The following is a 60,948-nucleotide window of genomic DNA, read 5'->3' on the forward strand; positions in this document are numbered from 1 at the left end:
TGAAAACAACCTCGCTGAAACCCTTAACTATCGAGCCCTATGCGAAGCTAGGCCGATAGAAAACTGTCCCATCCCTTCTCTGTATGAAATCCTGGATTCGCGCCTGGTTGGAACTAAAAGTAAAAATGTACAACTGTCTATCAAATTGCGTTTTTTATATCGAAAAATTTTCGCGCTCGCTTCGCTCGCGTTTATAATAACATTATGAGATATGATAAAGGTGACATTCGGGTGGCGACTGCAGTAGCATTACTCTGTTGTAAGGTTACTGCTGCAGCACTGTAAATTTTCGTGATAAAATGATGTGACTGATTTCCATACTAAAAGTAAAAATGTACAACTGTCTATCAAATTGCGTTTTTTATATCGAAAAATTTTCGCACTCGCTTCGCTCGCGTTTACAATAACATTATGAGATATGATAAAGGTGACATTCGGATGGCGACTGCAGTAGCATTACTCTGTTGTAAGGTTACTGCTGCAGCACTGTAAATTTTCGTGATAAAATGATGTGACTGATTTCCATACTAAAAGTAAAAATGTTCAACTGTCTATCAAATTGCGTTTTTATATCGAAAAATTTTCGCGCTCGCTTCTCTCGCGTTTTCAATAACTTTCTAAGATATGATAAAGATGACATTCGGGTGACGACTGTAGCAGCATTATTCTGTTGCAACGTTACTGCTGCATCACTATCAATTTTCGTAATAAAATGATGTGACTGATTTCCACACTAAAAGTAAAAATGTACAACTGTCTATCAAATTGCGTTTTTATATCGAAAAATTTTCGCGTTCACTTCGCTCGCGTTTTCAATAACATTCTAAGCTATGATAAAGGTGACATTCGGGTGGCGACTGCAGCAACATTACTCTGTTGCAACGTTACTGCTGCAGCACTGTCAATTTTCGTGATAAAATGATGTGACTGATTTCCATTCACAGCTGTAATGCGGCAATGAACGTCACTCAACTTACCAAAAAATTCAATGTAATCTCGATGACCCTACGGAGAGGGGGCACCATGGTCTAGAAATGCTAAGGGCATCAAAATATCTTAATCCGGCACTGGGGAGAGGCAACACGTCGAACGTGGTTCGCGGTAGGCCCTCGGGTGGCCAAGATAACAATCTACAAACAAAAAAAATGTATCGGAATGACAGATGCTACGACAGAAGTCAGAGAGACTATCAGGGACCGTGCGCGTTGGAGGGTCTGCCATCTTGTGGTCTGAATCCGAAACATATGTGCACATGTAGGTACATTGCCAAAGCAAGTGCTACCATCTACCGTTCTCGTCGGTACGTTCGTTACACAAGTGCATGGTAGGTTCTGCCATCTTGTGGGCTACATAGGAAGCATAGACACATTTATAGCTCCTATGCTGCCCCCTATAGTTCATACACGAGGCCTGGTAAATCTGTCAGATTATGCGATTTTGGTATTAAGAAAAGGTAATAGGGTAGATATTTGCTGAGAGGGTCGAATGGATTTACCCGAGTTTGAAGTTAAGCGACACACGATATCGGTTTGCACGAAATGGTCTATCTCCCGTTTCTATGAATGGCAGAGATGGAGATAAACAAAATATCGATATTCACGGCCCACTGCTCTCACGCACTCCGATGGCGCCACATGCACAGCTGACGTGGCCCGTAATTAGATTATTCTACTCGCTGTCGGCAGATTTGCACCTTATCGAATACAAAATAGGGTTTATATTATTCTGTACGTATTCTTAGTCTATTCGGTGCCGATGCCTGTAAATATGGACCTTATGTACAATCGTATAAGGCTTAAAATATTCTGTAGGTACTAAAAAATGCAACCAAACTTAACTAGACAGGCTGATGACGTCGGCTATCAACAGTTGCTTAATTAATCTTACCTCGATGCGTGATGTTAACAAGCCCATATAAATAATTATAGTACTTAATAGGTAAGGGTGGTGAAATGAGATTATAATCGTCGGCAGTAAATTAAATTGGTATAATACCTTTAATGAAAAAACAATTATTAACTAATTTACGTACATATAGATTAGGTAATTATAAATACAGCCATTTTACATACAATGTTTTTTGGGTGAAAACTTCTTTAGCGGCGCTGTGCACTTTTTGTGATGGGGAAAAAAATTTAAACTCGCGACAGCGTAAGACGTCAGACGGACACGCGACCTGTGGCCTATTTTATAAAGCTACAAGTTACAATTTACAAGGGATCATCCATTAATTACGTCACACGAATTTCTAGGTTTTTTGACCCCTCCCCCCCTCCTTGTCACACTTGGTCACATTTTGCAAATCCCTCCCCACCTGGTGTGACGTCACATTTTAGGCAATTTTGTTTTCAACGAAATCAGCAATACTAATAAAAAAAAATTTAATAAAAAAATATTTTTGGTAAAAGAAATATTAGTACTTAAGTAATTTTATAACACAAAACCAATTAGGAACGAGAATTACTTCTAAAAACACATTAAAAAATATAAATTAATTTTCGGTTACTGATGAAGTTAAAGTGACGTCACAATGTTAGTGACTCCCCCCTCCCCCATGTCACAACATGTCACATTTTCTTGACCCCTCCCTCCCCCTAAACGTGTGACGTAATTAATGGATGACCCCCAAGCGGAAGTCACGTTCTAACACATAGGGTTAGAAAGAGACTTCCGCTTGTAAATTGTAACTTGTAGCTTTATAAAATAGGTCACTGATCGAAAAACTGTTACAATATCATTGAGTTTTCACTTCTGCCAGCGCTCCCGGAGTGCAACCCGTTGTTTTTTTAGGGTTCCGTACCCAAAGGGTAAAAACGGGACCCTATTACTAAGACTCCGCTGTCCGTCCGTCCGCCCGTCTGTCTGTCACCAGGCTGTATCTCATGAACCGTGATAGCTAGGCAGTTGAAATTTTCACAGATGATGTATGTCTGTTGCCGCTATAACAACAAATACTAAAAACAGAATAAAATAAAGATTTAAGTGGGGCTCCCATACAACAAACGTGATTTTTGACCGAAGTTAAGCAACGTCGGGCGGGGTCAGTACTTGGATGGGTGACCGTTTTTTTTTGCCGTTTTTTGCATTATGGTACGGAACCCTTCGTGCGCGAGTCCGACTCGCACTTGCCCGGTTTTTTATGTTATACCTAAGTAGGTAACTATGTACAGTCAACTGTAAAAATATGGGTGCACAAATCATCTCAAAAATATATCCCATAGCTCTTATGTCAGCGAATTAAGAACTATGGGACATATTTTTGAATAAGTTGGCTACACCCATATTTTTACAGTTGACTGTACGAGCGCGACGTTCGACCCCCATGGCTCCGCCATTTAGAAAAATTTCCAAAAACTAAATCCACTAAAAAAATCTATATAATTATGGAACCGGCATATAAAACTTCACAAAAATCGCTTGAGAAATGCGACCGGTAGAGGCAAAAAACCGGATTTACGAAATAATTTTTACCCAATGGCAAACGGACACCTTAGCTTCGCTCGGTCAATTATTTACTCCAATTTTTATTCTTTAAAAATTAATCCTATAAGGGGCAGAGGGTAATTTATCGTATTAAATGTGCAAATACCAGTAATGGCGGGGCACGGGCAAGGGGTCTGGATCTGGATCCCATTGTGCAGATAATATCGAAGGGATTAATTTTATGGTTTAACAGTTTAAACAAACAACTTTTAATATTTAGGACTATCCAATTTTATGGGAGCGGCGTATGGTATAAGTAAATCGGATTAAAAAAATTAATCGCATTTCAGGGTTCCGTAGCAAACTAAATGTCCGTCTGTCTGTCCGCACGCAGCTTAGCTCATCGGTTAGTAAGTACTAGGAAGTTTTGAACCGTGGATGGGATGTTAAATCTTCATAAAGACATCTAACAAAAATATTGTAAACTTGTTCGGTTCAGTCGTTTTTGAGTTTTTGCAAAGACTTATCCTTCTCCGAGACCACGGGGACAACGCCATCCTCGAAACGTCGGATGTAAATTTTAAAACTTAAATAGGCGATTAAGTCCCGAGTGCAGTTTGATAAAACTTTTCCTTTTTCAAAAGTGCCGCCAAGCTCTTTTTGCATGTTTTCTATAGGTAGGGTGACTGCTATAGTTATTGGCCACTACATAGTAATTGGCAACTCCTAACAAATCAGAGAGAAACAAGCTAATCGGAGCTTTATTGTTAAGAGTGGCCAATTACTATGTAGTGGCCAATAAATATGTATAGCAGTCACCCTACAATAATCCGTGTTAAATCCGCCTCTTTGACGAACGTGCAACTACGGAACCTTACATTAAACAAGGCCCGTCATGCCCATGACCACTGAAAAAAAACCTTTTGACAGTTTCACATCTATTTTCAATAAAATAACAACGGGTGCCAGGAGTGCCGGCAGAAGTGAAAACTCAATGACATTGTAAAAGTTTCTCGATCGTCACGTGTCCGTCTTACGAATTTTCAATCTGTCGAATCTGTCGGTCACGTGACCTGTCGCGAGTTTAACATTTTTTCACCATTACAAAAAGTGCACAGCGCCGCTAAAGAAATTTTCACTTCAATTAATCTCATTTTCAAATCACTTGCAGCGCATCCCGCGCACATCGGCATCGATGCAATGCATCGAAATAATAGGCGGTTAATAGGCACGAGCGTGTTTCACTTGAATGCAGGCTGCAGGTAAATGCATATTTTAAAGTATTGAATAAGCCAGCTTCACAAATCACCAGCATTTTTCAGTCGTAGCTTCACAAATCATCGTAGACTCGTAGAATACAAACGTGGCGCTTGGTTCGTAGCCCGTAGCACGATCAAACTATTTACTGATTGGTTCAGTAGCGCGCGAGCACGCGATCTGACCGCTTGCGTATGTGCGTGCGCATGTTATGCGTGGCGGCTACGATACGTGCGTAAAAGTAACTTTTTAATAAACATTGTAGTGTTGTGAGAAAGTAGTGGTGGATACGGTGCTTTCAGGATTGCTCGCAGGTAGGTTTTGGTATTTATAAGGAGCTAAAATCTTCAAGAAATAATACACAAAAAAGCAATCAAAATCAGTCAATGTAAATTAGAACTAAACAACTAAAGTTACCCTCTTGTATCGCTCTTAAATGTAATTTAATAATGGTGACCGAAGAGCTGGCGGCTACCTCGCACAACGTATCAGCATTGCGATACAGCGAGGAAATGCCGCCAGCATCCTTGGTACAATGCCTCAAGGGCCTATTTTAGATTTAATCTAGTTATTAATTTCGTTTAGTAGTACCACTGTATATATATTTTATGTAAATAAATGATTTTTAATTGTCAGAAAAAAAAAATAATAATGCAAAATCGTAACTTACGATAACAACATTAAAATCGCTAAGCCTTTAGACATGTTAATTACTTGGTTGTGTTCATTAATTGGAACGAAATATTGAAATAGTCCATAGTTCACCCCAATCTAATATCTATCGAAAATATAAATCTGTTTTGTCAAAACTAAGGACTACCCTGAAATTACATTCATTTAAATAAAAAAAAAAACAGTTTAACTATCACGTACCTAAACCTAAACTAAATTGAGTACCAGTACCTCCTCCTTCAATTGCAGTCGGCACAGAATAAATAATAGTACTAGGTACAGAAGACTCACTCTCTAACAAAACGCGTCTGTTACGATCAGGCCCCGTAGACAACATGCCAATCGCTAACGCTCCGTAGCGAACGAAACACAACTGTCACGGTCACAATAATATAGAAGAGTGATAGAGAGACTCAGAACGATTCGATGGCGAAGCGCAAGCGATCGTCACCTTGGCTAGGCCGCCATGACAGATATGGCCGCTAGGTGGCGACAGCGCCACGCGCGGCTTATGGCTAGCCACCAAAATTGGTGTGGAACGGATGTACTTTTAGCTACCTGTAGCAAAGCGACGAAATCGCGGAGTGAGCCACGCCTGCAGTCGGTTAAAAATATTTGAATACACAGGCATTTTGGCATAAATAAGCTCTCATGTTCATTTCATTAGGTATTATTTATTTGAGTTTTATCATTTTCCCGGAAATGTTTTTTATAACATACGACGAATACATTTCACTAAGTACCTACTATAGATCTTCACTATTCGTGACCTATCGAAATCGTTTGAGTTAATTTCAGTTTCGATTTCTATTGGCTGTTTGGCACCGTCTCATATTGTTCAATAATAGCTTTCGTAAGCTTCGATTAATAATGGCATAGGTATCTAGGTAGGTACCTATAAATAAATAGGAAGCTAGAATGAAGCCATCGAGTAATGTGGCGTAAAATGGACTTACCCAAAATTGAGCCTTGAAGTTATCTTTCTCAGTCATAATCACATTCAGTCCATGAAGGACATTTAAAAGTAAAATAAAATTACAAGAGACCGGTTTCGAACTAAGGCGCTGGGGGCTTGGTCAGCAGGTTTTCTGTAGTACCTAACTACCTATATTACATCCAATTCAGTGAACTACATATATACAACGGGTCCAATAGAGCTAAGGTGCTTGCTATAGTTATTGGCCAATACATACTAATTGGCCACTAATAACAATAAGGATTCTATTGGCTTGTTTCTTTCTTATTTGTTTTAGCCAATTAGTATTTATGTTACTATATGTAGTGGCCAATAACTATAACAGTCACCCTATCGATTGGACACATGTGTGTTCAGCGAAAACACGGGAAAAATCACAAAAAATGATTGATATGTATGTCGTTTTCTAGGTTTTCGGATACGCTTTACAATGTAAGGAGCAGAGGGGCTACCGCGAAAACCGAAATTCGCAAATTGCGGGGATCTTTCTCTGTCACTCTAATTACGCCTTCATTGGAGTAAAAGAGAAAGATCCCCGCAATTTGCGAATTTCGGTTTTCGCGGTAGCCCCTCTGAATTTCGTTAGTTTGTCCGTAACTCTGTTTCTCGGTAAACGTAAAAGAGGAATTCGTTCGTTTCGTCGGCACTTTATTATGGACCTACTCGTACCTATTGTTTGACTTGTAGTGACCCAACTAGCAAAATCACGCTAACAACAGTCTCTAGACTACAATTTTGTCGCTCTTATATTGATTTTATATCATCGTATAAGCCCGGGTTTGGGCACAAAGCATAAGCGTATTTATTTTAATATCGTTCTAATATCAGTCTAATTGAATGTTGTTTGCATTCACAGTAATCTTTTTCAAAACTATATTAAGCTGCTTTAGGCTAATATCGCTTTTACGTAAGTATCTTGTAAGCCTACATAGGCTTATATTGGTCGAACGTAAGTATCTTGTAAGCCTACATAGGCTTATATTGGTCGAACGTTAGAATATTGTAAGCCTAAATAAGCTTATTTTGGTTTGAAACATTCTATTTGTGAAGTATAAATATACGGGTGAAATTAACTGCAACGTGACAAAAACATATTAGTGTAAGTGTTTATCAAACTTTTTATGAATTATGTTTAAATATAATAACGTGCTGTTTATCATCGTCTGTTTATGTTTCAGGGTACGTATTCACATGGGAAAATATTATTTATTGTAAAGTAGACCCTGTTTTACACTTCAAACTTCATGCGCCTACTCAAATATGGTATTTAAATATTTTATAATTATTTTATTTCTTTATTTTGTATTGATAGTCAGCCATTGATGTAGGTGTATTTTTCAAGCGCACTATTAGAGTATTTTAAGCATTCTGAATACAAATGATGTGGCCATGTTGAATAAATTACGGTTCCTTGCTTTACTTATACTAACAATAGTGTTCCCAAAAACGATTTAAGATCAAACCATCTTATATTGATCTTCTCTTTTGTGATATAAGTGTCTTAATCTTATATCACTCTAATATCTTACTAAAGTGCTGCTGTTGATCTTATTATAGCTTTAGTAAGATCAGAAAAGTACGTACTTACAGTGTTCTTATGCTATGTTGATATTAGTCTTACGTTCTTACAATAGCAGTTAGAAATCTAATATAAAATCAAATGAACTAAGAGAATGAGGATATAAGACCAGGTACTCTTAAGTTCAATGAGACTTCGTAAATGTTGTTGTAAGAGCAAGAGGCTTATAATAGTATTATGATATGTTGATATTAGTCTTACATTCTTATAATAGCATTTAGAAAGTCTAATATAAGATCAAATGAACTAAGAGAATGTGGATATAAGACCAGGTACTCTCAAGTTCAATGAGACTTCGTAAATGTTGTTGCAAGAGCAAGAGGCTTATAATAGTATTATGCTATGTTGATATTAGTCTTACATTCTTATAATAGCATTTATAAAGTCTAATATAAGATCAAATGAACTTAGAGAATGTGGATATAAGACCACGTACTCTCAAGTTCAATGAGACTTCGTAAATGTTGTTGTAAGAGCAAGAGGCTTATAATAGTATTATGCTATGTCGATATTAGCCTTACATTCTTATAATAGCATTTAGAAAGTCTAATATAAGATCAAATGAACTTAGAGAATGTGGATATAAGACCAAGTACTCTCAAGTTCAATGAGACTTAGTAAATGTTATTGTAAGAGCGAGAGGCTCATAATAGTATTATGCCATGTTGATATTAGTCTTACATTCTTATAATAGCATTTAGAAAGTCTATTATAAGATCAAATGAACTTAGAGAATGTGGATATAAGACCAGGTACTCTCAAGTTCAATGAGACTTAGTAAATGTTATTGTTAGAGCGAGAGGCTTATAATGGTATTATAAAATGCTCTTATATACATATATAAGACTAGGTAATAAGACTAAACTTACTAAAGTGCGTATTAGCTTGTCTAAGACTAATATAAGAGCGATGATAAGTTCAAAACAAAAATAAGAGCGCTATAAGCTCACTACTCTTATAAAGTGCGCAATCTGAGACTTTTTTGCTAGTTGGGGAGACTATCATATCGTAGTACAGATGTACTTAGTGCATTAATTAATTTCCATTGTATTCACGGAAATGTACGAACGTGTCTTGCTATTTCAGTCAGTCTCGGTACAAAAAGTACTGAGGTCCACTGAAGTAGCATGACAAATACGAACATTTCAGAGAAAATACGATGGAAAACAATTATGCAGTACATCTGTAGGTATATACTTAATACAGCTCATATCAAGAATGTTTAATAAAACTTTTTGGTAGGTATGTTCCCCATGTGTAATGTTACCAAAGCCCAAATTGATTTATCGCCCACTTCGATGCACATGCACCCATTGACCTCTCATAATTATAGTATTGATAAGTTATCTTCATATAATAAATCAACTCTAAAGTCGTTCGTTCATGAAAAATAATTATATGTATGATTAGGAATTGCAATTACGTGGATAAAATGAATTGACGAATATTATTGCCTTTATAGTCATTTACCTATTTATTTACCTAAGTATGCTTATACCTACCTGTTAAATACTCGTAGGTAGTGCCGTCAAGACTCACGGCGCGATTCGGGAAATGAAATAGAGATTCACTAGATATGAAATAGTAAAGATAGGTGACGTTTCACGGCAAAAGGTACCTTATGGAGGTTGGCGCTTACGCTATTATTAACGCCACTCCAATATTTTTGCGGCCGCCATAAGGTACCTTTTGCCGTGGAACGTCACATATCTTGACTATTTCATATGTAGTGAATCTCTAATTCATTTCCCGAATCGCGCCGTCAGAAGCTTAGATTAAACCATACATAGGTAAAAGCACGTATATTTCAGTTTCAATCTGCTAAGAATGTTGTCTTTGACACAACAATAGAACTTACCTACGGCATACCAGCATGCATTCTGCGTCTAAACTTGGGCATATACAGAGCCACAGAGCTTCCACCTAGGCGAATGACTTTTTACCTTTATTGGATTCCAATCGATAAAAGCGTCGATTTATTTCTATCAAAGTTGGAATTCCTGCGCCCTACGCCAGATGTTGAAGACTGAAAACGAAAGACTAAACGAGCTATAGCGAATTGATTGTCTTTACATATATACTTGTATGTTATTGAGAGATCGATCAATTAATCGATCGGTGGTAATATTTTTTGTCCGAGTGCCTTCATGTCTTCACTAACTTGACATTGGTCACCTGACAATTTCTTATACATTTGGGATGTAAAATGAATGGGGTTGGCCGGTCGAAGTATTTACCATATGGGTCAATCCCTTAGAATTGAGTCAATTTTTTGACCTGTAATGCCCTGGATGCCAGCCCTTTAAGTCAAATCTCATAGAAAAAGGGGCAAGCTATGATGGCGCCATCTATGCAAACCTTTGACAGTTGCCGATCCCATTGTCAGTTTTAGCGTGGTAAACGTGAAACGTAGATAGCGTTAGCGATCCTCTATACTGGACTTTACTCTCATTACGCGGTGGGAACACAACGCGGATCGTGCCTAAGTAATGCCAAGAATGCTGGCTTTCTTGGCTTGTTTTCTAGCTATTAACGTTGTTCTATTCCCGGCGCTCTAGCTGGTTTATTTGGACACCGATAGTATTGGCCACGTGCCTGTGGATTCCCCATCCACGCGCTCCGGATATAGCGCTGTGACGTCGCACTACTTCGGCAACTTCCGCGGTCGTGATCGAAACGGGGCAATTATCTGGGGCCGTTGGTTGGCTCACGCGTGACATGTGAAGAGACATCTAGCTTGAGCAACTTCTTGCGTCATGTGGAGAGACAGCCATTTCAAACGTTTTTAATAAGTTCTGAAAAGCTTTTTGTATAAAATCAGTGGAAATCGGTCAGGAACCTACCTTGTATTAAGAACTAGTTGGCTGAATGAGAATAAAATCATGAGCTAAGCTGCACCGTTTCTGCATGGGCAAAAATATGTACATACATGCTTTCAAAGAACCGGTCTTTCCGATGCTTCCTAATTTACAGCTCAAGCGATTCTCGTGAAATTCTGTTCACGTTTACCGATAGTTTAGTAGGTACGAGTACCTATAAGGATTACATTTATTCAGTTCTAGTCTACGCATAAACCGACTCCGAGGGTTACAGCTCACAGAAATCTGAACAGTCCAAACGCCGGCGACTACCCAAAAGCTTTTTTAGTACATTTTTAAATGAAGCTCATAAATTTAAGTGTCAATCTGCAGCCAGAGTGACAGATCATGAGTACAGGGCGGTATTTAAAGTGACACTTAAATTTAATCGCACCCAAGACACTTGCCACGGCCATGTGTCCCCTGTTCCCACACGACTGTACTACTAATTTGATGTTAGCAGAGGCTAATTATAAATCTGCTCTACGAAACTCTATGTGGTAAGTGTCTTTTATGTGCCTGAACTTCAGGTACAGAAAAGACACTTGAAGTTTATATTTATTTTAATGCATCTTGCTCGCACTTATATAAATATTATACATATATGACATTCTTAGACAGTTTGACCAAGTCCCACAGTAAGCTCAAGATGGCTTGTGTTGTGGGTAGTGGGTACTCAGACAACGATATATATAATATATAAATACTTAAATACATAGAAAACAACCATGACTCAGGAACAAATATCTGTGTCATCATACAAATAAATGCCCTTACTGGGATTCGAACCCAGGACCATCGGCTTCACAGGCAGGGTCACTACCCACTAGGCCAGATCGGTCGTCAACTTATATATATTAAAACTAGCTGTGCCCGCGGCTCCGCCCGCGTGGATTTCGGTCTGTGTCAGTAAGCGGCTAATTTCTAATCCTAATTTCTCTCCCTCTCCCCTGGAGGCGGAACTTGAAGTAAAGTTGACAGATGGATATGCTAGAGGACTGTAGTCCAGATAAAATATTTTACAATTAGGTACCACTAAATAAAACTACACTCCAAGTCACCCTTATTCAAATTTTACACGTGACTTAAACGACAGAGTAGTAGGTGTATATCGGACGATACAGTACCTAAGCCGTAAAGGGGCCCACTGATTAACAGTCAGCCGGGCGGTATCGGCCTGTCAGTTGTTCGGAACTGCCAAAATTTTGTTCTAACTGACAGGCCGATACCGTCCGGCGGACTGTTAATCAGTGGGCCCCTTAAGGTATACGCGCGCGAGCGAAAGCGAAGCGGCCTGCCTGGCTAGACCGCCACTTACCGTGGTCTTCTTCAGACTCCTGAGGAAGACCACGTGCCCCTTGTAACCTCAATGCGTTGCGAGACTTTCGGGAATGATTCGATTTTTTTCGGGAATGCATGGTAATGCGTATAAAATGCGAGTCCCAAATCGTTTGACTCCGCAAACGACCAGTGCCGGATTAAGATATTTTGATGCCCTAAGCATTTCTAGACCATGGTGCCCCCTCTCCCTAGGGTCATCAAGATTACATTGATTTTTTTTGGTTAATTGAGTGACGTTCATTGCCGCATTACAGCTGAGAATGGAAATTAATCACATAATTTTATCACGACAATTGACAGTGCCGCAGCAGTAACGTTACAACGGAGTACCTAATGCTGCTGCAGTTGCCACCCGAATGTCACCTAAACATATTGAAAACGCGAGCGAAGCGAGCGCGGAAATTTTTCGATATAAAAACGCAATTTGATAGACAGTTGTACATTTTTACTTTTAATATGGAAATCAGTCACATCATTTTATCACGAAAATTGACAGTGCTGCAGCAGTAACGTTGCAATAGAGTAATGCTGCTGCAGTCGCCATATCTTAGAAAGTTATTGAAAACGCGGGCGAAGCGAGCGCGAAATTTTTTCGATATAAAAACGCAATTTGATAGACAGTTGTACATTTTTACTTTTAATATGGAAATCAGTCACATCATTTTATCACGAAAATTAACAGTGCTGCAGCAGTAACGTTGCAACAGAGTAATGCTGCTGCAGTCGCATACCTTAGAAATGTATTGAAAACGCGAGCGAAGCGAGCGCGAAATTTTTTCGATATAAATAGGCAATTTGATAGACAGTTTTACATTTTTACTTTTAGTATGTAAATTAGTTACATCATTTTATCACGAAAAATGACAGTGCTGCAGCAGCAACGTTGCAACAGAGTAATGCTGCTGCAGTCGCCATATATTAGAAAGTTATTGAAAACGCCAGCGAAGCGAGCGCGAAAATTTTTCGATATAAAAACGCAATTTGATAGACAGTTGTTCATTTGTACTTTTAATATGGAAATCAATCACATCAATTTATCACGAAAATTGACAGTGCTGCAGCAGTAACGTTGCAACAGAGTAATGCTGCTGCAGTCGCCATATATTAGAAAGTGATTAAAAACGCGAGCGAAGCGAGCGCGAAAATTTTTCGATATAAAAACGCAATTTGATAGATAGTTGTACATTTTTACTTTTAGTATGGAAATCAGTCATATCATTTTATCACGAAAATTGACAGTGCTACAGCAGTAACGTTGCAACAGAGTAATGCTGCTTCAATCGCCATATCTTAAAAATTGATAGAAAACGCGAGCGAAGCGAGCGCGAAAATTTTTCGATATGAAAACGCAATTTGATAGACAGTTGTACATTTTTACTTTTAGTATGGAAGTCAGTCACATCATTTTATCACGAAAATTGACAGTGCTGTAGCAGCAACGTTACAACAGAGTAATGCTGCTGCAGTCGCCATATCTTAGAAAGTTATTGAAAACGCGAGCGAAGCGAGCGCGAACATTTTTCGATATATTATTAATTTATTAAATCAACATAATTATTCAATTATTTTTGTTGATATCCGTGCCTTCTAAACTTAGAGTTAATTTGGCAAAATCTTTCCTCGGTGGCTTATTCATGTCACAACGTATTAAATTCAGCGCCATCTGTTAGTTTACCAGGGTACTCAATAGTGGTAGCACATATTTGAAAAAAGTTTGCCCCTCCTTCCTAAGTAGCGCTATAAGATTCAGGGGCAAACTTAAGTCAATCGAGTGTTGTGGCTACCCCCCCTTTTAGGGGTCGAATTTTTATAGCCTATAACCTGGCCGGGGATTTTCTCGACAGATTAGTAAAGTTTTCATCAAAATCCGTTCAGCCGTTTTCACGTGATGCGCGTTCAAATAAACAGACAAACAGATAAACAGATAAACAGACAAACAGACAAAAATTCTAAAAACTTTTGGAACGTGTTCTGTTATCGATTCTAAGTATCCCCAGCCAACTTTTTTTCAAATATCTTCCATGTACAGACTTTCGACCGTCTTCAGCTTTATTATATGTATAGATTAGGTCCCACTAAATAAAACTAAACTCCAAAATCAACATTTTTTTCGCCCTTATTCAAATTTTATACGTGATATAAACGACAGAGTAGTAGATGTATATCGGACAAAACAGTAAGGTATACGCGCGCGAGCGAAAGCGAAGCGGCCTGCCTGGCTAGGGCGCCACTCACCGTGGTCTTCTTCAGACTCCTGAGGAAGACCACGTGCCCCTTGTAACCTCAATGCGTTGCGAGACTTTCGCGAATGATTGGATTTTTTTCTGGAAGGCATGGTAATGCGTATTAAACGCGAGTCCCAAATCGTTTGACTCCGCAAACGACCAGTGCCGTTTTGATGCCCTAAGCGTTTCTAGACCATGGTGCCCCCTCTCCCTAGGGTCATCGAGAATTCGAGATTACATTGAATTTTTTTGGTCAGTTGAGTGACGTTCATTGCCGCATTACAGCTGAGAATGGAAATTAGTCACAACATTTTATCAGGAAATTTGACAGTGCTACAGCTAGCAGTAACGTTGCAACAGAGTAATGCTGCTGCAGTCGCCATACCTTAGAAAGTGATTGAAAACGCGAGCGAAGCGAGCGCGAAATTTTTTCGATATAAAAACGCATTTTGATAGACAGTTGTACATTTTTACTTTTAGTATGGAAATCAGTCACATCATTTTATCACGAAAATTGACAGTGCTGCAGCAGTAACGTTGCAACAGAGTAGTGCTGCTGCAGTCGCCATATCTTAGAAAGTTATTGAAAACGCGAGCGAAGCGAGCGCAAAATTTTTTCGATATAAAACGCAATTTGATAGATAGTTGTACATTTCTACTTTTAGTATGGAAATCAGTCACATCATTTTATCACGAAAATTGACAGTACTGCAGCAGTAACGTTGCAACAGAGTAATGCTACTGCAGTCGCCACCCGAATGTCACCTTTATCATATCTTAGAATGTTACTGAAAACGCGAGCGAAGCGAGCGCGAACATTTTTGATATAAAAAACGCAGTTTGATAGACAGTTGTACATTTTTAGGGTTCCGTACCCAAAGGGTAAAACGGGACCCTATTACTAAGACTCCGCTGTCCGTCCGTCCGTCTGTCACCAGGCTGTATCTCACGAACCGTGATAGCTAGACAGTTGAAATTTTCACAGATGATGTATTTCTGTTGCCGCTATAACAACAAATACTAAAAACAGAATAAAATAAAGATTTAAGTGGGGCTCCCATACAACAAACGTGACTTTTGACCGAAGTTAAGCAACGTCGGGCGAGGTCAGTACTGTGATGGGTGACCGTTTTTTTTTGCCGTTTTTGCATTATGGTACGGAACCCTTCATGCGCGAGTCTGACTCGCACTTGCCCGGTTTTTTACTTTTAGTCCCAACCAGGCGCGAATCCAGGGTTTCATACAGAGAAGGGATGGGACGTTATTAGATGGGTACTTGTACACGTATAAAAGTTTCATGTAGGTACCTACTCCACGACGACGACTGCAATGCTGATGCAGCCTGCGCTTTTTTTTGCCTACGGTTTTGGTGCCCCCTAGACGTGGTGCCCTAAGCAAGTGCTTATTTTGCCTAAAAGGGTTAATCCGGCACTGCAAATGACAGAGGTCAATGTTTTTTTTGTCAAAGTACCCACTTTGTATGAATATGGATTTGATATGGGTGCGATATAATTACGATTAGGTATAATTCATGATGGAGAAAATTAATAATTTTAAATAATTATGCAATTATACGCGTGTTTGATAATTATGTGTGTTTATTTTACCACTATGTAACTATGTAAACTCATTTTTAGTTTTCTTTATTAATTAATGTTTACTCAGTTCCCCAAAAGACTGCGCAATGAAGGGCAATTAATTTACTGTCGTTTAATTTTGTTATATTATTAATTTATTAAATCAACATAATTATTCAATTATTTTTGTTGATATCCGTACCCCCTGCTCTAAACTTAGAGTTAATTTGGCAAAATCTTTCCTCGGTGGCTTATTCATGTCACAACGTATTAAATTCAGCACCATCTGTTAGTTTACCAGGGTACTCAATAGTGGTAGCACATATTTGAAAAAAGTTTGCCCCTCCTTCCTAAGTAGGGCCATAAGATTCAGGGGCAAACTTAAGTCAATCGAGTGTTGTGGCTACCCCCCCTTTTAGGGGTTGAATTTTTATAGCCTATAACCTGGCCGGGGATTTTCTCGACAGATTAGTAAAGTTTTCATCAAAATCCGTTCAGCCGTTTTCACGTGATGCGCGTTCAAATAAACAGACAAACAGATAAACAGATAAACAGACAAACAGACAAAAATTCTAAAAACTTTTGGAACGTGTTCTGTTATCGATTCTAAGTATCCCCAGCCAACTTTTTTTCAAATATCTTCCATGTACAGACTTTCGACAGTCTTCAGCTTTATTATATGTATAGATATTCAAATATTTTAATATCTAAATGCGCTCCTAGCTGCATATGCACCGCAGGGCGCTAATTAAACATTAAACTCGGCCCGCGCCCACGCCTGTCATCCACCCCGTATTTATTGTTTCTTGACCACCATCCTGTTTAACTTTTAAATTAATTTATAGAAATGAGAATTGGTCGAATTGCGTGATTTACGATGGTCGGTCACAACCTATTATAATGTTAATTTTTCGACGGGGTGCTGATAAATCATAGATTACTATCGTTTATTTTTCGTTATGTTATTGTAAATATTGTAATTATTGTTCCATTGTCAGCAGTCGATATTTTTAAAATAAAACCTTAGTTAGAATAGCCTCACTTCTAGAATAATTATTCTGTTTTTTATTCCGCATTTAAAATAAAAGTCACATGATTTATTCACCTTAATTTTATTCTAAAATAACTAGTGCAAGAATTATTCTAATTCAAATTGATTTGAATAAGAATAAAATTTCTGTTTTTATTCTTATTCTTATTCAAGTTAACTTTTGCCCAACTCTGATATTTTATCGGGATGTTCGTCATAATATTTTATTGTTCTTCTTCATTTACGTTTAAATCTTACGTCTGAGGGTCGTGACCACAATAGGTCACCCTAAATGTATTTATTGTAGGTTTGTAATATAAACTAGTAGTTCGCCCCGAACTGTGAACTCGCGGTTCGCCAAAAAGACCAATTGAATGCAGTGCTACTTAGTCCGAGATGGGCATTTCGTAATTGATCCCTGATTCCACTATTACTTGAAATTACTTTGTAATCTGATTACCGATTCCCTGATTACTTTGTAATCTAACAATACCGTATTACTAAGTACAATTCCATTTGAGGAATCAGGAATAAATTTTTCGAATATTACAATTACTAGTAATTGGAATCAATATCGATTCCTCATTACAGTAATATATTAGGTACTTGATTCCTTTCAGATTACATTTCGTACTACTACTATCAAAAGTACATTTCGATAGTAGATATAGATGTTGTTGACTTATTACTGGGATGCATCTACCTATAACTTATTTGAAACAGGTGTGCAGATTTCGAAAATGATGACCATTACCAATAAAAGCACATCCATGACGACTTTATGACATACTGCATGGCCGCCATTTTGGATTCCAAAATGGTCATCATTTTCGAAATCGGGGCCCCCTAAAACCTACAAAACGACATCCATGACGACTTTTATGACATAGTGCATGGCCGCCATCTTGGATTCCAAAATAGTCATAATTTTCGAAATCTGCACCCCCTAAAACCTATAAAACGACATCCATGACGACTTTTATGACATAGTGCATGGCCGCTATTTTGGAATACAAATTGGTCATCATTTTCGAAAACTGCGCCCCCTAAAACCTATAAAACGACATCCATGACGACTTTTATGACATAGTGCATGGCCGCCATTTTGGAATCCAAAATGGTCATCATTTTCGAAATCTGCGCCCCCCAAAACCTATAAAACGACATCCATGACGACTTTTATTACATAGTGCATGGCCGCCATTTTGGAATCCAAAATGGTCATCATTTTCGAAATTTACGCCCCCAAAACCTATAAAACGACATCCATGACGACTTTTATGACATACTGCATGGCCGCCATTTTGGATTACAAAATGGTCATCATTTTCGAAATCGGGGCCCCCTAAAACCTTATAAAACGACATCCATGACGACTTTTATGACATAGTGCATGGCCGCCACCTTGGATTCCAAAATTGTCATCATTTTCGAAATCTGCACTCCCTAAAACCTATAAAACGACATCCATGACGACTTTTATGACATAGTGCATGGCCGCCATTTTGGAATCCAAAATGGTCATCATTTTCGAAATCTGCACTCCCTAAAGCCTATAAAATGACATCCATGACGACTTTTATGACATAGTGCATGGCCGCCATCTTGGATTCCAAAATTGTCATCATTTTTGAAAAAAATCTTAAATTAAAAAACAATATTATAAAACCGAGCACTTTCATTTGATACCAAACTCGACCATACTGTATTGCAATTAAAATGACCAGAATAGCAAGACCCCTCACAAATGGCTTTTTAGCATTTTAAGCTCTTCTAGCTCAATAACCTCTTGTTCGAGCCTGCTCAAAATTTAATGACTAAAATATAATGCCCTCTTAACTATACGTTCACCCAATTTGATTTAAATTAGGACAAATTTACTTAAGTTATTGAGTATCAAACTATCCTCTGATAGTTCAGCTTAAAAACATCGAAATGCCGGGACGTGCTCTTAGCCAGCCGTGTGTTCAAAGTCGAATGTAAGAACACTTCGCTTCGCTCGCTCGTTCGATTAATATTAAATGCCTTTCCAGCTCTCCACTGGTAGAGCTTAATATCCAACTGCAAATACAAGTAGGTATGTACCTCGGATATTTTTTTAGCATAAGGGTAAAAAATAACACTTAAAAATTGTGAGTTGTGAGGTCTCGTCTTGTGTACACACAGTACCTAATGGAATGTTAAAGAAACAAAACCGCTCATACAATACAATACCATTTGTTTCTCACATATAAGCTTACAGTAGTTTACCAATTCGCTTACACGGTAAAATGTGTCTTGGACAGGACATGAAAGAGCACAAAATCTCGAAAGTTCTACCTATAATCAATCCTATAATTAACTGGTGACCGAAGAGCTGGCGAGTATTGCGATACAGCGAGGAAATGCCGCCAGCATCCTTGGTACAATGCCTCAAGGGCCTGCTATTATTAATTTAGTAGTCCCTACCACTGTATATATCTTTTATGTAAATAAAATACATTTTTAATTACGTTATTTGTTTCAGATAGCCAAATACTGCGGTAATGGCACACCGGTCGCCTGGCTGTAAACCGTGCCTGGTTACCGTGTGAGGTGCGCTCGGTGTGTACCGTGCGCGGCGTGCGTACCGTGCGTGGTGTGTGTACCGTGCGCGGCTGTACTGTGCGTGGTGTGTGTACCGTCCGCGATGTGCGCGTGGAGGCTGCTGCTGCTGGCTGCGTTGCCGGCGCTCGTCGGTAAGTGCCTCGAACTAAAAATACCATAAAAGTTACCAACCTTTTGTAGATTTTTTATTTCTACTCAAAATCATAAGCTATTTCGATCCTAATAGGAGAAAAAGTGTCCCAAATTTTCCTTTAATGGAAGTTTAGTATGTACCTAAATACATATGTAATTAATAATTATGTACTGTAATATGTATGTAATTCTGGACCCCATTCCTAATTTATATAGCAAATAACAATTCTACATTTTGATAACATAATGAATGCTCGATCAATGTTGAACCTTTTGACCGGTACTTCAAGTTTACACCCGTAATAAAATAGTAATTTGTACGTTTTTGATTTTTTTTTTAACCTGTCTGCTAATTTGACAAATAAGTTTAAGTGTTAGTGGTGGTTTTTATGTAAGATGGTTGTATTGGTTGTCCATTAAGGATGACTCACGCTAGACCGGGCCGGAGCTTACGGCGCTTCGTTTTCTATGGAAAGCACCACGTGATCACCGATCAGCCGTCATCGTCATATAACATGTCGGACGCCTCGGCCGAGGCATGGCCCGGTCTAGCGTGAGTCATCCTTAAAAAAGAGAGTCAAACAATGCAACCCTGTTGGCAGGTTACAAGCTTTTTATAAAACTCAACCTTGTCGGTATGTGTGTATGTAGGTACTTTTTTGATATTTTTTGTTCGGCTGTCGAAAAGACAAAGGGGAAGTGCCGCGGCCGCAAGCCGGAGCGAACAGATGCGCATTCCGCGGTCCGCGCATATGCGTCCGCGCAACGCAAATCACTACAGTTATAGGGTTGACATAGCTATAGGGTTGGCGACTTAGAATGATGCGGTATTTGTTACTACTAGAGTCTGTGCGGAAAGAGAAGAGTCGTAGAATGTATTGGATCCCATACATTTCACGACTCTTCTATTTCCGCACAGACTCCAGTAGAGTGGGATTAACCAATAAGCAAATGGTTAGGGCACCAATATCTCAGGAATCAATCATCGTATAGGAAATATTACGCGAAACTCTGCGTAGGGGGCGCCACTACCACTTTCCTTCACAATCTTGAGGATCTACCGCGAAACAAGAAAATCGAATTTTCGTTATCTAACCTCTCTAACTCTCTATAACTCTTGCATATTCGAGCGATAAAGAGGCAGATAACTAAATTTCGATTTTCGTGTTACCCGGCAGGCCCTTGTTAACAAACCGCCTTGATGCATCAATGTTATACCTATTTTATTGTCTGTGTGTGCTTGGCAGAAACCTAGGAACAGGGAAGTCTATGACTATGAGCGCTTACACAGTATATGTACTATGTACTTTGTTAAATCGTCACTATTTGATAGTAACGTATACAAATATGTAGGTATATATAACTCGTTCATTTATAAATAATCAAATTTGAAAGCTTAAATAGATTAGGTAGTGAAGGGATTTTCAATAAAAACTTATCCGCATGGGGTCTTCCGAATTTTGAATATCAAATTACTAAACATTAAAGTAATTGTAAGGGTTTGCAAGTGGGCAAGCCCGCATGCTCGGCGCATATTACCATAATGGGAAAGCTGTATTCGTGCTTGACGCATATGCAGCGCATGTGCGTATGTGCGCATGTGCGCTCTACGCAATAAGTGATGTCATGCGATTCATGAAATCACTTCAAGCGATAGGGTTGTTTCCTATAGCTAAATTAAATTGTTTCTTAGCGATCATGATTTAATATTTACAGAAATATACTAAAAAGAGCTGAAACATATTTTCGGGCTTCCAAATTTTAAAAACAACAAAACTCATTGAAAGTTGTATTCATTGTAACGTCACAGAATGCATTCTCAATTTATTTATCGTAATGGAATTACAGTTACTTGATTTAAATTAAGTACATCCTTAAATATTATTCATTTTGAGGCTTGAAAAAGAGTAGGTAGTTGACTGTAAAGTGTCGTTCTAGGAAACTTGCTAACTATGTAAACAAACGGCCATATTAAAATTGTTTAAGAATGATGAATTTACTAGTGACTTTTGTTTACATAGTTAGCAAGTTCCATAGAATGACACTTTAGTAAGCACACTACTCAATTTTTTTTATCCAAAGAACCTATAAGTTAACCACTCAGACTTCGACTAAACTAAGTTAAGTTACTAATTACCTGAATTAAGATTTAAGAAATGCCAGTCTATTACCTACCTTACAATTCGCTGCCAAAAACTAAATAGGTTTAGAAATTGAGAAGTTGGCACTGAGAAAGTTAAACGACTCTACTTTTATTATATCGATCCGCCACATCCAAATGCTTCGCAAGAATTTCTATTTATCGTCATATTCATGTCATATTATTTACACCAATATTATTAAAAAAAAAACTAATTCGTGTCAGCAGCTAGTTTAACGTTTATGCCTTGATATTGTTCGCTCTCCGGCTTGGTTATAAACGACTTACGGATATGAGTCAGAGGACTTCCACTGGATATTACGAATCTGCACATGGTGGCCACACGGCCACCACCATCATAAGCTGGCTCGCGTTTAGCGACAATAGTCTAGATTCCTGCGTGAGTCAATGCACGTGCCCGGGGCACATACGGCGCCGGTTGGCCGTGTTCATAAAGTTTTAGCTCCGTTTTTACTACCAATGGACCGACATAATTTTGGTATAGGTACATTTACGTTGATTTACGTAAGGACAATGTGGCTAATTCCGTCATAGGGGCTATTCCGTCCACTAGCGTTTATCTCGAATAACGAACAAATTTGATAATTACATCGACAAAGCAGCGATTGCATTTTGTTTCAGCAATCAAAAGCAAATGGTGTTTTTTCCTACGATTGAAAATCACAGAAAAATACGCTCGTGGACGGAATAGGTATCACGGAATTAGCCACATTGACCTTACAATTGTGTTGGTATTATGATTATGTTGGTCTATTATGTACGTATAAGTCTTCATTTTCCTCTCTTCCCCTTTCCTCATAAGTTAGAATTATTAGAAAATGAACACCCATTCCCTATAGAAGCGGAAATTCAAAATACTCACAACGTATTGACCAGTATTAAAGCTACACACAAAGGTTAAGAAATAACAGGTCAAATTGAACATAGAAATAACACACAAACGAGCATAAAATGTTTATTTATCGATAGATAGGGCGACGACCTCGAGCCGATCGGCGACTAACGCGACCTGCTGCCAGATGCTCCCATTCGTAACGTAGTCGATGTGACATATAAGATGGTACCTAATTATACACATCTATTCGAAGCACACCTGAAAGTACGACGTAAATTTATGTACACGACTATACGTAGATTCAGTGACGTATCGTGAACCAATCTAGCCGTGAGGGCAAACACATCTGCGAGGCCCTTTTCAATGTGTTTTCCCAAGGTAATAAGAAGTTTGGCTTTGCGAGGCCCCGAAGCCCGAGGCCCCATTCGCCCACGCCTAGCTACGCCACTGCGTACATTGTCAATCTCCATACATGATTATAAAGCCAAGCCCGTGACTAATTAGCGTTGTACTTATGACAACTGTCATCTCAGTGCTATTTTTAAAACTTCAAAGCGTTAATTGGATTTTACTGATTTTAGGCATGGGTATAGTACAAATACAGCGATTTAAACTCTTTGCCCGGTACTGCTGATGCGACATATAAGTAGGCACCTAATTATACACACCTATTCGGAGCACACCTGAAAATAACTAGTTTAAAATAGTAAAAGAACCCGGGGCACCTGCCCGCCCATTTCTCGCCCAACAATCGTAAAATTAACATAAATTCGTTAGTTAATTCTATTGTTGTCGCAGCGGGCACGTGCAGCTAAACTCTAAAGCCAAAGGGAGCTTTTTTTGGCCCGTTGACAGCGATGGAGCTAGTTAATCTCTTGTCAACCGACACTAAAGATATTGAGTAAAAGTGATTTGTGACGGGGAAATTTCATCTCGCTCAAATTAGGAGCTGCTGACTAGGGGTGCTAGGTAGCAACATAAAAACCACAGCCAATTTTAGTATTACTGTACGGATATGATGGTCGTTCTTGTCTACATGACAGCGCTATAAAACGGTATCCGTCACTTTCTATCCCGCGGTGTTAAAAAGTGACAGTTATTTTATCACGTGGATAATATAACTATCCATAATACGCCTGCGAGCTCTGTATTTGTACCTATTTAGTAAAGTGACAGTTTAATTAGACCTATCTACTACACAATTTGTCATAGTTTGTACTAAAATTACAGTTTTATATTATGCAGGTTTGGTACACGTAGTAGGCTTGACAAAGAACACAAACTATCAAGGGTATACGTATAATCGTGATATAGTAAGGTCAGAGTTTATGAGTTCCTTAGAATGTGCTGCTGCTGTGTCAATGATGAGGGAATTATGCCCCTTAAGAAATCGTAGTTGACCCGTACTTTCGGCCCGATTCGAACTTTAAGATACGCCAATTAATAGATCTAGAAACGATATGGATTAGATATGTCAGTATCAAATGTAACGTATCTTCAAACAAAAACGTCACTTTTGACACTGACACATCTAATACATATCGTGTCTAGATCTATTAATTGGCGTATCTTAAAGTTCGAATCGGGCAGTTTGTCTAAACTTTAACACTGCAAGTACTGCAATATTGGTCAAAAGGCCTCCTCCCGCTGTCCCGCTATTAGACTCTGACCATGCTAACTTTGCACGAACTTGGCAGTAAGTACCTACCTACTTGGCATTCATGTTGCAAACTTTAAAAGTGGCAACTTTCAGCCTTATAGATCCTAAAATTGCAATAAAATTACAAGATTTTTGCTTAACCATCTTAGATCAAATTCAAATCACGTGACAGGTGGCGCTAGCCGAGCAACCGTCCATCGTCACAGTGCGTTAAATTAGTTTCTAATTCGGGAGCATACTTATAAACAGCTGTTGGGCTTTTAACATTCTACAAATGAATGCCGCCGGCGTCGCTTTGTTTGAGTTTGCGCGCTTTGATTTGTACCCACCGGCTGAAACGTTGCAGTACTTCATTATCCTGTCCGCGGGCCTGATCTAAATTGCTTTAAACGTTGCTCATTATCCTACTTGGTTGGTATTATGTACATTCATTGCGTAAGTGATGTGGTGTGTTGAGGAAGAGGTTTATTTCTGAAGGTAAAAAGATGCTTAAGATGAAAGGAACTAGTCTCAGTACATGACCATTTACCACGCGAGCGAGCATGCTTGTAGGTACGAGTGGTCCAAGATGACCTCTAATTTCGGCAACTGGTGAGAAATATACGACAAGCGACATCCGTCCCTGATTACCAACTAGTTGGCCACATCAGTCTGCAAAGAGTTCAGAAGAACACATTGCAGATAGCGATGAGACTCAGCCCACTCTGTACAAGGAGAAGCATGCATCACACATAATTATGATTTTGAAGTGACCAGGTCAGGAACCCCGTTCCAAAACTGGCACAAAACTAATTTCAAGATTATTAATGACCCAGGGAAATAGAAAAGCGAGAATGTGATTATTTTTACATTTAATGTGGGTCGCGCGTGGCGATAGAGCTGCCAAGTCCGCTGAATGAGTGTAACTTCGTATTATTAGCGCCGCACGCGCACGTGGTAAGATTTTGGTGTTTTGCGCGGAAACGGGCGCGGGCGGCCCGCATCCGGCCCGCAGCTGGGAGGACCACCGTAATGTTTACGCGCAACACTGTGTATATACAATGTGTATGAGGAATGCAGTAGCTAAGCGCCGGCACGAGATCTGTTCTAGGAACGCGCTATTTCGCTCTCGGGGATTACCTTATTTGCTTGTGTTCTTATTCCTTAATGTAGTAAATCAGCTCCAATCAGAAATTCTTTCTTTTTAAATTTAGGCATATTAATAATGCACTTTATGAATGCTAAAAATGACTACCGGTTCTAACCTAAATACGAACACTACTGCTCCGCAAAGATACCGGCGCCAGAAACTCGGCGGGACTAATATTTTCAACACATGCCAATTTAGTTGTAGTAGCCGTGGAAAACATATTCACCTGAGACACGAATCAACTTGAGAGCGAACAGTGGCCTATCCCACAAAACTTACAATTACAATTTTACAAGTGTCAAGTTACAAATTTGTAATAATACAAATGTGCGTACCACAAAATATACAAGTAACAAATTTGTAGTGGAAAATTCATACAAATATGTAAATTTATTGTATCACAAAACTTTACAAACACTACATAATATTTTTCCGGAAAATTTACAAATTTGTAGCTGACAATTGTTTTATGCTACATTAAATTGTAGTAATAATTATACATATATGTAGAATTGTACTTACAATTTAACAATTCTCTAAACGTGTGTCGCACCCTCTTGCTATAGTTGCTACTGTACGAATACTAGTAAATGCAGTATATTTTATCATATTAAGCGATTCCAACTCTTTGTACATATACAAACAAATACAACAAATACAAATAATTTATTTCAGAACAAAATTCCATATACATTCCATTAACAATAAAATTAAAATTAACTAAAACTATAATTAATTTAATATGTTAGTAACATTAGGTAATTCTTAAAAAATGTTAGCATATGTGTATGTATGTGTGTATGTTCATATACCTACCACGAAATATTTAGTTCAAGTAGCAGTGATAGTGATCCTAGGTGTCATGAATTTCATATACTTACATATACATATATAACCCCAATTTTACTTAGCCTTAATTTAATTTACGAAATACTAGGTACTGGATAAAAAAATGCATATAAATACTTAAATTGAGCTTACCATCGTACGCCTTTTCCAATTTTGCCACATAGTGTCCCTTAAGTATATCCAATCTTTCTCCATTATTTATTCCTAAATCATTTAATTTTTGCGTTATCTCCCTCCATTTGTTTATTTACACAGTGTGCGTCAATTTATCACTAAATTTACCAAAGTTTTTGTTTTCATTTATGAGGTTTATAAATGTTTATAATGTATAATATGTAAATGCTCGTAGATAGATCACTATATAAATAATAATTAAAATTGATGTAATTCTTGCGTATTGCGTATAAAGTGAAACTACCTTCAACATTAAAGAAGTAAAATAAATTGTTACTTATTTGTAGTTGTAACATTACAATTTCGCTTGTATATTTACAAATCAACAATTCTACAATTATGTAGCTGTCGTGAGTTCGTGACATACCTTTATTCTTTGTGATACGCTTTCGACTTGTAACGAATACATATTTGTAATTATTGTGGTACATTTTTTTGTTTACAATTTAACAACTTTGTTGAATTGTACACTTGTAAAGTTTTGTGGGATAGGGCACAGGTGTTTGGCGTGAGCTAGGGCACCATCAGTCAGGAACACAATTAAAGAAACATTTGTAAACTTTATTGCTACGAGATAAGGTCTACCGATGTTCAATCGTGTGTTGCGTTGTTAGTACGTACTACGAGAAATGTGGTTTAGCGCCGGCGCCACGAGAATTTCTTGGAACATGTTGAGCGCTATTCCTCTATATAAGCTTGTGGTCTCGGTCTTTAGGAAAACATCCTTTAATCTTCTTGTTAGACCGCAGCGATGAATGCAGGATTCTATCGAACACGAAATAAAGAGTGCATTAAACTTGTCCATCGACTGGTTACAAAAGTGCTAGCTGTTTGCTATGATGGCTGTCAATTACTGGTACACATTATGGCAGTAGGCGATGGGCCGTATCGGTGGGCGCCGCTCTGCCGGACTGATCCGTTGCCAAGTGTCAGTGTTGAAATAATTTGTGCCAACCAAGATAAGAGACCGCAGATATTGCAAAATGCTTGTTAGGAGGTGTCTAATGCCGACGTGTTCTCATTAAGACAGGTGCCCGACTGGTAGCAGTGGCGAACGGCAAATATTAATATAATATAAATAGGTGAAATATTGGTAGAGGGGGCGGAGTGCTTTCTCTTAGTTTTAAAAACTATATAAAATAGCTTACGTTATCTAACCAATTAATGCTAAATTAGATGACCTCGTTTACTTTGGGATTGGTTTAAATAATTGTTCAAAACAGCTGCCTGGACTAAATCACCGGGATCGGGAGTAACCCTAATGCTTATCGACCACTTCGTTTTTATCGTGCCTGAAGCGTATAAAGAAAAATATGCCCGCAATTTGCGAGGTTCGGTGTTCGCGGTACTCCCTCTATGGTATACATAGGTATTATTGTCATATCGTCCGTGAATTCGTGATAACTTCGACCATTTATGTTATACTATGAAGTATTTGAACAAATTAAATTATTTTTCAGAAAATATTTTAGGGGGCGCCACAAGCCTTAAGGAAGTGCATATACTTGGAAAAATTTGACTAATGTCGCTGTGGCCCGGTGGCCGAGTGGTTCAGGCACCTGCCGCGATAGCAGAGGACGCTGGTTCGATTCCAGCCTGGGGCACTGGAGGCCTTGGTCACTTTTTCTTAGTATATGACATTTATTTCAGTTTATCATTTATGTTATGCCTGCAGCCTGCAGGCGTGTGTTAAATTGGCTGTGGTTATCGATATGAAAAGGACATGATAAACAAACGTCACGTTCTGACACCGTTTGATAGACGGTCGCTTTATCCTATCATTATCGCGTCCAAACTTGACTAGAGTTAAACCAAGAAAAGTCTGCAGCGATTTTTATAACACACGCAGTGCAAGTGTTATTTAAAAGTCATAATTTCATAGAAGTTTGACGTTTAAAATAAGACTTACACTGCGTGGGCTATCAAAATCGCTGCAGACTTTTCTTGGTCTAACTCTATAATCCCAGTATTCATGAGTTTTATGACGGATTAGATCAAGGCCGAGTCATCCGTAAAATGCACGCGCTCTGTGGTTCAATGCCAAGCGTACTTACATAAACTATGTATTTAAAATGTCCAAGGTATTTTTGGCTCACTTGTAGCAACCGTTTTAGATCATTGTTCTTTCGCTGAGCTAGATTTTATTTATATATTTTGTATCCGGGTTATTCAGCGTGTAGTCATCGTAAGCACCTAGCTGAGGGTCATAGTCATAGTAGCTCTTTTCTTTATTATAAAAACATACATCAGCCATTACTCACTTGCGCAAATTTTAGAGTTTAGCTACCTTTAGTTTAGTTAGGTTATCCGATTTGACTATACCTTCTAAGTGCTATGGCAACCCTATGGGGCGAAGCTAAATATGCACCCACACTCGGCGCAAAAATGAACGAAACTGAATGAACGAAACAGTCGTATGTTTGCAGGTGTAGGTGCCGGCGAGGTGGTGGAAGCGGGACCCGCCTTCCTACCGACGAGAAGATCACTCAATGTGGCGCCTGGCGAAGAAGCGGTGCTGGCATGCCGCATCGCGCGCCTCGGAGACAAGGCGGTGAGTAGCTTCTGCAATTTATGGAATCTTGTTACCGCTGGCTATAGTAGGTACAGACTCTTTGTTGCTAACAATGGTGCAGTGCAGGTAGGGGAGGCGTACAGTAGCTATTCCTAGTTCCTACCGACGCGACGAGAAGATCACTCAGCAATGTGGCGGTAAGTAACAACTTCTGCAACCTATTACAACCTGGTGCTGATGATGCGTCTTATATCATGCTAAACAAACATGCCTCGTCTGAAGGTAGATGGACCACCCAACATAGAGAGGCGTTATTGCGATGCATATTGTTGGATGGTGTCGATGGTGACAATTTGTTGGATGATACCAAATATACTTACTACTCTTTGATAATAACGTAAAAGTCATCAACATAGTAGAACAGATAGGTACCTATCTTCTGTAAGGTTGAGATGTGTAAAGTTGACACTGAACGGTCCCGCTACTCCAGCTGAATCCTTCGACAGTAAACAAACATAGATTTAGATTCCCATGGCATTTGTGATCGTTAATAGCAGGCAAAGGCATTCCTACGGCCTTCATTCATTTATAAACCATTTTTCAGTTCCAACGCTTGCCAAACAACTTGTAAATAAACCGTCATGTCACGATCGTGGAATGTTTGTGTCATATATTCGGCAGTGCTATTAGTCACGATGGGCGTCGATCGAAGCCGGCGCCTGGAATCAAAATAACTTTTTAAAACATGTTGGTTGCATTCACAATTTGGTTTATGACTCGGAGTAATTAACAATGGAGCCGCCATTAACAGGCGTTCCCCTCTGTCGAAAATAGGCGACCAATGGTCAACCACATGTTAACCATATGTATGGACTGACGTTTATCTGACATGACGTACCTATACATTTGATGTGCCCCTCCCCCGCACAAAACGGCAGACTATTTTGTACCGAAAATTTTAGACATGGCGTCTCCGTTGGTTATATCCTCTAAGGTTTATGAAACGAGGTTTTATTGGCTATATACGAGGGAGATGTGACAAGCTGGGCTGGGAAAATGTGGACTTTCATGTGGACATCTCCATACCATTGGACAGTTTTCAACACTTTCAAGTCCTTCAACAGTCACGTATTAGGTAACATACCGGCTAGGGTGGTGCCTCAGTCAAGTACAGAGCGAATAAAGATCCCAGATATGGTGGTCTGCAAGTGCACATTGGATAACGCTGTTCCATCGCTATTTTATTTATACGTGTGCATCGCTGACTCGCTCATACAAAGTCAAAGTCAAAATATACTTTATTCATGTATAGCTCTAGGAACAAGCACTTAATACGGCGTCCGGATTCGGGTCAGTATAATAGCCGTGTAAGATTTTAAAAGACTAAGCAGGCAACATCGATGCCAATTTTCGCCTATTATAGTTACTCGGGGCGCAAAACAAGTGCCACACGCACCAAGTGATCTTTAAGGCGTATCCAGATTAGTCAATTTTTCGCCAATCTCATTAAATTGCCCGATCGAATCAGGAGGTGCAGACCAAGTGCGGCAAACGGCAATTTGGCTCGCTGATTCGATTGCCCGATCAAATCAGAGTGCGGACACAAAAATGCCAATTTTCGAAGCTAGTATCTATGGAATGCTAGGATCTGTACGTGCGTTTGTTTATGGTTCTAAAATTGGTGATTAAATTGTGTACGTGTGGACGCTAGATGAGATTGGCGCCAATTATTTTCCTGATCAAATCGACCGATTTGATCAGGCCCGTCTGGATACCACTTTAGGCTAAAAAGCTTGTGACCCCACCCCTACAAGGATAAAATAGGCGATACAGTAGAACATGCGCGGGCGCCGCGTGGGAACGGTAGCCGCTGTTATGATTTGTTTATTTATATCAGCGTACGTTACATTTATCATTATTTAAGTAGACGCATGATGCTTTTTGTAACATCTTGTTATTACTTGAAAAATAGCTTGGTCGGTAAACTGTCAAATTTTGAAAAACATCCCATACACATTTAGATGCTCCTCCTGGGCCCTGTGCTAGGTCTCCAATAAATAAATTGTACCTATTGTTGTATTTTGTTGTATTTGCGAAAAAAATAACTACATATAATTTGACCCTGTGACCCCCCTTATCTTAAAACAGGATTCGCCCTTGCGTCTAAAAAATAGTAAATAGGTATATTTTTTTTTTATTTATATTCGACAATTTTGAGCTAAGTATTGTCGTTTAAGAGAATTGTTAACGAGAGATGATCTTCAGAGTTAACTTATTACCTATACGGCTTAAAGTTAATGATAATATCGATACAGACTCAGTATTTGATCACATTTTTTACGAGTTTCCCTTCCGTTGCTGTATCCGAGAAACGACAATTACTTTATTTAAACGACAATTAATTACCAGCGATAAAAACGCCCGAACAGACACCCAACGCTCTGTGTTTAGATGAATCCTAAAATTTCAGCCTCACAACCCAAACCTAAAGGCCAACCGCCAATATAAAAAAAATGTTATCTGCCTCTATCCCTCTTGCATATTCGAGATTTTTCAATGTTATCGATAGCCTCGATAGGCCCTCAGCGCTTGTTAGAACGTGACAGGCATAGTGACAAGCGATAAAAATGCGCCCGTGCTACTGCCGCTGGACTACTTAGGGGCTGTCCATAAATTACGTCATCGATTTTTGACCGGACTTTGCCCCTCTCTCGGCCGAATACCGAATATTCGGCGACCGAATATTCGAATATTCGGCATGACATGCGAGCATTTTGAGTCACAATTATTATGAAAACTGTTCGCTAACAAAGCACAACGTTTGCTAAGATATATTTTTATATTGAACAGAATTAATGAATGTAGTTAGAGCCAATCAAATGAGACCCATGATAAAAATAAAATATTTTGTAATCAACAAATGCTCAAAAACGTGCCTTCGTATTTACCTACTTTCCGAGAATACATTTTAAATATTAAATATTACCTAGTAGGTTATTTTTTCGTGTAAGTTTTCTTTTTAGGGAGGTGCAACAGATATCCGGTATTCGGCTGAATAGTAGCAACATTCGGCCGAATAGGCCGAATACCGAATAGTTGCCGAATATTCGTGGCATCTCTAGCTATAACATTTATTGGTTAACCAACCAAAAACCTAAAGATACAGAGTATAGACGCCGACACTCAAAAGACGCTACTGTGGGGTGGACCTAGGGCTTGCATTCCGGTCTCGGAATCTCGGTCAAATTTTCCGATATTACAATTCCGGAATAGATACAACTGAATATCGAAAATTCCGGAATTGGATTTAAGTACTTTTTTTTAGGTTTTAATACGTTTATTATTGAACATTGTTAAGAAACTACACTATACTTGTGTTTTTTGTTGTTATTAAGTGCCTCTTAGTCATTTAGTGAACTACTAAAGCAGTGGGACAAAATGGGCTCATAAAAAAAGCAAAGCGATTTACTTGCTTAGAATAGTCAGAATAGTCTAAATCCTACATAAGCGAATTTTAAGAATTGAAATTGAATAATATTTGAATTCTTTATCTTCGATTCAGAGATAATACTAGGTTAGAAAAAGTAGGAAGCTATATTATTATATTTAACTATTTTATAAAATTATGCATCGAATGGTTTGCTAGCAACTATAGCTTCGCCAAATGCCGTATCATAGAAGTGAATAAAAGTAACCATTAAACAGCACCATTAAACATTAATTGTATATATGTAGTGGTAAAATAAGAGGTGAAAAAAAAACGTAGCTACCTACTACAAATTAAATTTCTCTGAAACAATACTAACTTTAATAAAGTATCAGAATTTCACATTTTTTGTTGTTTTTTTCTAAAAAATCGAATAACAATATGATAAACCCTAACTCTGGAACCAGTTCCGGAATTCCGGAATTGGAATCCACTATGGAAAATTAGTTCCGGAATTGGAAACCATCCGATATTGCAAGCCCTAGTGGACCATAGTGTTTCGTTTCTCTGCGAACGATTATCATCTTGCTAGACCCCCTGAGTTCCTATTGCTCGAATATGAAAGACCGATAGAGAGGCAGCCAACTAAATTCCGATTTCGAGGTTCACGTAAACCCTCTGATATATATGCATCATATTCTAGTGAATGAAGTGCAGTTTTACGCAAACTGTCAAGCGTGAAGAATCAGTGAACCCGTGGCCTTGCGTACGCGCCGGTTTTAGCCGCTTCCGGGAAACGGGGGCGTTCGCGCGCGCCTAGGACTTTGACAAATACTAATTGAACGGGGCGGCGCCAAGAGGCATAAGTTCAAAGAAATATGAAGTTTCTTCGATCGTTTAGGAGTTATTTATGCCATGTAGAGTTAGTTGAGTATATGCTCCAAAGAAAAATCGTGCCATGAAAATAGACTAAAACTGACACGACGGTCTAATTCCAATCCAATACAGCCTAATTTTCCCCCAAAGTTTCATATATTGGCATAGGTATAAATTTATCAATTTGACATGGTTCTATGGTCGCCCTACATATCCTAGTCCCATTTTGCTAACTATAGACAAAGTACAAAGTAGATGTCCGAGAGCTCGTCACTGTCGTTCATCAAGTTATCTTTGAAGTCAACATTGTCATTAGAGATGATAGCAGGGTGTCATCTATTGGAAATTTCCATGTCAAGCACTAGAACGTTTACCTGACTCTTATTTCAGCCTCTAGCCGCCCAGACATCAGAACTGGCCAAAACAATTGCAATTTTGATTTCTCTAAATAAATATTCAAATAAGAATGGAATGGCAGACCTTTTTATAGGTATAGGAGCTGAAATCCTAAAACAATTGAGTTCAATTTCTTTCTCTACTTATGCACTGGGAAATACCTCTACGTAGAGAGATACTCGCTGCGCGTCTGATTTACGCACGAAGCTCTGAACTTGCCATTTGCAAGCCATCAAAGCCATTTGATGTGACGTGCAACGCTCATTACGCGCTGTATCGTGCACGACACAATAAATCTGCGCTTTAGATTGCGGTGGAGTTCAGCCGTAAATATAAGCTGCGCATAGTTTCAGGAGAAATGTCAAAACAACACGCACTTCGAAAGGAATTTTCCAAGTATAATGTAACCTGTTTCGAAATCTTCGTCCCAATAAAGTGGCCTCAAAAGTGCCGTCCTTAAAAAGTGAAATCCCCAAAGAAAGTGATCATCTCGCTATAAGGAACAAGCCACGGTATTGCAGCACAGACGGTGCGAGGTTTTCTGGAGGGACTACAGAATGGGATTCTGCAAAAAAGAAGAAGAACGTAGGGAACTTATATTTCGTGAGGGAGCAATTGAGCATGGGCACAACAAGCGCCCAACCCGCGTTCCCGCGGAGTGCGCTTGTTTGCCACCGACTGGTGAAAAAAAAATGGTACTTGACTGCTTGCCGGGTTGGTCGACTATTGGGATATATTTCATATATTCGACAAGTCATAGGCCAGAATTCGCATCTTGCAAAATGTAAATCGAGCGTTAACACATAAACGTCACCACCTAAGCATGAACACGCCAACGATCTCAACAACCCGTGCGAATATGGTTCACGAACGTTTCTAATATCCAGAATCTATTCATAGTGCCGGAGTGCGCATCGGTGCAAGTTTACGGCGCGCAATAAAATGAAGTGAGCATGAAACTGGCGGAGTCAGTCGTAAAACTCGGAGGCGCTCGCCATCTGCTAAGCTCCGTCAACAATGCCGGAAGGCCACTGCAGTTTCTACAAGCAGCGACCTATTATAGGTACTGTCTAGATCCTGTTCGAAATCTGCGGGTACGTTGACTACTTACGTAACAGCTCACATGAAACTGGCGTCGGTCGTAAAACTCAGAGCTGCTCGCCATCTGCTGACTCAACTCTATCCTATCCGTCAACAATGTCTGAAGGCTATTAAACTTCTACTTCTTCTTTGTCAATCCCTCATTACTCAGGATAGTGACCACTTGGTTTTGCAGTTTCTGTGATTTGTCTCCCGTAGCCCTCACCGCTACATCTATTTCTAAGTCTGATAGGTTGGCCGTGAAATCGCCACTTATCACAAAAAGTAACCATATGCTAGTCTCTCACGTTCTTACTTTCTACGGCTTAAAGGGCCCCGTGTTAAGAGCTAGCGTGTGTGTGTACTTTATTATAATTGCTTGCAGAATTTTTTGATTCATATTTGTATATTGTGTCCTCAGGTCTCATGGGTGCGGGCAAGGGATCTCCAAATCCTTGCACACGACGGAGCTGTATTCTCAGCAGATCCACGGGTCGCGGTGGGCGTGCGGACGGAGCGCGGCGTCGTGACGCACACGCTGCGTCTTGCGCGCCTGAGAGAGTCCGACGCGGGCCGGTATGAGTGCCAGCTGAATACGGATCCTAAGCTCAGTCAGATTTATAATCTCACTGTCACAGGTTGGTTTGATTCTATTGTTTTACACATAAAAGTAATGAAATCTCTGACAAGTGTAGTTATTAGCACACTACTGGAGAATAGAGACCATCTTGGTCAGTTGTTTCCAAAAGAGATGAAGTAATATATTCGGGGCAGTACCCTTAGACACCGTAGGAATCGTAGGATGGCTAATTCATACGCTAACGCCATAATTTCTAGGCCACAGCAGCCCTCTCGATTTCCTGCAGATATTCCACATTGATGTGATAAGCTTTGCCATATTCTGAAGTGCATTCAATTGTGGTGTTCCTACATTTTTCAAATAGGTTGGTACTTAGATTGATTGTTCTATAGTAACCTTTGTAGTAAATAGGTACAGGGTGATGATTATAAAATTTATAAATTATGTATATTTGGTTGCAGACCGGGCATGGCGTGGCATCGAGGTAGAACCTCTAGGGGCAACTCGAGTCCTAGCGGCGACGGGAAGCACAGCCACTCTTGGCTGTTCAGCGCGTCTGCGACCAGCTGAGGCACCTGATCCGCCGGCATTGAGGGTTGTTTGGCACCAGGACGGACAACCGTTGCTACCTCAGGTAGGTTTATTTGTTTTACACAGACCACCAAGTATATAATAAAAGTAGAACCGCTTAAATTCACCAGCGTTGAGAGTCGTTTGGTAAAGTAGACGAAATATAAAGTGAGCCGATCTTGTTCAAACTTGTTCAAGAGATCGGCTCACTTTATATTTCATCAACCTTGCCAAGACAGCCTCCGTTACTACCTCAGATGTATCCGCTTTATACTACAAACCATACACAACATAAGTGTGAAGAAATGATTACTTTTAACCTCTTGTGCCGATAAGGATTGGCACTGCAAACAATTACATATTTACAACAAAGAAACTGTTGCCTTCAGTGAATATGTATTTTCACAGTTCCTATTATAAATGAACGAAAAAATTCTGGATCAGTTTACCTAATTCCAGATGTTACTTCAAAGTGTGGAGTTTACTACGTTTAGTTTAACATTGATTACCCAATACTGTTTAGCAGGGTGGAGTTTCGCTCGACACGGAGCGCGCGGCGGGCCTCGTGACGTCACGGCTCACGCTCGGCGCTCTCATGCCGACCCACAGCGGTCGGTACATGTGCCGTGTCACAGCGGACTTAGAAGATATAGACCCCTTCACAGAAGACACCTTGCAGGGAGAGATGCTGTTTACGCTCGTTGTCACAGACAGTAAGTGGATTAAGAGAATATTTACAACTTTAGAAGGTTTGTGACGTCACGGCTCACGCTCGGCGCTCTCATCCCACACCCACAAACACCCACACACCCACACCCACAGTGGTCAATACTTCTGACGTGTTACAGCGGACTTAAAAAAAGATACAGACCCCTTCACAGAAGACTCCTTGCAGCGAGAGATGGTGTTTACGCTCGTCATCACAGACAGTAAGTTGATTAAAGAGAATATTTGCAACTGGCTTATTGTAAGATAGTCCAGCGCTCCTTAGAAGGTTTGTGATGTCACGGGTGAAGCTCGGAGCTCTCATGCCGACTCACAGTGGTCCATACATCTGCCATACATCTGCCGTGTTACAGAGGACTCAGAAGACCCGTTCATAAAGCAGAACTCCTTGCAGGGAAAGATATTGCGATTTTTGTCACAGACAGTAAATTGATCAAAAAAACATTGCACGTTGTGTAAAAGGCGTATTGGAGGGGTGTTTACTGTAACTCTCTTCGAACCATCTATTATGAGAACCACAAAATCGCGGCATACACTAAGATCCCTTGAATGTGTATATCGCTTTTGACCGGGGGATCGAAACCATTATATTTAGACACCATTTGCCTGCAGTGTATTATTTATTAACCGTGATATTCTTCCACAGGTGTGGGTGAGATGGAAGCGATGCAACGCGACCAATCGCCAGCGCCGTCCGCTACTGGCATCCTTCGCTCTGTGCCAGCTGTTGCGGCTCTTGCGGTGTTGTTCGCACTGGCCATGCACTAACCTTCGCAGCAGCGACAACGATCGCTCTTGTCTAACTAGCCGTCAACTAGGCCCGGATTTGAGACCTAGAGCCCCTAGGCCCTTGGTATGCAACTTGAAATTTAGGAGGCCCCTCTTCTCCATCTCAAAACTATTGCTCGGTTGCCTGGGCCCCTAGGCCCTTGTGGGCCTAGGCGGAAATCCAGTCCTACTGTCAACTAGTTATCGTGCTCAGCTCCTATATCGGAGCGGATAACCGTCGATACTGGAAGAGCCATGAGTGGTGTTTTGCCTTAGCCTGTCGTAGCAAGATGTCAAGTGGAGCACAAAATATCTTACCGATAAAGAAGAGGAGGCATGCTTATACCTCGGTGGAAACCCAAATTGCGGGTCCTGAGTCTGGTGTCTTAGAAGTGCTCGTAACGTGTAAACTGCGGTACAAATGGCGGTTGATGTGATATTAAACGGACGACTGCCAGTGCACGAAACAAGACTACCAATTTGGTGCAGAGTTAATGAAACTTTAAGTTGATGAAAGACACAGACAAAGTGCAGTGAATTACTGAGTAGGTACGGATCTACGGACCCTAAAAAAAGGAATGTCTCGATACCTACTCAAAGAAATAATTTGACCCTTTAATTTAATGGAGGCTTCATTATCCTTTTCGATCTTACTTCATTTTACTAAAAGTACGTGTCCCCTATCCTTTCTACAAGTCCCTACCTAAAAACGAGTAAAATAAAATTGTGACTGGTATTTTGAACCCTTTAGCCTTTTAAAGCTGGTGGAATATTTCCACTGAACTGTCGTATTTTCTTATTAGACACGCGACCTCAGCTATTCTGTAACCTACATTTAAACTCATTAGCCAGAATATATTCCCGAGCTCATGACATGAGGCTCATCTTGTAAATATTGTAAATAGGCAAATAAATGAATAACTTCAAACCGCTGTTTCTATTCTTGTATTTATAGATTGGCACGCGCCGCTATATTTAAAGGAGATCGCTGTCCCTCTGCCGTACGGAAATATCACTATTAAGCAAGCTCCACATTAGCACAAATAAAAGGAAAACTTTTCTTTTAAAATTGTGAAGTTTTACTCTGAAGGGAAGGAGGTTCCCTCTAGAGCAAAACTTCACAATTTGATAAATAAACTGATATTATGAATATAAATCTGCTGCCTTTCAACGGTGGCGTTATCGTTGCCGATATGTTCTAATCCCATCAAAAACATTACATGTAAAAAGATGTAAAAAGTCTCGCAACTCAGTTCTTCTACTACATAAAAGTCTTTAGATGTAATGTTAAACCAAGTCTGCTATTTTAATCAGTACCTACCGGCGGGGGTGTCCACAGAACTCGATTTCCACTGACTTGCCTATTTCAAATCCGTATCAATATTACATGTATTTATTTTCTAATACATTTAATGACTTGGAGATGGCATGGTATATAAAGGCATAAGAATATTCAACATATTTGTCAACTTCCTATGAAAATATGACAATTGCATGCAGAGGTACTTCAGCACTTTGTCAAATCAAAGTCTACATTAATTTAGACAAATTTCACATCAGAACAGAATGTGGAGCCAGCTTTATAAAGCGGCTAATAGCGCGTGCCGCATAAACAACATATAATGTCTCTAGCTATAACTCTGACAATTAATTACGGAATTGAGAACTAATTCCAATTTTATTGCGGAAGATCTACGAATACGATACCGAAATAGATAATATACATGTTAAATGCCAACCACATGGAGAGCTTCGTATAGACACAGAATAAAGAATAGTACTACTGTACAGAAAGGAAACTTCCTACAAAACCGAAGTTTGACAGCGGTTCAGGGTCGAATCATGCTGTCCTATTCTAATATATGGCACTATCCCTTTCGGCTATTTGGGGTTGTCAAAAATCAAGTGATTATCTTATCTGTGGTCGTGCACGCAAAAGGAAGGCAAGTGGTGCCAACCCTAATAATTGCTCGGAGCAATGATGAGCCGAGCGGAGCCGAGTTTGACCGAAGTCAGAAGTTTCGCACCCCTGGTATAGAGCACAACATAAATAATTGTTATAATAGTACCGTAAAACGGGGTGAGTAGGTTTCGCGGGGAGAGGTGGGTTATGAATGGGGAGAGAAGGTTTGAGAGGGGGGTGTGGTGAGAGAGAATGGAGCTATAGTAACACGCATAATAAAAAACAATCGCTCCAACAATCTTCGAAAATCACCTTTGTGTGAAAACCCCTCTCACCCCAAATACGAGGCACTACGGGGTGAGGTGGGTTTTCCTCTTTATCGTCAAAGTTATGAAATGGAACTACCCAAAATAAAATAAAAACTAAAATACAAACGTCCGGAACACTTATTATATACACCATTCGGTTTACATATGTAAAAATAAAATGTTATCGAGGTTTGAATTTCAGTTTTGACCCTATTCACCCCATTTTAAGGTACTATTGAGAGCTTCGAATATAATAATGTAAAAAAATTCATAGGTTGTCATTTACTGAAAACACTTCCACACTTTTGTGTTATCAAACATGTTGCAGAGTTAGTTTAGACCGACTCTAGTAAGTTCTACTCTGAAGCCGGAATACGAGTGCTACAGATGGCATTTCAGAGATCTAAGATTAGTGCAATGGCATAGTAAGTATGCCACCATATAGTACCTAAGTACATATTTGGAAGAACAAGGTTAAACGGTAAATATATATGGCAATTGCCAAGTAACTGATGGGGCCATAGCCGCCATCCCTTTACAGTCGTGCACATAGCCAAAGTAGCCAAACGACTATAACGACAATAGTGCCTGCGGTAAAGGGGCCCACTGATTAACAGTCCGCCGGACGGTATCGGCCTGTCAGTTAGAACAAAATTTTGACAGTTCCGAGCAACTGACAGGCCGATACCGGCCGGCGGACTGTTAATCAGTGGGCCCCTTAAAATATTTCACGCGGTCAATCTGAAAGTGTTGCTATTAAAATAATTGTAGGCGCTAGAAAAAATGTAACAACAAAATCGCCTTCAAATAAAAATAGATGCAAAACACTTCAAAAACGTTTTAAATTTATAAAACAGAATGGGATAAAGGCTAGGTGGTTGATCATGATTATTAGTCGCTTGCTCTCGAGATTTCAAGTTATACCAAGTTCGTATCGTGTCAATAATCAATAACAAATCAAGGTGAGAAGTTAAAATTCTAATAGGCCCTCATATCAAGGATGACTCACGTTAGACCGGGCCGTATCCGGGCCGGAGCTTCCGGCGCTTACTTTTCTATGAAAAGACAGGCGATCACGAGATGCGTTCCATAGAAAATGATGCGCCGGAAGCTTCGGCCCCGTCTAGCGTGAGTCATCCTTAACCGGATTGGGTCAAAATCTCGTTGCCACGAGTTTTTGGCTATAAAAGCTCGTGGTCTTTCACCTGTGCCACTGACCGTCAAACCGGTTTGAAGACGTCTAAATTAATGAACATCGATGGCTGGTCGTCACAACAATAATAACTTTAATGTAAATGTTACTTTAAGTATCAAATGACAAACATCACATAAGTCCAAACCCACAAACTTTGTTCAATGTTCGATAGCGGGATCATTTTGAAAATTGCAAATATCTGGCGGAGGCACTTCATTCTTTAGCAAAACTTACGCTGCTGCTACTATGTACTAAGTTAACAGTCAGTAGAAACTTCTTCTAGTTTAGTGGATACTTATAATTGCTATTATCTATTCTACACTGTTGAACTTCTCAATAAATATAAAATTAAAATCAGAATCAGAATCAGAATCTACGCATTTATTACACAAGTACAGAACAATAAAGAAAGTTAAACATAAAATAAATAAATAGTTTACCACGAAATGGTCCCGCCCAGCGAAATGCTATAAATATGATCGCAGGTCCCGCCTCAACCCTGCCCTAGGCCTGCGCAAACCGGCGGAGCGCAGCGCAGCGCAGATCACTTTAAAATTATCAATGTATTTTCTTCCCTATTTCAATTACCTACCCTACAGGTATAAATTTAAATGCTTTGAGACCGATCTCGGAGCCTCACGGAGGATTGTTACTCCGCGGCATCGAGGAGCACGCTAGAGGATACCGCGGCGGTGGGCGCCGGCATGCCGCGGCATCCCCCGGCATGCGCCGAGGCCTCCCGAGTGCGCCGGAGTAGCGCCGGGACGACGGGGGAGAACTCGTGCACACTAGTCACTAATCCCTTGTGATCGAGTACACGCGGCGGCATGCCGCGGCATCCCCCGGCCTGCGCCGAAGTACTCCTTGGTGCGCCGGCCGCCAGCGCTCGGCCTGGCGGACGCTCGCGGTATCGCGGGGGATTTTACCTCGCCCGTGTGCGCTGCGCCGCGTAAATCCTCCTCGGTGATCTGCGCTGCGCTCCGCCGGTTTGCGCTAGCCTTAATATCTCGCTTTCGAAGTTAAATTACCTTACACTATTTTGTAAGTATATACAGTACCGTCTTTACCATAAGGGCACACGGGGCCCGTGCCCAGGGCCCCCATCCTCAGGGGGCCCCGAAGGACAGACAGTAACAGTATATATTTGATTACCCATAATAAATAGAAGATCATTAGTAGAAAAATGTTAGTTTAATTAGCTTTCTTTACTTTCCAAAAGGGCCCCAAACTCTTATATGTGCCCAGGGGCCCCAGCATAGTTTAAGACGGCCCTGAGACGGCTGAGTATATACAGAGTCTCATGAAGATAAGAAACTGATCATCAAACATGACCTCCGGACTCCGGATTGACAATTGCAGCCTCACCGTTTTGCTTCCGCGGCTATTTGCAATTTAGCATTTAGTTTTTTGTGCCGGTAAATTGGTCAATTGGGCAAATTCTGCGTCGAAATTTTGATTTCTACCAGATCACTTGTTTGGAGGTGGTCCAAGTCACAGAATTAAAGAATTATTTATTATCACACAAAAAATAAGGCACGGGTTACAAAATATATAAAAATAACATTAAACAATTAGCATGCGTGACAAAAGGTACGGGCTCAGCATAGGTAAGCGACGTCTGCACTACAATGCCTAAAATGCCTCCACTGATGAGCCACATTGATAAGTATGCGGGTTCACGAATAAATATTTTTTAAACAGCAATACTAATAACAGAATGCATGCAAGATTTCAGTATACAAGAAGAACACTAAAAATTAAAAATAATTATCTAGTTTTAAGTATTCAGTCGGACATAGGAACCATCCAACATAGGATTAGGACGACTACTTTTTTTTACTGTCCTCAAAGGCAGCTATCCTACCATACAAGTTTCATTATATTTTTCGATGAGGTTTTTATTGATCAATTTTTGTACCACTTTTTTGCCATTTGCAAAAAAATTGCCAAGTTAAGCCGCGGCCGACCAAGAGCAGTTGAACTTGAAGCTACTAAACGTCAGCTACCGCTACCGATTAGGTATTTTCTATATTTTTTTATAAGTAGGATTCATGCAGCCGGCCACCGGACTATTACTTATTTCTCTGTACAGGGTGATCAATCCAAATGGGTCAGTAGGGAGAAGTCAGAAACTATGAGAGATAGCGATATCTGTTGTTAGGAACCATGGCTTCGATTTTAGATTTAATAATAATGACATTCACACTTTTTTTTTACTCTCATACATAACCGGGAATCGAACCTGGTCAATATTCTTTATGTAATCGCGTGTAGTATTTGTTTGTATAATTGAATCTGAAAGTATAAGGACTAAATTTTGCTATGAAGTCTTGTATAAACATTAGACTGAAATGCCCACAATTGAAATAATTTGAAAAATGTTGTCATTAATATGCATCGGTCATCACTCATCATTATGAATCATTTATCTGAATAGACCACTTATGCATATCATCTGCATCGATGTTATGCATTACAAATTGCGTTTATTTAAAATTAGAACACATTCGATCGTTCAGCGGGCGTGACAATTTATTTAAAATTTGAAAATGGAACACTTATTAACTTTTACCCAAAATAATTAATCTTTGCATCCATTTTGAACATTTACAGAAAAAAATAATTATCTTATTGTTGGGATTTTCTTTCAATTACTTAAAAGTATTAAAAATGTGTTCCTTGTAACAACAACGAAAAAACTTGCAGTTTTTATACCTAACATTGTTTACCTGAGACATCGGCCAGGTTCGATTCCCGGTTATGTCTGAGAGTTAAAAAAAGTGTGAATGTAATTATTATTAAATCTAAAATCGAAGCCATGGTTCCTAAGAACAGATATCGTTATCTCTCATAGTTTCTGACTTCTCCCTACTGATCCATTTGGATTGATCACCCTGTATAGTCTACGGCCACAAGTCCCGCTACCGCCCATACCTTGCGCCTGTACAGTCACTAGGGAATGCAACCGAGTAACGAAAAAACCGAGTATCGAGTTTAACCGACGGTTTTCAACCGATGCAAAACCGGGGTCGAGTTCGGTTAAAAACCGCGGTTTCGAGTTTTATATTTTTAAAACATATTGTGTTTTCTTTTAATCTATGTACCAAATTAATAATTTAAGATCTTATTTAAGGTCCACGCGGTCATTTGAATTTAGAAAGAGACAACAATAGACAAAAAAGGGTGGTCCGATAACAGCGATAATTCTTATCTCTCTATGGCTCATCCCTTAATAATACCAGTTCGCAAAACAATAAAGGAGTTATGGGCATGGTGCTTTTTAAATTAGTTGGGATTTGAACTTCGGCTGATAAGTAGTACCTATTGTTCACGCGACGACGGTGGTGTAGTAGACAGTAGTAGTGTTCAAGTTTAGTGGATCAACCATAATTTAAATTATTGTAAAAACTACATGGTTTGGTGAAGTGAAGTATTTCGCAAATGGTGTTTATTGATAACGGTAAGCTTAAATTTTTTGTATTTATAATATGTATACTTCATGTAGTATACCTACTAAATATATTTTTGCGAAGTAGGTGTCAGTCTATTCTAACTTATTTATGTTACCATTTTTTGATGTTCATTTTATCTGTATTGACTGTATTATGACATCTTTCATTGCTGTTCTTATTTGATGGATTATATAGAGTTAGACCAAGCTATTTTGATAGCGGAGACGTAGAATGTGCAAGTGTTGTTTTAAACGTCAAAATTCCATGAAATTATGACGGTTAAAATAACACATTCACAGTCTGTGCTATCAAAATCGCTGCCAACTTAACTTGGTCTTACTCTAACATTAATTTATAATAAATTAATAGAAAACTAGATTCAAGATATAAATATATGTAATATGCTATGTATTTGAATTTTGACGACATTTACATGCAAATTTTGCATGTAGTCGGTATGTTTCCTACTACTTTATATTCTTAAAATATTTTCAATATGTATGTATACGTTTATTATATATTTTTTCTTATATTATTTATCATCATTTTCATAGGTTCAAAAAAATGGAGGAGTACATTGAGCATTCGGTTATGAAACCATCAACAAGTGACGTCTGGAATCATTTTCTCAAGTCTAAAAGCGGGACTTCAGCAAAATGCACATTGTGTTTCAAAATTCTAAATCTTCTGGAGGAAGTACATCAAGTCTTCGAAACCATTTGTCAGCGCTACATAGCATTAAATCAACCGGACAAGAAAAAAATGTAGCTAGTGCAGCTACGGCTTCTGCCACATCTGACACAGGGAACAAAGATAAACCTCCTGCAAAAAAAAGTAAAATCATGGTTTCATTGGAAATAAGAATTTCACGCATGGTGGCTGTGGACGGTATTCCATTTAGAACATTTACTACCTCACCTGACTTGAGAGAATTGTTTATTGAAAGTGGCCACCAGCTTCCAAAGTCGCCACATACTATAAAAAAGATTGTAATGAAAGAATATTTGGCAGTTACTCAAATTATAATCGACGAGTTGAAGACGTTAACTAAACAAGGCTACAAATTTTCGGTCACTGCAGATGAATGGACTTCGACAAGAAATCGACGTTACATGAATGTAAACATACATTCACCCTGTATTAAAAACTCTACCAAATTTTTAAATTTGGGTTTAATTCGCATTAATGGATCTGCAACTGCAACAAAACTGGCAACACACTTAAAGGATCGGCTGGAAATGTTTGGACTGTCGTTTCAGGATATAGTTGCTCTCACTACTGATGGAGCAAGCGTGATGATTAAGCTCGGAAAGTCTATACCAGCTTACCATCAGCTATGTTTTGCGCATGCAATTCAATTGGCCGTAATAGACGTGTTGTACAAAAAACAAGAAAAAACTGTTGTGGATGAAACTGAGCCGGAAAAAAATGAATCAGATAATGACAGCGACGATGAAGACGACGGCATGGAAATAGGTTTGTCAGAAATGGACATCAGACCCATTAATGAAAACTATATGCCCGTAATTGAAAAAATAAGAAAAGTGGTGAAAATATTTCGCAAATCACCTACAAAAAACGATGAAGTTCTACAGAAGCACGTGGTAGATACTTTTGGAAAAAACTTGTCTTTGGTTCTTGACTGTAAAACACGTTGGAGTTCGTTGTGCTTGATGATGGAGAGATTTATCATGCTGTACGAATGCATTCAGAAATCACTCATTGATGTCAAATCGAGTATACAATTCACAGACAGTGAAATAGAATTGATAAAACATGTTCATGGTGTGTTGGAGATACTCAAAAGCTCTGTCGAAGTTTTATGCCAACAAGATGCAACACTGTCAACAGCAGACACCGTTTTCAAGTACATGTTTAAAAAACTCCATGCAGTTAACGGAAATTTCGGTGGAAAAATGTACAACGCACTGCTGAAGAGAATATCTGAGCGATATCTTTTGATACAAGGAGTTCTAAAATATATAGAAAACCCAAACACGTTTTTCAACGACCTGCAGGAAGAGCATTCGCAGTACGAGTTACCTAGAGTGTCAACAGAAAATATAAAGTCTTTTATCGTTTCATTAGTTTCGAACGACGAACGAACTGAAGTGCCTAACAATAATAATGTGAATACATCGCCAAGCCCTTCATCGTCGCAAACGGAAACGCCCTCATTTAAAAACTTTAAAGAAGAACTAAAATACGCTTTAAAGTCGTCGATTCCTGCATCTGAACCATCTCAAGGCGATTCGTGCTTGCCAAATATTGTACATATTGAGATGGCATTACATGAAAATGGAGCTGGCCGCGGCAATCATTTGACAAAAACACGGGATCTACTGATGACAGTTAAACCTACAAGCGTGGAGTCGGAGCGAGCTTTTTCAACAGCTGGGTATTTTTGCAATAAGCTCAGATCAAGATTAAGCGATTCTACCTTAGACGCATTAATTCTATTAAAATATTATTATACTTCCATTAAAAGTAGCTCAAATTAACCCAGGTTAATGTATACAGGCAGCGTAGGCACAGGAGGCCAAAGGATAATACAAACTTAAACTTTGACATCAAAATTGGCCTTCAGGTACTAGTGCTACTATACCATCTTTAATTTATGTTGTTGATTTTGATTATTAATAGAGAAAGCGTTAGTTGTGTTTTTTTAAGTTTATATTGATGTTGATTGTAATTTAATCTCGATTATGTTTAATGATTATGATAAAAATTCTGTTTTAAATGTGTTACTGTTGATTCACAATTTTCACAATTATATAACTATCCAAACTATTTTGTAGTTTTAATTCCAATGTGTTCGTCAGAATTTTTTTATAGAAAGTAACAAAAATGGATTTCCACAATAAAGTTTTGCTGTATGTTTTCCCTTAGGTACAAACAAACTTTGCTGTGGAGTTTCACTGATAGTACAAGACCCTAAAAATAACATTTATCTGTTTTAATCGATAAGTGTTACTCATAGTCGAGAATACTCGGTTTTTAACCGAAATTCGGTTTCGAGTTCGAGTTTAACCGAATGAAAACCGATACTCGGTTTTCGGTTATATTGCATTCCCTAACAGTCACTGACCGCTCGCATAGACTACATTCGGAGGCTCGAACCGGCGCGGGCGCACGCTTCCCTACCATTACCACTACCAATTTAATTATTACTTACGACTACCGTGTAATATAAGTGTCTGTGAAAAAATCTATCTATTATTACCGTGTAATACTAATTACTAGTGTCTGTGAATTTCAATCAGTCTGACGTTAATTTCCTATAGTGTTTTAAAGGGAAACAGTGTTGAAACTATAGGACTGCAGATTTGAAAGGTGATTATGGTTTATGGGCCATTGTGACCGTTTGTGTTTGGATTCGGAATAAAGTAAGTCATTTTGGTGCACTTAGGGCCAACCCAAGCGTCTCCCGAGCGTCGCCGTATACAACTCAACTCAACTCTATGGCTGCTGCTCGACGCAACGTTGGCGCAACTGCGCAGCGACGCTATTTTCCATAGCGTTGACTATGTCGACGCTCAGAAGACGCTAGTCACGCTAGTGTGGGGTGGCTCTTATTGTGTGTGTTAGTAGCCGCATATTTTTTTTATTTTATATCTACTGAATTGTCTACATAAGGAGGTAGGGGGCTGTCCATAAATTACGTACCCTTTTTTTGACGACTTTTGACCCCCCCTCCCCTAAAATCATCCAAAAATCATGCTTCGAATGACCCCGTTTCCTCCTACGTCATGCTACCATCATCCGATGTCCAGACCCCCCCCCTAATTTGAAATGACGTAATTTATAAATAGCCCCTAGGTACCGATTACCTACCGTAATACCATCCATCTATAGTCTAATATACTACAATTATGGTACGGTCACTGATAAAGGATTCAATAAGTACATATAGGTAATATGTTTAATTACTTGGGAAGAAGCATACAGGAGCAAATACCTAGGGACTCCGAGCATACTAAAAGAGGCAGTCAGCAACCTGAAAACTTGCTAGGCTTCATGGAGGAACTGATGGGGTGGTTAGAGTAGCGCTACCTCGGGGCTATTCATAAATTACGTCATTTCAAATTAGGGGGGGGGGGGGGGGTCTGGTCTACAATAAATTATTATGTGCAAAGTAACACAGCGAAACGTATCTTAAGGTGTTTTAAGTTCAAACTCGTAACAGTTCCATATTCGGTACAAATTTCCAGTAAACGCAAACCATTTTATTGCAATTTTATTATTGCTTTTATTGTGTAATTGTTTAACAATGTTTTATACGTAATTAGGAAAAATACCTAAAGGCCACTTGCACCATTCCACTAACTCGGGTTAACCGGCTACACCTGGAGTTAGGGGTCATCCATTAATTACGTCACACGAATTTCTAGGTTTTTTGACCCCTCCCCCCCCTTGTCACATTTGGTCACATTTGGCAAACCCCTCCCCCCTAGTGTGACGTCACATTTTTTCTACGAAATCGCCAAATCGAATTAAGTAAGTACCTAAGTATTATTAATATTTTATCAAAATATTTTTGACGATATAAATATTAGTAATTTTATAACCCAAAACTGCTTAGGAAAGAAAATTAAAAGAATAAAAACGATTATCGTTTTAAAAACTTGTTATTTAAATGTACAGCGAATAAAATAATAAAAAAAAAATTCGGTTACTGATGAAGTTAAAGTGACGTCACAAAGTTTGTGTCTCCCCCCTCCCCCATGTCACAATATGTCACATTTTCTTGACCCCCTCCCTCCCCCTAAACGTGTGACGTAATTAATGGATGACCCCTTACCATGGTAACCAGTACAATTTTACACTGGGTTAACGGTTTAACCTTTAACCGCTTAACCCCGGATTAGTGGCATGGTGCAAATGACGCTAAATATATTTCGCTTATTTCATTTAAAATAGTATGCTGCCCTTGTATGCTGGCGGCATTTTCTCGTTGTATCTTAAATACTGAAGTAGGTACTAGGTACCTACATACATTTTTAGGATAATATGGAAAAAATATGGGTTAAAGCTTGAATCGATAGGCAAATAAGAGGAAAACTTGTTTTCGCTATTAGGTGCTCCGTAATACTCATAATATTTGTTTTAGCACCTCATAAGAATATATTTTCCGGTAAACATTGTGATTTAAGGATGACTCACGTTAGACCGGGCCTTGTCCGGGCCGGAGCTTCCGGCGCATCGTTTTCTATAGCAAGCATCACGTGATCACCTGTCATGTCATAGAAAAGTAAGCGATCTTGCGTGAGTCATCCTTTACCTATAAATATTATCGTGACTATTTTTTTTTACTTGAACTAAACAATTACTAAATCATTTTGATTGCGTGCGATCTCCGCGATGATTATTGATTAGGTACCTACCATTCGTATTTTCGCTACCAGGCAGTTGTGTAAATATAGTAGGTGGGTATGTTGTCAGTTCTGACACCCGCGGGCCTAGGCCCAAGCCCAGGCTTTCGGCCTCTCGGTCAAATTGGGAGGCGCTCGGGCGAGAGGCCCATACCTCCTTGCAGTTACATCACTGATTCTCGTTCACCAGATTCGTTTCGAGGTGCTACTTAAGATGCCCTTTATCATCTGCCAGTCTGTCACCGCGGCTTTCACGTTCTATCAAATGTCTAAGTGCGAGATGCAAGAGTGATACAGCCGCGACCATCCCATCCGTGAGAAACACTTTAACAATGCATCGTCACTAATATAAGATATTGACGATGCCGTTATATAGATGGTCAAGCAAATCTTGTCAGTAGAAAAAGGCGCGAAATTCAAATTTTCTATAAGACGATATCCCTTCGCGTCTACATTTTTCAAATTTGCCGCCTTTTTCTACTGACAAGATCTGCTTGACCAAGTATAAATGCTCCACTATTTGAACAGAGAAACATTGAGTTAGTTTTACTTAGACTTAGATTGACTATGTTTCGAATAACGAAATCGTGTGTTGTGTTGTGATATTACGTCAGGACACAATCGTAATTAAACTATTAGGTACTTACTCGTAGTTTTTGTTTCGAAAGAAGAATTTGTGTTTGCATCTTCTAAAAGATTGAGTATGTCTCTACCTAAGTAATATTATTATAGTAGTTACAATAATGTGTTGTCATGCCGGTAATACCTAGGTATAATTACCATTTAACCTTTTGACCGCCAACGTCAACTGACGCGCGCGGCTACAGCCCAATATCAACCTTCGTGCATTCCAGCAAGGTTAACGATGACGCGCCGCGCACGATACGCGCGGCGTTCTAAATGTTGACGGCCTCCTAGCCTAGTCGGTAGTGACCCTTTTTTTTTGACGGAGTGGGAATGCGTTTATGCACAGTGTGTGGGACTCGCCGCTCCTTTCCCCCCTCCTGGCAAGAGAGGGGGAGAATTTGGCTCTACCCACTAAACCCACTCCGGCGTTTCACCCTCTGCCGTTCGTGAGGGCGCACTGGGATCGACTGGGATGACATTCCACTGATTCCACTAACGATGCAGGAGGTCCCGGGTTCGAATCCTGGTGAGGGCATTTATTTGTGTGTTTATCACAAATATTTGTTCCTGAGTTATAGATGTTTTCTATGTATATAAGTAAATATTTATACATGTGTGTATATTATATAATTATATCGTCGTCTAGTACCCACAACACAAGCCTTATTGAGCTTACTGTGGGACTAGGTCGATCTGTGTAAAATTGTCCTATAGTATTTAGTACTTAATTACCTAAAGGTAACATTCCATTTCTGACCGCAGCTGCACTACTGCTCCGACGCTACTGCAGCGACCCGAATGCACCGAATTTTACGAGATACAGAAAGTACATAAGGTCGGATTTGTACATACACATCAAGTTGTGGCACACGAAAATGATGTATGCCATCGGTCGGCAACAAGCGGCACGCGGGCCGCAATGCGGCCCGCGAACCTCTCACTTGCGGCCCGCGAGCCTGCCTGGCTATTGTGTATGTAATATTGACAAACAACAATGTCTGATAAAGTCATCAATATTAACAAAGTGGGGCCCGCGTCCACTTCGTTAACTGCCATGTGGGCTATGTGGCCCTTAGCTGCTAAAAGGTTGCCGACCGCTGATGTATGCCATCGATAATCTGCAGGTTTCATTTCAAAATGGTTCTGCGGTAGACTTTCTCTTCATTACGTACCGAATGTAGGTACCTACTTCCAACATTCGGCTGTCTGCACTCTTCATATACATACATATCTCAACAATACGAGTATGTACAGTCAGCAGCAGAAGTTGCTAAGCGGGCGAGGTGTTCAAAATTACCTTGACACGCTCTTATTCTCTTAACAATAAAGTCGCGTCAAGATAATTTTGAACACCTCGCCCGCTTAGCAACTTCTGCTGCTGACTGTGTGCCTACACAGTATCAGTAAGTATTGGGTTTTGCAAGACCGAAGTGATCCCATAAGTGTTCCGTGAACAAAGTTTTGCACGGAACACTGAAATTATATCAGATATATATATTATATGATATACCTCTATACGCAAAATAATTACCTTATAAAACTGTAGACAAGCCTCAATTAGTTATTATTATATAATTATTATTTGTTAGCCTGTTGTGTTGTGTCCCACTGCTGGGCAAAGGCCTCCCAATTCAGAAATTAAATATTTAGGTCAATTAGTTAATTTATATTTTATACCTTTCTTACAAATACATATATATCAAAATGACAGAATAAGACCCCGTATAGGTTCGTGTTCTTCACTCTCACTGAGCGTAAGCGTGAGCGAGATGGATCAGATGGATTTATTTTTAGCTATAATTTTTAACTGTATTTTTTTTTTCTATAGAGTTAAAGCCAAAAAATCCGGATTCGAAGCGATGAAGGAACTAGAGAAAATCCTCAAGATTGCTAGGTAATTAAATTTTCGCCAACCGTATTGTGATCTAATAAAGTGGTACGATTTTTCAAAAACTCCGCTCTCTGAACCTACGGCTTAAGGCTTGGCCACATACAGAGCGCGACGCAGCGCCGCGTCCACGCCGCGCGACCGCGGCACATGCTAACAGGTTACCGACGTCAAACAGACTGCGTCCCGCCGGTATCACGCCCCGCTTCTGTCGCGCCCCGCGCCGCGCGGCCCATTGCGTCCGCGCGGCGCGTGCGCAGCGCTGCGCCGAGCGAACGCGGCGGCCCGCCGCGTCGCGCAAGGTCACGTCAGTAGGATCGGACGTAGGCAGCGAGCGGTGCGCCGCGTTCCCGCGCGGCCGCGCCGCGTTCACGCGCGCCTTGAGGGCGTGTTGAGAGCGTGAGGCCGGCGCGATCGGCGCGCGCCCTGTTTGACCAGGCTTCGCGTCGGCATCACGCGGCGCGGACGCGGCGCTGCGTTGCGCTCTGTGTGTGGCCAAGCCTTTAAGATATACCGCTAATTGAGACATGTAGCGCGTATATGAATGACGCCATTAAAGGGGCCCACTGATTAACAGTACGCCGGACGGTATCGGCCTGTCAGTTGTTCGGAACTGTCAAAATTTTGTTCTAACTGACAGGCCGATACCGTCCGGCGGACTGTTAATCAGTGGGCCCCTTTAATGGCCGCACTTTGTTAATATTTATGACTTTATCAGACATTGTCGTTTGTTATTATTACATACAAAATAGCCAGGGAGGCTCGCGGGCCGCTGGTTGCCGACCGCTGCATTAGAGGATCGCAGATACTTTTTTTTTTTTTTTTTTGTTTTATTGAGAAACAAACAGTCTTAAAATAAACATATGAACAACTTAGCTAGTAGCTACAAATTAATTTCGGTATAGACCTAGACTTTTGAACGTGAAATGTTCAATGAGTCCAATTCCAACCTAAAAAAGTAAAAACTAAGTCATTAACTCCGACTCACGCTTGACTGCACATTTCTAATACGTTTTCCTGTCATTTATTGGTAAGATATCTTAGACCCAGTAGTTTCGGAGATAAAGGGGGGGGGGATGGTCGGACAGACAGACAGACGCACGAGTGATCCTATAGTTCCGTTTTTTCCCATTGAGGTACGGAACCCGAAAAAACTAAACTATACTCATCCTTTTCTTTTGGGTGCTAATAGTACTAGTGTAAGACAAAGATAGTATGATTCTCTCGGTCTATGTTTGAAATGAGACAGTCCTTTGACAAACTATATCTCTACTTGAAAAAGTAAGTTTTAGAGGGTGGCAGTTATTTTTTCTGCCTGCCTTTTATACGCTACTATTTTTGCTGACTGTACATACGATTACCTACTGCATAAATAAACAGTTTCTCTCGGAAAAAGTGCGGTTATGTTTACTAACATATCATCATACTGTATGTTAATACACGTACTTATTACATTTAAACTATCGTGAGTCATACTGACGTTAAGAAACTGTTAATCCGAGAAGACGGTAGCTATGTTTTAAGAGTGATAATTAGTATAATTACAAATTAAAACATAAACATATAGATTGATTTGTGAATAAAGATTATTTTACTCATACGTCATATTTTTTTATGAAGAGAAAATGAACACCACCATACTTAAGTACCTGTCTAATACACAACCATCATTTCCGTCAAAAGACACCACCTATAAATACCTAAATATTAAAAGTCTCTAGTTTTAACTATTCGGTCGGACGCAGGAACCTGATAATATTGGCCGACTACTTTTCTTTACTGTCCTGAAAGGCAGCTGGCTGTCGAGCTATCCTATCATACTAAAAGTACCTATATATTTTTGTAATGTTCTGACTTTAAAGGCAAATTTTCTAGCTATTTTAACGAGAAAGTTGGCAGCTGTAGGCACGATGAAAGCATTAGTAAAATGTATCCAAATCACCGTTTTGTTGTAAAATCTAATGGAAGTAGGTATCGCTCTCACTGCAATGGTGACAATAGAAGTCATGGCCGATCGTTATTGGCACAGACACGGCAATAGAAACCGGTTATAGTCTATGAATTGTAATGATTTTCTTAAGATTAATTCTATTTAGATAAAATAAATGTTTAACACTAATTTAATAAATCACGTTTCGGAACGGACTCTGTTATCGTTACCAACGATTAATTAAGGTCATACCAAATTTCGCCACCAAAGTGAGTATTCCGACTTTGGTGATATAGTAACAACTTTCGAAGCATTGGGGTCTCGGAATCAAGTTTTGGTGATTGAAAGTAGGGTGTCAATGTGACGTGCTTTCGAGAGAAATTTCACAGCCGCCGTAAAGTGATCCGCGTCTTATATTTTGAGCTTTTATTTAATTTTACCTATGAAGCAGGAGTTCCATGGTTCGAATCCCGGTGAGGGCATTTATTTGTGTTTTTATTAAGAATATTTATTCCTGAGTTAAGGATGACTCACACTAGACCGGGCCGTGCCCGGGGCTAGGCGTCCGACATGTCATTTTCTATAACGGCTGATCGGTGATCACACTGATCACGTGGTGCTTTGCATAGAAAACGAAGCACCGGATGCTCCGGCCCGGCCCCGGCCCGGTCTAGGGTGAGTAATCCTTTATGGATTTTATACACGTACCTACATACTTATCCTACTTACATAAAACATACTTATGTTTATCGTCACCTAAATCGAACCCATAATATCAGCATTTCTCAGTTTTGGGCTAGGTAGGTCTGTGTAAGATTGGCCCCAATTTTTTTTTAACTATGTCCCAGTGTCATCTGCTTATTTACCTTATGCCTACTAGTTTTTTTACAATTGATTGCTAAACGTAATTATAAGAGTTAGCATGGGCAATAGCTTTTACGAAAGAGACTGACCTCATAATACTGAGAGGAAACAGGCCAGTTTCCTCCACATATTTTCCTTCAACGATAAATCATAAATAAATAGTTATAAAATTAAATTTCCGCACGTTGTTCAGAATAAAACGGGATTTGAGGCACGGAACCACGGAACAAAGTAGCAACTACATTTATCATTTAAGTTTAGGTGATACGTAAAAACCTGTTCTTAATAGCGTGTCCGAGGAAGTGGTCAGTGGTCACTCTGGTATGTAAAAAAACAACACTTACGTATAGTAATAAAATTAAAATTTGACTTTATTTTTTTAATACTAAACAATATTTATATAAAATGGATTTGTAATTATCAGAAATAAATACTACCTATTCATCCATTCATCCATTCAAGCATACAATCGAACTGCGTTCTCTTTTGATAGACAGTAATATACAGGTTGGCTAAAAAATAACTGCATTCCCGTTGCCAGCCGCTTTTGGGATACTGAGCACCTTTTAGGTACTATGGGACCAACTCCGAAATCGCGAAAAAAATATTTGGCTGTTTCATACCAGTGTTGGGCATTCAAGAATAAAATCATTATTTGAATAAGAATTCGTAGGAATAAAATCATCTCGATTTTATTCCCGTCAAAAATATTCAAATAATTTTGGTCGGGAATAATTCGTATGAGAAAAAATTGAATGAGAATAACTTATTCTTAATCAAATAAATATAATCATGATTTTTAATTTAAATAATATTCCACGAATAAAAATGTAGTTCGGGTACCGTATAGGTACTAATTACGTATAGTTAGGTAGATGTAATAGTAGTTAGTCTCTTGTCTAATTTATACCTATTTTATGGAATAAAATCTTACAAATTGACTGTCGCATAACGCATAGTTTCAGTAACCGTATTATTTTTAATTTACTAATCAAATCATTAGGTTCAATTTAACTGGTCTAGGGGCCTAGCCAAGATGCCAATCGTTTGCGCTCCGACAACGAAGCGCTTTGTCTCTATCACTCTTACATATTAGTGCGATAGAGAGACGGAGGTAGCGTTTCGTTGAAGTAGCGCAACCCATTGGCATGTTGGCTACGCACTCAAGGTGCCTAGCCAAGATGCCAATTTTTGTTTTTAATTTAATAATCAAATCATCAGGTAAATTTAACCGTTCTGGGGGCCTAGTCAACATGCCAATCGCTTGCGCTCCAACAACAAAGCGCTTTCTGTTTCTATCACTCTTACCTATTAGTGCGATAGAGAGACAGAGATAGAGTTTTGTTGTCGTAGCGCAAACGATTGGCATATTGGCTACGAACCCAAGGAACCTACCCAAGATGACAATTTTTGTTTTTAATTTAATAACCAAATCATTACGTAAATTTAGCTCTTCTGGAGACCTAGCCAACATGCCAATCGCTTGCGCTCCAACAACGAAGCACTTTCTGTCTCTATCACTCTTACATATTAGTGCGATAGAGCGACAAAGATAGCATTTGTTGTCTTAGCGCAAACGTTTGGCATGTTGGCTACGCTTCCAATGTGCCTAGCTAAGATGCTAATTTTTTGTTTTTATTTTAATAACCATACATTAGGTATAGCTGTTCTGGGGGCCTAGCCAACATGCCAATCGCTTGCGCTCCAACAACGAAGCGCTTTCTGTCTCTATCACTCTTACATATTAGTGCGATAGAGAGACATATAGCGTTTTGTTGTCGTGGCGCAAACGTTTGGCATGTTGGGTACGCTTCCATGTGCCTTGCCAAGATGCCAATTTTCGTTTTTAATTTAATAACCAAATTAGGTAAATTTAGCTGTTCTGGGGGCCTAGCCAACATGCCAATCGCTTGCGCTCCAACAACGAAGCGCTTTCTGTCTCTATCACTCTTATATATAAGTGCGATAGAGAGACAGAGAGAGCGCTTCGTTGTCGGAGTGCAAACTATTGGCATAATGGTTAGGCCCCCAGAACAGCTAAATTGTATCCAAAGATTTGGTTATTAAATTAAAAACAAAAATTGTCACCTTGGCTAGGCACTTTGGGTTCGTAGCCAGTATGCCAATCGTTTGCGCTACGACAACTAAACGCTATCTCTGTCTCTCTATCGCACTAATATGTAGTAGTGATAGACAGAAAGCGCTTCGTTGTTGGAGCGCAAGCGATTGGCATGTTGACTAGGCCCCCAGAACGGTTAAATTTACCTGATGATTTGATTATTAAATTAAAAACAAAAAATTACATCTTGGCTAGGCATCTTGGGTGCATTGCCAACATGCCAATCGTTTGCGCTACGACAACGAAGCGCTTTCTGTCTATCACTCCTACATATTAGTGCGATAGAGAGACAGAGATAGCGTTTAGTTGTCGTAGCGCAAACGATTGGCATATTGGCTACGAACCCAAGGAACCTAGCCAAGATGGCAATTTTTGTTTTTAATTTAATAACCAAATCATTACGTAAATTTAGCTGTTCTGGAGACCTAGCCAACATGCCAATCGCTTGCGCTCCAACAACGAAGCGCTTTCTGTCTCTATCACTCTTACATATTAGTGCGATAGAGCGACAAAGATAGCATTTGTTATCTTAGCGCAAACGTTTGGCAAGTTGGCTACGCTCCCAATATGCCTAGCTAAGATGCCAATTTTTTGTTTTTATTTTAATAACCACACATTAGGTATAGCTGTTCTGGGGGCCTAGCCAACATGCCAATCGCCTGGGCTCCAACAACGAACTTACATATTAGTGCGATAGAGAGACAGAGATAGCGTTTCGTTGTCGTAGCGCAAACGATTGGCATGTTGGCTATGCACCCAAGATGCCTAGCCAAGATGTCAATTTTTGTTTTTAATTTAATAATCAAATCATCAGGTAAATTTGACCGTTCTGGGGGCCTAGTCAACATGCCAATCGCTTGCGCTCCAACAACGAAGCGCTTTCTGTCTATCACCCCTACATATTAGTGCGATAGAGAGACAGAGATAGCGTTTAGTTGTCGTAGCGCAAACGATTGGCATACTGGCTACGAACCCAAAGTGCCTAGCCAAGATGACAATTTTTGTTTTTAATTTAATAACCAAATCTTTGGATACAATTTAGCTGTTCTGGGGGCCTAGCCATTATGCCAATAGTTTGCACTCCGACAACGAAGCGCTCTCTCTGTCTCTCTATCGCACTTATATATAAGAGTGATAGAGACAGAAAGCGTTTCGTTGTTGGAGCGCAAGCGATTGGCATGTTGGCTAGGCCCCCAGAACAGCTAAATTTACCTAATTTGGTTATTAAATTAAAAACAAAAATTGGAATCTTGGTAAGGCACATGGAAGCGTACCCAACATGCCAAACGTTTGCGCCACGACAACAAAACGCTATATGTCTCTCTATCGCACTAATATGTAAGAGTGATAGAGACAGAAAGCGCTTCGTTGACGGAGCGCAAGCGATTGGCATATTGGCTAGGCCCCCTGAACAGCTAAATTGTACCCAAAGATTTGGTTATTAAATTAAAAACAAAAATTGACATCTTGGCTAGGCACCTTGGGTGCGTAGCCAATATGCCAATCGTTTGCGCTACGAGAACGAAACGGTATCTCTGTCCCTCTATCGCACTAATATCTAAGAGTGATAGAGACAGAAAGTGCTTCGTTGTCGGAGCACAAGCTATTGGCATCTTGGCTAGGCCCCCAGAAAATCTAAATTTACTTAATGATTTGGTTATGAAATTAAAAACAAAAATTGACATCTTTGCTTAGCACCTTGGGTGCATAGCCAACATGCCAATCGTTTGCGCTACGACAACGAAACGCTATCTCTGTCTCTCTATTGCACTAATATGTAAGAGTGATAGAGACAGAAAGCGCTAAAACAGCTAAATTGTACCTTATGATTTGGTTATTAAATTAAAAACAAAAATTGGCATCTTAGCTAGGCACCCAATCGTTTGCGCTACGACAACGAAACGCTATCTGTCTCTGTATCGCACTAATATGTAAGAGTGATAGAGAGAGCCTGCGCAACTCTACGGAGCGTCAACATTTGGCATGTTGGCTAAGCACCCTGATCGGATGATAGAACTAGATAGCGTATAGCGGAACTCTTCAATGTGTACCTATACCTAAACTAAAGTAACAAATATCAAATCAATTCGACTTTTAAATAGAAGGGTGAAAATCAACTTACAAAATTTAACCAATTGTACTACAAAAATTAACTTAATTCTAAATAACATTTTAATTGAATAAAACCTTAGAATAGCCTCACTTCTAGAATAATTATTCTGTTTTTTATTCCGCATTTAAAATAAAAGTCACATGATTTATTCACCTTAATTTTATTCTAAAATAACTAGTGCAAGAATTATTCTAATTCAAATTGATTTGAATAAGAATAAAATTTCTGTTTTTATTCTTATTCTTATTCAAGTTAATTTTTGCCCAACTCTGTTTCATACATATTAAGCTGGTCCATTTTCTATGGGAGGGTAAAAATATTGTCGCGATTTCAGAGTTGGTCCCATAGTAAAAGTTGCTCATTATTAACTAAATACCTCCCTGGCAACGAGAATACAGTTATTTTTACCCACCGTGAGTAACTTTGGTTTTGAACTTCGTTAAAAGAAAATATGGAGTTGCCAAAGGAATATACAGTATATTATACACATACCAATCCCTTGTCTACCCCCAACAATCCACTTTGTGATTTTCTATCCGTCGAAGCTTTTATTAGAAATATATTTTCATAGAAATTCGACATTTATGATGACATTTCCACACGTCGTCATTGCAAATTTCATGCAGAGTTAACTTGGTCAGACTCTACCTTATTTAAATATTTCCCCAACATGTTAAACGGAAAAGAACAAACAAATCACGAAGTCAGTCGTCGGATAACGTCAGTAGCAAAAAAACTGTGTCACTGCGTGGCTTGGCTTGGCTTGTGAAGTGTTTATGCAAATGTCCATTATGTTGTGATGGACCACTGATGGATAATACTAATCACCGCGTCTACTGCGCCAGCGCCGGTGCCGGCATTATCAACTATTTGCCGATGGTTGGTATAGTAACAGCACCAGTCATGGGACATTTAAGAGGAAATTTGGAGTATTTATGATATTTCCCTTGTACATGTAAATGGTCCTCCGCTTAGCGTGTTAAAAGATGAAAGTCCTATCCGCCTTTCATGTTTTAGGCGTGTTGTATCAAAGATACTGCAATGAGTTTCCACATAATTAACAAATTAAAACTATGCTTTTTTTCTCCAGTCATGGACACCAAAGCTCCAGTAATGGGCCCCCGGTAATGGACGTGGATCCAGTAATGGGCCCCCTATAATGGACATTGCTCTATCAGTATAAAATTTTGAAATGGGGAATAAGTTATGGCAAAAAAATCAATTTTTGGTATAAGCTTTTATCGCTGAATGTAATTTTCTTTCCACAGCCAATTATTTTTGTATTAGATTCATCGAGACAATTCTAATATACCCAAACACAATTAGTTAGGGTTTATTGCGATAAAGTTCCCATGGCCACCTCCTGTCTCCATCATCAGATCAAGTCCATGTTATCATAATATTGCATTATCATCCGATTTGCATACTTAATTACGTACTTACACAAAATTACAACTGAATCGGAAATCGAAAAGTGGGTCAAATTCAGCTACCAAGATTTGACCCACACTAACTAACAAGGCAAGTTAAATAAAAGTTTGGAAAAACGATATTAATTTATCCTAAGTCCGAGAATACCTCCTGGTTGACATATTTCGTAACTACATTTTACTTCTGTATTGTTTAAAACATGAAATTATGGCATGGCAAGCATCATTATGTCAATTGTCCCATCATAGGAGGTATGCAGTTTTACAGCTCCTATAATGGGATTGGGCCAAATACCACTATTTTTTTACATCTGTGGAGTCACAACATAGTGTGTTGTATACCTTATC

General features: G+C 39.4%; 1 protein-coding gene across 2 annotated transcripts; it reads left to right on the forward strand.

Annotated features, from left to right (window-relative positions):
- Nucleotides 1-4,785: 4,785 nt before the first annotated feature.
- LOC134798848 (hemicentin-2-like) lies at nt 4,786-38,272 on the forward strand. 2 transcript variants are annotated; one of them, XM_063771240.1, is made up of 7 exons: nt 4,786-4,994; nt 19,445-19,655; nt 28,891-29,015; nt 35,177-35,393; nt 35,797-35,969; nt 36,432-36,618; nt 37,278-38,272. In XM_063771240.1, the coding sequence occupies exons 2-7, from the start codon at nt 19,607-19,609 to the stop codon at nt 37,397-37,399; spliced, it is 873 nt and encodes a 290-aa protein (XP_063627310.1). In that variant the 5' UTR covers nt 4,786-4,994; nt 19,445-19,606; the 3' UTR covers nt 37,400-38,272. The 2 variants fall into 2 exon arrangements, with proteins under 2 accessions (XP_063627310.1, XP_063627309.1); XM_063771239.1 differs by having other exon boundaries at nt 4,787-4,994; nt 36,429-36,618.
- The last annotated feature ends 22,676 nt before the right edge of the window (nt 38,273-60,948 follow it).

This window comes from Cydia splendana, chromosome 17 (assembly GCF_910591565.1).
Source record: "Cydia splendana chromosome 17, ilCydSple1.2, whole genome shotgun sequence".
NCBI classification, from domain to species: domain Eukaryota; kingdom Metazoa; phylum Arthropoda; class Insecta; order Lepidoptera; family Tortricidae; genus Cydia; species Cydia splendana.

Coding starts and splice junctions, on each gene's coding strand:
- LOC134798848 (XM_063771239.1), top strand. CDS start 19,607: ATGTGCGCGTGGAGGCTGCTGCTGCTGGCTGCGTTGCCGGCGCTCGTC. Junction 29,016..35,176: donor CGCGCCTCGGAGACAAGGCG/GTGAGTAGCTTC, acceptor TTGTGTCCTCAG/GTCTCATGGGTGCGGGCAAG. Junction 35,394..35,796: donor TTATAATCTCACTGTCACAG/GTTGGTTTGATT, acceptor ATTTGGTTGCAG/ACCGGGCATGGCGTGGCATC.